Source organism: Carex rostrata, chromosome 7, assembly GCF_964058835.1.
Source record: "Carex rostrata chromosome 7, lpCarRost1.2, whole genome shotgun sequence".
In the NCBI taxonomy this organism is placed as follows: Eukaryota; Viridiplantae; Streptophyta; class Magnoliopsida; order Poales; family Cyperaceae; genus Carex; species Carex rostrata.
Window position 1 is genome coordinate 2,545,294 of NC_135924.1, and position 60,948 is coordinate 2,606,241.

Below are 60,948 nucleotides of genomic sequence, written 5' to 3' on the forward strand. Positions count from 1 at the left end.
ATGGCAAGATAATAGGCATTTACAACTTTAATACAACACTCCAATTGAAGGTGTTTTGAAGCACCCTTATAGTGTCTCTATATGCCAAGATAATAGGGCATTTACAACCAAAATAAAACACTCGAATTGAAGGTGTATGGAGCACCCTAGTAGTGCCTCCAGATGGGAAGATAATAAGTCATTTACAACTATAATTAAGCAATCCAATTGAATGTGTTTGGAGCACTCTAGTAGTGTCCCTATATGACAAGATAATAGGCCATTTAGAATCCTAATACAACACTCCAATTGAAGGTGTTTGGAGCACTCTAGTAGTGTCTCGTTATGGCAAGATAGAAGGGCATTTACGACCCTAATACAACATTCAAATCAACGTTTTCGGAGCACTCTAGTTGTGTCCCTAAATTGCAACATAACAGGGAATTTGCAACCCTAATAAAACACTCGAATTGAAGGTGTTTTGGAGCACCCTTATAGTGTCTATGGGAAGATAATAGGGCATTTAGAAAAATAATACAACACTTCAATTGAAGGTGTTTTGGAGCACCCTCATAGTGTCTCTATCTGCGAAGATAATAGGGCATTTACAACCATAATAAAACACTCGAATTGAAGGTGTATGGAGCACTCTAGTATTACCTCCAGATGGCGATATTATAGGTCATTTACAACTCTAATAAAACACTCCAATTGAATGTGTTTGAAGCACTCTAGTAGTTTCGCTATATGGTAATATAATAGGGCATTTACAACCGTAATACAACACTCCAATTGAAGGTGTTTTGGAGCACTCTAGTTGTGTCTCCTCATGGCAAGATAATAGACCCGTTACTACCCTAAAAAAACACTCCAATTGAAGGTGTTTGAAGCACTCTAGTAGTGTATCTATATGGCAAGATAATAGGGCATTTACAACTATAATACAACACTCCAATTGAAGGTGTTTTGGAGCACCCTCATAGTGTCTCTATCTGCGAAGATAATAGGGCATTTACAACCATAATAAAACACTCGAATTGAAGGTGTATGGAGCACTCTAGTATTACCTCCAGATGGCGATATTATAGGTCATTTACAACTCTAATAAAACACTCCAATTGAATGTGTTTGAAGCACTCTAGTAGTTTCGCTATATGGTAATATAATAGGGCATTTACAACCGTAATACAACACTCCAATTGAAGGTGTTTTGGAGCACTCTAGTTGTGTCTCCTCATGGCAAGATAATAGACCCGTTACTACCCTAAAAAAACACTCCAATTGAAGGTGTTTGAAGCACTCTAGTAGTGTATCTATATAGCAAGATAATAGGGCATTTACAACTCTAATACAACACTCCAATTGAAGGTGTTTTGGAGCAACCTCATAGTGTCTCTATATGCGAAGATAATAGGGCATTTACTGTTAAATGTAATCCAAATCATGAACCAGGTCTGCAAGGCGCATAGGTGCTGCAGTTTTTTCCAGAAGTGACAGTTTTAGGTATAGGTCTATTTTTAGTTAAGAACTAGGTGTAATATGTGCTCTGTATTTTAGGCATGTGCAGGGATAGTTATAGCTGTCATGTAATGGGTAGGTTATAGCTGTCATGGGCTAAATATGGCAGCTTTGGTTAGTGGGTGCTAAATTAGGATTATGTTCTGTGTTAAATACTATGTATCTTGTATCAGTTATAGATGAAGTTGAGTTAGAAAAATCCAGATTCTGTATTCTCTGTTTTTCTATTTTCCGAAACTTCCAACAATTGTGGTATCAGAGCCTAAGGTTAGAGATCAGGGCAGATCCGACCATGGCAGAAAACATGAGCGTTTCGAATCCGTCCATTCCGCTGTTCAAGGGAGACAACTACGAGTTCTGGAGCATCAAGATACGAACTTTGCTCAAGTCACAAGGTCTATGGGAATTGGTGGAGACGGGAGCACCGACCGCAGATCCCACACCAGCAGAAACAGCGAAGCGAGATGCGAAGGCGTTGTTCTTCATTCAACAAGCCGTTGTAGACACGGTGTTCACAAAAATAGCAACAGCAGAATCGGCAAAGGAGGCCTGGACAACCCTGAAAACTGCATTCCAGGGAAGTTCGAAAGTCCGCGAGATAAAACTACAAGGCTTGAGAAGAGAGTTTGAGACGCTGAACATGAATCAAGGCGAATCTGTTCAAGCATTTCTCACAAGAGTCACATCCACCGTCAACCAAATCAAGAGTTGTGATGAAGATCTTGCTGAAAAGATCGTGGTTATGAAGGTGCTCCGCAGCCTTACCTCAAAATTCGACCATGTCGTGGCAGCAATCGAAGAGTCCAAGGACCTGTCCACATACTCTTTCGACGAGTTGATGGGTTCGCTGCAAGTCCATGAAGTACGACTTCTCAGATCTGAAGAGAAGGACGATTCTAAGGCTTTCCTCACCAGAGGCAACTCAAGTAGAGGAAGAGGTCGCAGCGGTAGAGGTCGTGGAAGAGGCACGAGCAGTGGAGACAACCGTCAACATCAACAAACAACAAAGAATGATATCGAGTGCTACTATTGCCACAAGTTTGGTCATGTCAAGGCAGATTGCTACAAGAAGAAGAGGGAAGACGGACAAGGCAAGCAAGGCGTTGAATGCCACTATTGTCACAGAATCGGCCATGTGCAGGCTGATTGCTTCAAGAAGAAACGTGAGGAAGAGCAAGCCAATGTTGCAAAGGAGAAAGGCAATGAGAAAGGCACCGAAACCATGCTCTTCATGACGAAAACTGACGAGAAATCATATGTAAGTCAAGTTTGGTTTCTGGACAGCGGTTGTTCTAATCACATGTCCGGTTACAAGTATCTCTTCGAAGAATTGGACGAGTCATACAAGAAGCCTGTGAAACTCGGCAACGACAAACAAATACAAGTTGAAGGTATTGGCAAGGTGGCTGTCCAAACTGCAAACAATACAAGGTATCTACACAATGTATACTACATCCCGCAACTTTCACAAAATCTCCTGAGCATCGGGCAAATGATGGACAGCGGGTATGAGATCAAATTTGAGGGCAACACTTGTAAAATTGAGGAGTTATCAACAAAGCATGTGATGGCAACCATTCGGAAGACACAAAATAACTTGTTTCCCCTGGAAATAACAGAGGTTGATGATACGACACTTTCAATAATGGAACCTAGTCAAAGCAGATTATGGCATCTAAGGTATGGGCATTTAAATATTAATGGTTTGAAATTACTAAACCAGAAAAATATGGTGATAGGACTACCAGAGATAGAGGAAGTCGGGTTATGCGAAGGTTGTATACTTGGAAAACAATCAAAATTGCCATTTCCGAAGGATCAATCTCTCCGTGCAACTCGAGTACTTGAACTGGTGCATACCGACCTATGTGGGCCCATGGAAACGACTTCAATGGGTGGAAGTAAATATTTCATGTTGTTCATTGATGATTTTAGTAGAATGACATGGGTATTCTTCATTACCTATAAGAGTGAAGCATTTAAGATGTTCAAGAAGTTCAAAGCCATGACGGAAACACAAACCGGCATGAAACTGAAAGCGTTAAGATCAGATCGGGGTGGTGAGTATCAATCAACCGAATTCAAGAACTTTTGTGAAGAAGAAGGCATCTTGCAGCAACTAACCACACCGTACACCCCCGAGCAAAACGGTGTAGCCGAGCGAAAGAACCGAACCGTTGTTGAGTTGGCAAGAAGCATGCTGAAATCAAGAAGCATACCGAATTCTTTTTGGCCAGAAGCCGTAGCCACAGCAGTCTACATCCTCAACCTTTCACCGACAAAGGCAGTCATGAACAAAACTCCGTATGAGGCGTGGTTCGGAAGGAAACCAACCGTGAGGCACTTACGAGTCTTTGGATGCGTTGCGTACACTCTTATCAACTCCCACAACCGAAAGAAGAAGTTGGATGCCAAATCTGAAAAATGCATATTCATAGGGTATTGTATTCAATCGAAGGGATATCGACTCTACAACCCTGAAACAAAGAAGACAATTGTCAGCCGCAACGTGATGTTTGACGAAAATACGAGTTGGAGATGGAATTCCGAAGGTGTTGAAGTACCGATTGCTTTACAAAATGAGGAGGATGAGGACAGCGAGCAGCCTCAATTTGAAACAAGAAGTGAGCAGCCTCAAGTCGAAACAAACCTAAACGAAGACATACCAACACCAACACGAGTTTATACAAGAAGAAGCAACCAACCGCCACAGCAAAAGACCAAAACCTTGCAAGATTTATATGCAACAACACAAGTGCTTTTGGTGGCTGATCCCGAGTGCTTTGAAGAAGCCGCTGCAAAGGAAGAATGGGTTACATCTATGAAAGAAGAAATGAGAGCAATTGAGGAAAACAACACGTGGGAGTTAGTAGAACTGCCAAAGGATCACAAGGAAATCGGGGTCAAATGGGTCTACAAGACCAAGCTCGGTCCTGATGGGAAGGTGCTCAAGTATAAGGCAAGATTAGTTGTGAAGGGATATGCACAAAGGCATGGAATTGATTACAATGAGACGTTCTCCCCTGTTGCGAGGTTTGAAACCGTTCGACTCTTGCTAGCACTAGCTGTCCAATTAAAGCAACCGATCTTTCAACTCGATGTTAAGTCTACCTTCTTGAATGGAGAACTAATGGAAGAGGTGTATGTCGAGCAACCTAAAGGCTTCAAAATCAAAGGTAAAGAAAACTGGGTGTATCGGCTCTACAAAGCACTTTACGGCTTGAAGCAAGCCCCACGAGCGTGGTATAGCAAGGTAGATGCATGCTTTCAGACCTTGGGGTTCACGAGAAGCAAGAATGAGCCGAATCTCTACATCAAACAGAACATAGGCCTGCTGGTCGTTTGTTTATATGTTGATGATATGATCTACTTCTGTACAGATCAAGGGATGGTTCAAACATTTAAAGAACAAATGATGCGTATGTTCAAGATGACAGATTTGGGTGAGATGCAGTACTTTCTAGGGCTAGAGATTGAGCAAGAAGAATGTAATATATTCATTTCTCAGAGGAAGTATGCTAAAGATCTAGTTGAGAAGTTCGGAATGAAAGGATGCAATCTCGTGCATCTAATGTCAACGAAAAGCTCACAGCAGAGGATGGCACAGAACATATTGATGCAACACGATTTCGAAGTTTGGTTGGAGGCTTGATGTATTTAACACACACACGGCCCGACATCTCACACTCAGTTGGGGTCATCTCAAGGTTCATGCAAACTCCGACCAAACAACACATGGGTGCAGCAAAAAGGATATTAAGGTATATTGCAGGCACAACAAGCTATGGTCTGTGGTACAAATCTGTTGAGAATCCAAGTTTAATTGGGTATAGCGATAGCGATTGGGCAGGAAGCCTAGACGATAGAAGGAGCACATCCGGGCAAGTGTTCTTCTATGGCAACAATGCAATCTGTTGGAATTCAAAGAAGCAATCAACTGTTGCACTCTCTACAGCTAAAGCGGAATACAATGCTGTGACTTCAGCTGCACGTCAAGGGGTCTGGCTTAGGCGCATGCTAGAAGAGTTAAATTGCAAGCAAAAAGGAGCAACCATAATACTATGCGACAACCAGTCAACGATAGCAATGAGCAAAAATCCAGTGTTTCATAGTCGTACTAAGCATATTGATACAAAGCAACACTTCATCCGAGAGTTGGTTGAGCAAAAGGAAATCGAATTGGAGTATGTTAGTACGAATGAACAAGTTGCAGATATCATGACCAAGGCTCTTGCAAGAGAGAAGTTTGTTTGGTGTCGAAGAATGATGGACGTAGATGACTTTGGATTAAGGGGGAGTGTTAAATGTAATCCAAATCATGAACCAGGTCTGCAAGGCGCATAGGTGCTGCAGATTTTTCCAGAAGTGACAGTTTTAGGTATAGGTCTATTTTTAGTTAAGAACTAGGTGTAAACTGTGCTCTGTATTTTAGGCATGTGCAGGGATAGTTATAGCTGTCATGTAATGGGTAGGTTATAGCTGTCATGGGCTAAATATGGCAGCTTTGGTTAGTGGGTGCTAAATTAGGATTATGTTCTGTGTTAAATACTATGTATCTTGTATCAGTTATAGATGAAGTTGAGTTAGAAAAATCCAGATTCTGTATTCTCTGTTTTTCTATTTTCTGAAACTTCCAACATTTACAACTATAATAAAACACTCGAATTGAAGGTGTATGGAGCACTCTAGTAGTGCCTTCAGATGGCAACATAATTGGTCATTTACAACTCTAATAAAACACTCCAATTGAATGTGTTTGGAGCAATCTAGTAGTGTGTTTATATGGCAAAATAATAGGGCATTTACAACCCTAATACTACAATCCAATTGAAGGAGTTTGGAGCACTATAGTAGTGTCCCTATATGGCAAGATAATAGCGCATTTACAACCCTAAGACAACACTTAATTGAATGTGTTTGGAGCACTCTCGTAGTGTTTCTTTATGGCAAGATATTATGGGATTTACAACCCTAATACAACATTCCAATTGAAGGTGTTTGGAGCACTCTAGTACTGTCTCGATATGGCAAGATAGAAGGGCATTTACGACCCTAATACAACACTCAAATGAAGGTGTTTTGAGCACTCTAGTTGTGTCCCTAAATGACAAGATAATAGGGCATTTGCAACTCTAATAAAACACTCCAATTGAAGGTGTTTTGGAGCACCCTCATAGTGTCTCTATATGACAAGATAATAGGGCATTTACAAAAATAATAAAACACTCGAATTGAAGGTGTATGGAGCACTCTAGTGGTGCCTCTAGAGGGCATGATAATAGGGCATTTAGAACTCTAATAAAACACTTCAACTGAATGTGTTTGGAGCACTCTAGTAGTGTCTCTATATGGCATGATAATAGGGAATTTACAACCCTAATACAACACTCCAATTGAAAGTGTTTGAAGCACTCTAGCAGTGTCTCTGAATCTAGTATCCCGAGCAAGGGAGGAGGCGCTGAGCTGGTACTAATTACTCTAAATATAGGCAGTAGGAGGAGCCTTTCTTTTCTTTTCTTTTGTTGTAAATAAATAATAGTTGTAGGTGAGGCTTTTGTAAATACTCTTTTAATCATCAAGGAATTGATAGTTTCGAGCTGTCCTTCAAAAAAAAATATATTAAGGATGGGCCAAATTGTAAAAAGCACGGGTCATTTGGCGCTTTACGCTATTCCGTGTTGTTGTCAAGGTTCAAATTGCCGATTCAAACTGCTTAACATGATATCCATATTGAAATGCGGTTGAAGATCAAATTTTGTATTTTTTGCAGTTTTTTACTAGTTGTTTAGAATTTTTTAGAATTGTTGTTTTTTAATGATCCAGAATTATATGAGAAAATAATGATTTTCAAAAATCCTAAACAACTAGGAAAAAAACTCCAGAAATTGTAAAATTTGTTCTCACACATTTCAATATTGGGTATCGGATGGTGAACAATATCAATTTTGAAACTTTCTTATTGGGCAAAACAAGGATGAAGCAACTCCGAGAACTGTTGGTCATTACCATATTTATTCTATGGAGAGAAAGATGTCCAAAAATTTTTAGAGAGAAGACCAAAACGATCGATTAACTGATAGAAGAGGTGAAGACTCGGTGGTACCCGGCCCTCTGTTTTTTCCTATTCTCATTTTTTCTGTTTCTCTGTTTCTCTGTTTTGTGGTATTTTTTATTCTTTTCTACTTGTAAATATATCATAGGGATTTCTCTCTAAACCTTGAAATCATATAACCAATTGTGGTTAATAAAATATGAGTATGACTCCTATTCTTACTTTAAAAAAAACTAGATGTGACGTATCGGTTGAGCAACAAAGGCTGATCTACAAGGGTGCACCACGTGGAATTTTGAAGGACAAACAGACAAACAGACTCTCTCTAGCTACTTTACACTTTATATATTTATGATTGTACTTTTCAACTAATTAAATTGATTTAGATTTTGTTAGGATGGTGAGAATTCTGTTTAACATGTTATGTTATTTTTTATTTAAACTTTTACAAAATTACATAGTTTTGGAACAGATTCATTTCTTATCTGTAGTTTTCTTTGTATGTATCTTCTGATTATATTAGGAAAAAAGCGGATTGCCTTTTATCTCAGTTATCCAATATACCTGCATGATGCAATGGGAAGATGGAATTTATAACTTAAATGGCAATGATTCAAGTTATAATAATAATTTTTTTTGAACAATTATATTACTCCCCCCCCCCCCCCCCCCCCCCATTCCATCCCCCCACTCTATCTCTTTCCAAATTAGTTTTATCTCATTTCAATATCGTTCACATTTCTCACGATCTATGAGAAATTTTGTGAATATAAAATCATGAACGTTTTCTACGTAATTTTCTCTTTCAAATGAGATCCATGGTGACATACTTTCGAACAAGTCGTTACAGAAGTATTTATCCCTCATCGTGCATGTATTTATACCTATACAGACATATGAAAGTATTACTATCAATTATTATAAGTATTTATATTGATATATGAAAGTATTAATATCAAGTATTATAAGTATTTATACTGACATATGAAATTATTAATATCATGTATTATAAGTATTTATATTGACATATGAAAGTATTAATATCAAGTATTATAAGTATTATATGCAAAAAAATATTTTCAAGTATAGATATAAATACTTGCACGATGAGGGATAAATACTTCTGTAACGACTTGCTCGAAAGTATGTCATCATGGATCTCATTTGAAAGAGAAATTTACGTAGAAAACGTTCGTGATTTTAGATTCGCAAAATTTCTCATAGATTGTGAGAAATGTGGACGAGATTGAAATGAGATAAAAAAAACCCACCTCTAAAAACGTGCATGGTCCTCCATGTGATTTGAGATCCCCCCCACCCTCCATGAAAAAAACTTGCATGATCCCCTAAATACTTCCGTGCTTAGAGATAAATACTTTCGTTCTTAGAGATAAATACTTCTGTATGTAAGTATTAATACCTTATGAAAAAAAAATGACAGCTGGAGTTTTTTGACATTTTGTGCGGGGTTAATTGCGAGGTGGGAGGTGCGGGGTTAATTATCAGCCTCCTTTTTTTTTATCTCACATTATCTTATATAACAAACACAAAGTAATCACTAAGGTTAGCTAATATCAAATTGATTGTTTATGAGGTTCCGTGCAACTAAGTAATTTTTCAATTTTTAAAGTTCAAAAAGTGATCCGCACCATTAGATGTGATATCTGTATTAAAATGTTTCTGGAGACCAAATTTTACATTTTTTGAATTTTTTTGTTTACTATTTATTAAGCTACTTGAAAATCATTGATCCAATGGTTACTTAACAAAAAAGTAAAACCAAACTGGACCATTGGATCAACGATTTTCAATGTGGCTTAATAAATAGTAAACAAAATTAAAAAAAAATGTAAAATTTGGTCTCCAAGAATATTTTAATATATATAACACATCTAATGGTTTAGTTCGATTTTTTAGACTTTGAAAATTAAAAAATGACTTAGTTGCATATATAGTACCTCAGAAACAATCGATTTGATATAATTAGCCAACCTCGTAATCACTTGACTGATTCTTTCTCTTCGTCTATAGTTTCTGATTTTTCTTGTTTCTCTTATTATATTTCGTTTTTACTTTAATGTTGACTGTCGGGGCAGATCTACCTTAATTTTATATTGTAGTACAAGATTCTTGCATTAGATTCTTAAAAAATTGACAGATTTGGAATTAGCGGTTGGCAGGTGATATAAAAGACAAAAGGAAACGAGAAAAAAAAATGTAACACATGCATCCATCAAAAAGAAAGAAAATATCAATTAAAGACAAACAACTTAATTATCAGTAGATAAAAGAAAACTACATTATTTTATTGGTGACTGGTGAGGTACTAGGTACTAGGTCTTATGAACATTTTTTAATTAAATTTTCTAAGTATGATGCATGCGCAGATAAAAGGTTGCTTTATTGACACACTTTACACTATTCATTATTCATTATTATTTACAAGGAAAAGGGTACATAGAAGGAATAAAATTATCTGTCATCCAATTCGCAGGAAATTTCTATCCAAAGAGTTAGTCTATCTATTAATTTTGGAAAAATTAATTATTTGTCACTTTAAAATCATAAAATTTGAAAAATGTCATCCTGAAATTTGAAATTGTAATAATATCACTCTAAACATCATTAATTTTTAATTTTATCACTCTAAATAATAAGAATAATTATAACAAACCCCCCACTCCCATCCCCCCATTTTTCCCGCACTCTCTCTCTTCCTTAACTGCCATATATCCCCCCACTAATTTTCCTAAAAGTTTCCTTTAATCCCCCCACTAATTATAAGAACCCCCCACTCCCATCCCCGCATTAATTATGCATTCCTCTAATAACAATTCCCGCGTTAATTATTGCTTTAAAAACAATCTGCGCATTAATTATACTGTTATCTAATAACAATCACTGTTAATAAATGCTTATCTATTAATTGATGTTCAAAAAAGTATTTATCATTATTTCTGAGAAGTATTTACCCTTGTAACATAGAATATTTATCCATGTAACCTAGAGTATTTATCATTATGTCTGAAAGTATTTATCATTGATGTTTTACTGTAAGTTGCAATTATGTCTGAGAAGTATTTATCTATGCAATACAAAGTATTTATCTATGTAACATAAAGTATTTATCATTATGCATGAGAGTATTTATCATTGATGTTTTACTGAAAGTTGCAAGTATGCCTGAGAAATATTTATCCATGTAACATAAAGTATTTATCCATATAATGTCAAGTATTTACCCATGTAACATAAAATATTTATCATTATGTCTCAGAGTATTTATCATTGGGTGAGAGGATTGTTTATTTAATGGTCTCCAGTTGTGCATGGACGATTCAAAAAAAAAAGAAATTTTGTGCGGGAACAATTAATGGATTGATTTATTCTTTCATAAATAGAGATCATTGCATAGGGTTTAATACCTGATAAATTCAAGTTAAATACTTTGATGCTTCAAGTTAAATACTAACAGTTTTTTAAACGCTCATTAATGATTCAGCGGTCCCCCCATGTTTAATGGTCCCCAGTTGTGCGGGGACGATTCAAAAAAAAAGGAAATTTTGTGCGGGGACAATTAATGGATTGATTTACTCTTTCATAAATAGAGATCACTGCATAGGGTTCAATACTTGACAAATTCAACGTAAATACTTTAATGCTTCAAGTTAAATACCCGTAGTTTTTTAAACGCTCATTAATGATTGAGCGGTCCCCCCATGTTTTTTTTGGCAGTATCTGCGGGGATAAACCTGCGGGGATTGTTATCACTGTCCAAATAATAAATGACTAAAATACCTTCCCTTCTTCTCCTCTTCTTCTTCTCCTATCTCCTATTATTCTTTATATTCTCCTCTCATGACCATGGCCATGTCAAAAATGAGAAAAAAAAACTCGCAAATTATAAAGCCGAAATTACAGTTATTTAGAACATATGAAGAAGCCATTAACGAGTAACAACGTTGTTCTAGTATTTACCAGTTTGACAGGGTCTGTTCTTTTCGGCTCTTGACATAAAAATCTCCACTGAATTTATTTACTACGTTATATGCTTGCGGTCAACAGTAACTTATTTTGTGTCTGTTCTATTTTTAATATAATTCGGTGCACGTCTATCAGAGAAGAGAAGCAACTGCTTCTTGAACTTTGACACAGAATATCCCAAATTGGGTCGATGTGTCTTCATTTTTCCTTAATATGCCAAGTTCATGCTTTAAAAAAACTGTAATTTTTCCTTAATTAAATTTTTAGCTTTATAATTTGAGAGCTTTTTCTCATTTTCGACATGGTTATGGCCATGGAAGAAGAATATAAAGAAGAATAGGAGACAGAAAAAGAAAAAGAGGAGAATAAGGGAGAGTATTTTAGTCATTAATTATTTGGAGTGACAAAATTAAAAATTAATGAAGTTTAAAGTGGCATTATTAGAATTTCAAATTTTGGGATGATATTTTTCAAATTTGAAGGTTTTGGAGTCGCAAATAACCAATTTTCGCATCAATTTTATATTAGTTTTCATCTAAATTGTCATATTTAAATGTTGATTGTATTTTTTTAAAACTTAAATACTTTCTATTCTTTAATATAGCCATTCAAATAGAAGCAGATATAAAATAGATTGATGGATTGACTTTATTTGTAGGAATTTCCTACCCAATCTGTGGGAGGAGATTTGATTCCATATACAAATCCAAATTGAAGTCATAGGTAGAGCTGTAGCATTTTCTTTACAATATATAAAAAAAGTTATTCAAGTAGGTTTATATAAAATATAGTTAGAATATTAACAGTCAATATGGGCAGTGAGTCACCACACTTGATAGTAATGTTTTTGGAATAATGGAAATAAAAGGTTTCTAATTTTCTTCCTTTATATAAAAATCATCATTGCATGTTCTCTAAAGCTCACTTATAAACCAAATTAATTTTCTTCCTTTATATAAAAACCATCATTGCATGTTCCCTAGCTAACAGTCTCCTCGAGGAAGCAGGAAACAACCCAACAAAATATTGTGCAATACTGCTTTTGGTTTATTTTAATTATCAAGCACCATGTTTTTAGTAAGTTTTCTAGTTATGGCCAAAGATTCATCATCATACCTTTCTTGTAAGTGATTTCTCTGCTATCACAATTCACAATGTCTGAAATAATTGTTATTTTATTTTTTGTAGTCCACAAGTTCTTGTTTGAATATTCAAGAAATATAATAAAAGCTTCAAATTTGTCCCTTAAGTTAAATGTAATATATACAACTTTTTATAAATTAAATATAATAGAAGGATCACAATAAATTAAATGTAAGTGATTACCTAGAAGTGACTTTTGAACTGGGATCCATAACTCAGAATCTAAGCATTTTTTTTTTAATAACACATAAAGAAATATATTAATTTTTCTTACAGCCGCGAAAAATCCGGCCTGGAAAATATTGATCCGGGTTATTTGTTGCAGTCTTTCTAATAAATCAAATTATATTGTATTTCATCTATTTTCAAAGAAATATATTCAACATTTCTAATATTTACATACAGAAAATAAAAAAATTAAAAATTTTTGTTTAAAAAAAGAAAAGAAAAGGCAAAATACAACTTTCCTGTTAGTGATTAACCGGATATGCAACTTTGAGTCCGGGAAACCATTGACCGGATATTTGTTCCAAATCCGGTTATTGGATAACTGGATTGGGCATTTTTCGAATTCCATTCAAACATTGGGTAGATTCTGTAATTTTATATTTTTTTTGGATATTTATAAAAATTTCGGCTGAATTCATTACTCTTATAACATTTAATTATGCTTACAAATATTTATAGTAATGCACTTCTTTGTAATAAAATAAACTTCAGGTCATCCACAAATAAATTTATAAGGTGTTTGGTTAAAAATTACATTAAATAAAAATATAGAAAATATTAATCTAAATCATTGCCTCATGATCTACTCTTATATTTTATAACTAAAAAATATAATTAATTATAACCAAGAAATCTCAAAGCCTATTTAAATCTCTTGTAATCTCCTCTGTTGTTGAAAATTATTTTATTAATCATCTTGATTATTGCCATAATGATCCAAAAAAATGAAAACAAATATAAGCATTTCGTGAAGAATATGATTTCTATGAAAGATATTAAAACATGAAAATTGAAACATAAATTTGAAAAACTAAAAATTTCCGTTTCAACAAGTCGGATCGGAATTTCTATTTGATTAACATTGAATGCTTCATATATATTTGATATTTAAACTTATTTGTACTGAAATTTTGAAGATAACACTGAAAAATTGTGTTACTTCAAATAATATCTTATGTGTGACCTTTCTATATAATTCATTCCTTACTGTTAAGAAAATAGAAAATAAAATGGAACATTATGCGCAGACTTCCTTATTTTATCTTATTTCTTAATTTTGTTCAACTCTCAAAAGACATCTCTCTTCTAGTCTTCTCTCTATATTTGAGAAGAGAATATATCTCTTCCACACGATGAGGTGTTTTTTCTACATACAACCACCAATGTGTGAAAGAGAATACATCTCTTCTACACAATGAGATATTTTTTCCCCACATCTCCAATCTCTTCTTCTTATCTCCAATCTATACTATTTGTTTAAAGAGAAATGTTCTAGTACCCCGAGCCATCATACCCGAACGCGTCCTCTAAATAGTTTAACAGAAAAAACCTTCTAATATTGTCTAACTTTCATTTCCAGCACTAATATTCAAACATTTAAAGCTATGTTTATAAAATTTTAAAATGTTACTCCCAAGCATATAAACCTATGTCTGAAAGCATTTCTAGACAGTTTAAACTCTCAACTACTTTGTCTTCAAGCAAAAAAAGAAAATATTCTTTTCACCTACTCTTTTTTATTTTTTCTCTGATCATTATAATTTATTTTTCCGACGATCCATGATGAATTTTACGAATCTAAAAATACGAATATTTTCTATTCGATTTTATATTTCAAATAAGATCCATGAAGAAATATTTTTGAGTAATTTTAAAGTCATTTGTTTTTTTTTTAAAAGTAAAACTCATGAGCACTTTAAATTTTCAAATTTTTAAATCTTAGTTTACAACCATTAAAATTTTCAAGGCTTTGTACATGAGGTTTATATGCTTTGTACATGAGCTTTGTAAATGCAATGTTATTTTTGAGGTTTATATGCTTTAAAGTGTTATTATTGAGGTTTAAATTATTTGTACATGAGATTTATATGTTTTATTCTAGATATTTAAATTGTTATTAATGAGGTTTATATACTTGTACATGTGATTTATATGCTTGTAAATAGAGGTTTAAATTATTTTGAAGTGGTAAAAAAAATTACGACACAAATATAACTTGAAAGTTATTCTTCATGGATTTCATTTGAAACAGAAAATTGAGTAAAAAAATGTTCATATTTCTAGATTCGCAAAATTAATCACAGATCGTCGAGAAAATGAATGAGAATGATCAGAGAAAAAATAAAAAAAAGTGGATGAAAGAAATCTTTCCGTTTTTGGCTTGAAAACAAAAGTAGTTAGGAATTAAAACTATACAAATTTAGAATTTTAATGCTTGCAGATATATGTTTAAATACTTGCGAGTAGCATTGTAAAATGTTATAAACAGAGCTTTAAATATTTGGATATTAGCGCTGTAAATGGAAATTAGATAACATTAGAAAAAATTTTATGCTAAACTTCTTGGGGGATGCACTCGGGGATTTTGTTTGGGGTACAATTATCAAGCTCCTTGTTGAAATGACAAAAAATATTTCTTAAGTGACATAAAAAATTGAAAGAAATGAAAACATTGGTTAATCAATTAAGAATCAATCCAAAAGAAATTTATATGACATTTAAAAAATGGAAAGTAATCAGAAGCAATTAGAAAATCGTGTATCCAATCAGTGTGTCGAGTACATATATAAATAAACTTAGATTTATAAATGTAAGAAAATATAAAAAAGATGTATATAATAAAAAAAATGTTAGACTAATTGATTAGAAAACTAATATTCAATCTAAAATTTCAATGAAAATTTCAATGGTAAATACTATAATCATAGATAGAAAACAACATTGAAAATTTCAATGGGGAGACACTACTAAGTCATGTGACCTCCGGTGACCAATTAAACAAACATTAATTACTCACAATTCATAAGTAATGGTCTTGTGATTATTTTTTTAATTAAATTTTCTAAGTATGATGCGTGTCAAACAAACATTAATTACTCACAAGTCATACGTAATGGTCTATGAGCATTTTTTTTCTAAGTATGATGCAGGCGCAGGCAAATTTAGGTTGCTTTTTGAAGGTTGACAAAAGGTGATTGCGTATATATCCTTATTTACACAACTTTAGACTAAAGGTCGATCGGAAAAAGGTTGATAAAAGGTTACTTTTTTGAAGGCTGACAAAATTAGATGAGTGCTAATTCACAAAAGTGGCTTCTGTTCGCACAAAAGTGTATCACAAAATTTCAGTACAGGAAGCTGTACTTTTTAAACTTTGAATTAACTTTCAATTAAGATTACAAGTGCACAATCCTATCATATAGTTTAGTTAGGTATCGATCCACAGGATGGTTCAAATCTAAACTGGACTTTACTTAAATTAATTAAGTACTAAAAGTTGGAAAATATTGATTTGGTTTGTTTAATTTTCTAAGTTCAATAGCAATAATTAAAATGACAGAAAGTAAAATTTGGTTTAAATCAATAATAAAAAGGCGTTTCCAGGGTTTCTGATTTCAGGCGTTTTCAGGGATTTTGTTTGGGGTACAATTATCAGGCTCCTTGTTTAAATGACAAAAAATATTTCTTAAGTGACATAAAAAATTGAAAGAAATGAAAATATGGTTAATCAATTAAGAATCAATCCAAAAGAAATTTATATAACATTTAAAAAATGGAAAGTAATCAGAAGCAATCAGAAAATCGTGTATCCAATAAGTGTGTCGAGTACATATATAAATAAACTTAGATTTATAAATGTAAGAAAATATAAAAAAGATGTATATAATAAAAAAATGTTAGACTAATTGATTAGAAAACTAATATTCAATCTAAAATTTCAATGAAAATTTCAATGGGGAGACACTACTAAGTCATGTGACCTCCGGTGACCAATTAAACAAACATTAATTACTCACAATTCATAAGTAATGGTCTTATGATTATTTTTTTAATTAAATTTTCTAAGTATAATGCGTGTCAAACAAACATTAATTACTCACAAGTCATACGTAATGGTCTATGAGCATTTTTTTTCTAAGTATGATGCAGGAGCAGGCAAAATTAGGTTGCTTTTTTGAAGGTTGACAAAAGGTGATTGCGTATATAACCTTATTTACACAACTTTAGACTAAAGGTTGAAAAAAGTTTGATAAAAGGTTACTTTTTTGAAGGCTGACAAAATTAGATGAGTGCTAATTCACAAAAAGGTTGCTTCATTTACTCAACTTTACTTTCATCATTATTATCCTTATTTGCCAGGCAAAGGGTATATAATTAAAAATCCAAGTCCAAGTCATACATACAGCTGATCCATTTTAATATACTAATGTTTTTGGAACAATGAAATGGAAAGGGTTCTAATTTTCTTCCTATATTTTTCCTAAAAAAACATCTAGGGACTTTGAAACCTTCACATCAATAAAGCAAATAGTGACTTTGAGACTTATTTTTACTTAAAAAAAGGTTTCCTTCCTATCTTCAATAATAGAGACTTGAATCCTACTTTTCTTCTTCAAACAATAAAATTATAAAATAAAATCTTCCTATAAAAGCCATCAATGTATGTTCTCCAAATCTCACTAAACCAAATATTTTATGACTACTGCTCAAACAGTATTCTCCTCAGAGGAAGGAAACAACCCACCAAAATATTGAGCAATATTGCTTTTGGTTTCTTTTAAATTTTCAAGCATCATGTTTTTTAGTAAGCTTTTCTCATTATGGCCAATAACTGTTGGTCTAATGCTATGTTGTTTGTTCTCCATCCCTTGTGAGGCCAAGATTCATCACCGTACCTTTGTTGTAAGTATTTTTTTCTACTATCACAATTCACAATGTCTGGTATAATTGTTATTTTAAAAAAAAAAATTACTGAGTTATATAGTTTGAATAAATAAATAAATAAAATCTTTAAAAGAAATATAGGACGTGAAAAATATAACTTGCTGCCTGAATCCTCTTGAAACCCGATTGATAATTATATAATTATAAAAAGCTGTGTATGGAACCAATTCAAGGATTAATTAAGTAATTTCTAATCTTTACTCTTGTTCTAATCTTCTTGAGACCTGATTGATATATATATATTTACTTTGTCGGTTTTCCCTTAAACAGATTCAAGAAGCTACCTACACCCGGCTCTGCAATCATACAAAGAGCATGCTAACTGTCAATGGATCATATCCGGGACCAACTATCACCGCTCGCAAAGGCGACACAGTCTATGTCAAGGTCATCAACAGAGGGAACAATAACATCACCATCCACTGGTACTATCCAGAAGGAATCTTTTATTTGCACTATTAATTGAGGAAGCCATGCAAGACTAACATGTATTCATCGAATTTCTATAGGCATGGTGTAATGCAGCCGAGGGACCCATGGTCAGATGGACCAGAATACATTACTCAATGCCCTATCCAACCAGGAGCCAACTACACACAACGGATCCAACTTACGGTAGAAGAAGGCACGCTATGGTGGCACGCACATAGCGAATTTGATCGTGCTACTGTTCACGGTGCTATTGTTATTTACCCGAAGCTTGGTACCACCTTTCCCTTCCAAAAACCCCATAAAGAATTCACGCTGATTCTAGGAGAGTGGTGGAACAGAAACACAACAGATCTGTACCGAACTGCACTTGACAATGGTGGTCAATTCGATCTATCAGATGCCAACACCATCAATGGACAGCCTGGTGACTTCCAGCCATGCTCATCAAATGGTAATTTATTTCTCCCGGAAAAGGAAGTTGTATATTTATAATGCAAGTTGTTAATGCTTCATAAGATGGAGATTCTCTTTGAAAATGTTTGTTACTTTATCAATTTAAACACCATTAGCAACCAAATTTATTATATTTTTCAAATATAACATGATCTAACTACATATATCTTTCATTTTTATTTTTGTTGCAGAAACTTTTAAGGTACAAGTCGAACAAGGCAGAGTGTACCTACTCCGTGTAATAAATTCAGCCATGGAAAATAGTTTCCTTTTTAAGGTTTCCAACCACAATGTTACGGTAGTTGGAACCGACGCCAGCTATACGAAGCCTTATGTGAATGAATTTATCATGATCGCCCCGGGCCAAACAATGGACCTCCTCTTAGAGGCCAATCAATTGCAAAACTCATCTTCCCCGTTCCGTTATTACATCATCACGAATCTATACTTTGATGGAAGTCGTAATGCCACTAGAGATAACAAAACAGCCGTGGCTATTCTAGAATACAAAACTAATCATTCCCCGCGATCAATAACACCAGTTTTCAGCTCCTTACCAAAATCCAATGACACTAATGCATCAGCTTCGTTCACTAGAGGTCTTCGATCACTGGTCAACTCAGATGACCCAGCTCTCTTAACCCAAGCTGTCGATGTCAAAATGTATATCACGTTATCTACAAATGAACAATTGTGCCCTAACAGCTCATGTGCTGGTCCAAATGGTACTAGGTTTGCTGCCAGTATGAACAATGCTAGTTTCCTAGCCCCAGAAACCAAAATTGATGTGCTAGATGCATACTACAATTCTATTGCCGGTGTGTACACCACTGACGACTTTCCTGACCAACCACCGCTCTTCTTCGATTTTGCTGATGCACAAAACCAAGGATTAAACCTCAAATTGGTTGATAAATCAACAAAAGTGAGAGTGCTCGAGTATAACTCAACCGTGGAGATTGTGTTTCAGGGAACTAACTTAGTAGACGGACAGGTTACCCATCCAATACACTTGCATGGCCACAGCTTCTATTTCATAGGCAGTGGAACCGGCAACTTCGACAACACAACAGATCCTCTCAGTTACAACTTGGTTGATCCGCCATTTGTGAACACTTTGGGTGTGCCAAAGAACGGTTGGGCAACTATCCGCTTTAGAGCACTTAACCCGGGTGAGTTTATTTTTTTGTCCTTTTATTTAACTATCACAATTTATTGAATATTTTCTATTGATTTAATTTTGACAATCAATGGTGTTACACAACTACAATGAGAATGGCTTGTTTAACAATATTTGATTAGATATTTGATCCGGACTAATTAAGTGATCTGCAAAATTAATCAAATAGTATAGATTAGCTACTGTTACAAATAGTTGTTTTGAGTGTTTTAAAGACAACTAACCCTCAACATATATTTTTGATTTTCAATTAAATTAGGTGTTTGGTTCATGCACTGTCACTATGAACAACACACAATATGGGGAATGGATACTGTGTTTATAACAAAGAATGGTAATAGTACAGAGGCAACAATACTGCCTCCTCCTGCTGACAAGCCTCCTTGTTGATTTTACTCAAGCATTGTATTATTATTTTATTTTCAAAGATGAGTTTGCACTGGTTAATTTATTGTATCTTCGTAGAGAGAATATTATGGATGGTTAGATCTAATTTGTTACAATTGTAAATTAATATTGAGTTATATTTGTTACATTTGTAAATGGATATTGAATTGTAAACAGCAACCAATAATGAATAAGATGGATGGTTATTTTAATATTGAATTATATTTGTTGAATATTTGTTGAATTATGGATATATATATATGTTGAATGTTGAATATTGTCTTATGTATATTTTTTATACTACCAGCTTGTGGTAACTTTAGTTAATTTACTAAAATATTGTACACGATCCATTGGTTAATTATTTCTAGGCCCAGAAAAGAACTCCAGTAAATGGGCCGAGATAATGAATCACCTTGATCCTAGAAGAGATATTTGACCCAAAAAAAAAAAAACCTGGTGGAGGTGATTGATTATAATCTGGAGAGGGGAGCAGCAGCCACCATATAATCTGGGTTTTATCCAAGTTTTACACACTTGTTCCATATCTCTCTCACCCTCTCAAGTGATCGAAGGCGAACTAAGGAGCGATGAAAGGAGACAAATTTGCGATGCTTAACAGATACAAAGCCGAGAATGTCTCAGTGTTGTAGAACACTGAGCAGAAGTGTCAAAATTTGGTGTTAGGTTTCCCATAGTTCAGCTTATGATAATATATTCGGAGAGAAGTTCACTTATTATTAGATTGACTGAGTGAGGATTACTTTTTTTTCTGAACTGGCTTCCTTGAAGTATTAATTGGGTCTTGCAAGGTGCATGAATTGTGAAACTTGGTTCTTATAATTTTTTTACTTGAGAAATTGGGCTAACTCCACTGAAAGACAAGCAATTGGGCCGAAATATTAATATAAACAGTGGGCCTGCATTGGACCGAAACCGGTTAGTATTTTGGGCCGGTTTCTCGACTCAATACACAAGTCAAATGAATAAAATGAACAGACAATAAATTAACTCTTTATCCTAATTCCTTTGTACGTAGTGCGTCTGGTACAAGAATAACAGAAGTTGATAACTGAATAACACGTATCACAACAAGAATGAGACACTTTTCGCGAGGATATAAAAATGACTTTTTGCGACGGACTACTCTCATTGTTCAGCCTTTTCTTTTTGTGACGGACGACCGTCATAAAAACGTTTTTCCTTTCGCAAAAAGTGTCTATTTTGTTGTAGTGTATCACTTATAAAAAAAAAGATCTGGATAATGTGCCTCATCATCAAAAGGCACCATTTTTTTAATTCTTTTCCCAAAGGGCAATCCAACTCGTGAGCTCATCAATTCGATTTTTCAGATCAAATTATCAAGCTAAACTAATGTCGGATTTCTTTTCACTTTCCTTTTTCTCTATCTACAAATGCTTCTTCTCAAAATTGACACAAGAAAGCCAAGAGCCTCTAGAACCATATATTTGTCGCAAAACAAAGGTTATAGATTCTAATTTCCTCTCTATCACAATATATTTTTTAAACTTTTTTCAAGTCCATATGAACCATATATTTGCCCGTATATTCAAAACCACATGAATTTGGCTGCATGAAATTATCTATACGGAAGACCACTACATAAGCATATGCGACCGCATATGCAATCCATGCGTCCACATTTTAAAGCACTAATTTTGACTTTGTTTTTAACATTTTGAATATTTTGAATATTTCTCAAAATATAATTTTAGAAAATAAATATAGTATCTTAAAATTTGAATGTATTAATTAGAAGGATCACCAAATAAAATAGATGAATTTAATTAAATTTTAGATGTATTAGAAACACTAGTAAATATTTTTTAGTCTATATTTTTGTACTTAAAATAAATAAATATGATTTTTGGTGTGTTGGGTAGCTAGGCTTGGTTTATGGTACAACGAGACATTAACAGTTTGGTCTATAGGTTCACTTGGTGAGCCATGTCCACCTATCTTAGCATACTAGTGAAAAACAGCTCAGAGAGGCTGACTTGTGGGTGCAGGGTATAGGGATTATATTATATTATTATATTCAACAATTGTATAATATAAATTAAATATCTAAATTTTTTGATATACGGTGAATATATAAGTTAATAGATTCTAATATGAAATGTCAACTAATGTGGTGGTTAAGGTCTCTGTTGCTGGTACCAAAGAATATTGATTCGATTCTCCCGTTGAACGCTAGTAAACTTGTTTTGATGCGGCACACAACGAGTATGATGGACCATGCGCATCGCTAGTGTATGGTGGACTATATGCACGATGCACCGTATTCAAATGTGTTATAGCGGAATATATCTAGACGAGCCAATTTGTATTAGAGACCGTATTAATGGGTTAAGAATACGTCATGTATGTAGACCGTACCTAGACGAGTCAATCCATATTGGACATGTATCGAGTGGGTATCGGTATTGGATACATATCTGATACGGGTACGAAACCCATACATGAGTATAGGAGTAACATATATAAATAGAACCTAATTACTTGTAATTTCGTATATTCCTTAGGAATATTAAAATTGACCCTCAACGCTCAACATTTGAAGTTTAATTTTTTTTATTGTATAACAATTTTTAACATTTTGAATTTATTAATTCTTAATTCAGCCCAAAATGAGAACTGTTTTAATTTCTATGAATTCTTTTATAGATACACTTGTCGTCAGTTGTAAGTAATCTAAGATGTAATCTCAATTCAGTCCAAACTGGGCCGGGCTGGGCCGGTTTGTTTAAAATCCATCACCCGGCCGGTCCTGTTTTCATACCGGGTAGTTCTCAAAATGACATCATGTTTTGAAAATCCATGAAATGTAAACTTATCTAACAAATTTATTGGACGCATGAGTTGGTTTTGAAATAAAATTTGTTTGGCACGCTGGCTGTAATTTTCAGAGCGTTGATTTCTGCATGTTACGAAATATTCTCTGATATGGTTCTTGGCTTCTTGCTATTATTTTTCTTTATAGAGAAAATTATTTCCATTGTTTTTCTTCGATCGGGATTTGAAAATTAAAATAACCAGAGCACGAGACCATAATTTCTCGGTGCCAAGTTAGCTAGGTTATGAGGACTACTCCGTCTAAGTTACATTCAAATTACAACAAATAATATTATCAAATTAATAATCACAACAAAAAAGCAACTACCACTACAAAACTACAAATTTGGAAATATATAGGGATGGGCTAAGGTGCTTTATAAAGCAAGGGATCATGTGGTGATTTAGGCCCTTCCATGTCGAGGTTCAAACTGTTCAACATGATATCCATGTTGCTATGCACTTGAAGACAAAATTTTTTATTTTTTTGGAGTTTTTACTATTTATTAAGCCACTTTGAAAATTACTGATCCAACGGTGGCTTAACAAAACAGTAAAATCAGAAGCCACCGTTGAATCAGCGATTTTCAAAGTGACTTAATAAATAGTAAAAAAAAAATCAGAAAATGTAGAATTTGGTCTCCAAGCACATTTCAATATAGATATCACATCTAACTGTTCAGATCGACTTTTTGGATTTTGAAATTTCAAATTTGGACCGGTAGCACTTCGGCCAATATGCTACCGAAAGCATATTAGTCACTCTCTCTCTCTTTGTATATATATATATATATACTAGTATCATACTCGTGCGTTGCAACGAGGACATACTATAAGGAAAAAAATATCAATGAAAATAATAATAATTATCCAAAAATTAAGACACATGCTAATAGAAAATTTATATAATTCTTTATTTTTAAGTACCAATGATATCAAATAATAGCTCGATTCAAATTTAATATCAAATATCATACAACAATTCAATATCGACATTTAATGTGATATCAAAAAACATAAATATAGAGTGTTATCGTGTGCATGTATAGGATACACACACACACACATATTATAAGAGAAATATATATTCACACACACGTTCCAATTTATATTCTTCTTATTTGTTTCCAATTTATAATATATACATACACACAGACACACACATTATTGATATATTCTATATTATAATTATATTCTAAATTGCCCACAACAATATGCATAGAAACAAAGAAAGAGAAATAAGGAAATAAAAAAAATGATTTTTATTGTGATTCGTATAGAAACGAAGAAGTAAGGAAACAAAGAAATAAGAAAACATATAACTATATCGCTAAATTTCAGAATTTGTTCAATTTTAATTGTAACGTATCATGTGGCAGCACATGTGGTGAGTATATTTTTAACTAAATTTAGACTTCTATACATAAAACAGATGCATTTAATTAAAAGAAGACAAATTATGTAATTGGAGGGCTGAGATCAAATCCGAAGTTTCATCTTTCAATCGTAGTCGTTGGCTGATCAGATACACAACGTGCTTAATAGAATTGAGATAATAATAATAATAATAATAATAATAATAATAATAATAATAACGGATATGGAGTAGTCTTTACATGTACCGTTATCCGTTTTGATAACAAAAATAAAATCTTATCCATACTTGTCATATCGAATATGGTACAGATTAACTAAATAGATAAAAGGGTGCCATTGACATTCGTAAGAGCATCTCCAATCCAGTAATTGGGATTAATTGCTAAACAACAGTTATGAAAATTTTATAAATTAAACAATCCACCCCTACATTGGTACAATCAACCAACACTAGTGGAAAAACATGAATCAGGATCGGCCTATCTGGATCGGCTATATGAAACAACCGATACTAATACCTATCTGGATTGATTTTCTGAACAAAATCGATCCTAAAAACTAATCAGATCGTGTTTTTTAGTCAACCGATCCTAATTTGTAAACTATCAGGATCAGTTTTTTATAAAATCCGATCCTGATACTATTAGGATCAGTTGTTTATAAGAACGGATCCTGATAGTATCAGGATCGGTTATTTATAAACAACCGATCCTAATATGTAATTCATGTTCGTAGGTTTTATTGAAACTTAATTTTTTTCATGTTATATGTAATTTAGTATCTTATTTTTTTTTCATGCTACATGTACCAAAATTTTCATATTTCTAAAGCATGTCATAATATTGGTTCCTAAAGTATTAATATTTCTTAAGCAAGTCATAAATTATTTTAATAAATAACCTTATAATTATCTAATAAATTATTTCATAAAATTTATCTTATAAATTAGAACATAAAGAAGGTAATATATTATATTAGAAATTAACTTATAAGTTATTGTATCTTACAAATTTTTCCTAAAAGATAGGTTATTTTTTTTAATAAATTATCTTATTAAATATAAGTTACAAAAATTTGTAACATCAAATAAGTATATAAAAAGTCAGATATTTATTTATTTTTTATATTTTTAATCCAATAAAGAAATAATAAAATTAATTAGAATAATTTATTTTTTAAAAGTATCTGGATCGGTTCTGTCTAAACAACCGATCCAGATAACTATCTGGATCGGTTCTCTATTAAAAACCGATCCAGATAGTTATCTGGATCGGTTATTATATAAAGAACCGATCCAGATGTTATTATCTAAATTAACTTATAATTTATTTTTTTAAAGTATCTGAATCGGTTCTGTCTAAATAACCGATCCAGATAACTATCTAGATCGGTTCTCTATTAAAAACCAATCGACGGCTGTTAATTGGTTGATACTAGTTGCACTTAATTACATGTCTGCCAATTCTGGTACGTGTTGAAAAATTAAGAAATATAATTCTGAGGAAAATGAATTTTATTGAATGTTATTTTTTAAATTGATTATGTATATTTATACAAACTAATTAAGGCTCAAGGAGCCGTTATTGTAACATTGGTTTTGTTTCTGAAATACATACAAGGACATATTCTCTTCTTCTTCTTTTTTAATTCTAGCCCTTAATATACGACGATGATTAATCTCAGATTGTAAATTAATATCCATCAAATATTCTTCTATTTCCATATATTTTATTTTATTAATTTCTATGAATAAAAAAATTCTCCTTGTTTATATCCATTTTCTTTCTTGGTAAAAATTTATTTTCTAAATTGTTTTAATATGTTATTCTAATAAAATTCTTAAACAAGATTACTTCCTAAAAAATATTTTATAAATTATATTATCTTAAAATTCATTTTAACATTATTTATAAATTATTTTAATAAATAACCTTATAATTATCTAATAAATTATTTCATAAAATTTATCTTATAAATTAGAACATAAAGAAGGTAATATATTATATTAGAAATTAACTTATAACTTATAAGGTAAATTAGAACATAAAGAAGGTAATATATTATGTTGTTCATTCTTATTTTAATTTGTAGTGATGCATTTGGTTGATAATAGTGTTGTGTGGTTGAGTTGACGATCTTTTCTTTTGTTGTAATATACTATTTTTGTTGTTTTAATGAAGTTAATTTATCAGCAAAACAATGAATATATTCTCGATAGAAAATTTTCCGTAACAAATATAATCCATAAAAAAATATATAATAAAAAGAACAACATCTCAGACATAATTTAAAAAAATAAATATCAGAACTTTTATTATAAACAAAAACAACAATAAAAAATGAGGTAAAATCTACAGTACATAGAAAGCTAAATACATAAAAATATTGAAATTTACAAATAATGAAAATTAATTTTTAACTTATTGTATTGAATTGTCATTGTGATTTTAAATAAAACAAATACATAACTATTAAAAATAGACATGTCCATTTTAGTATGGTGATTGTCGAGGAAGAAAGTGTCAATAAGGTGTGTTACCATAAAATGGTGCAATTGTATCCCTCCTCATTTATTATTATTATAATTAATCATGTTAATACAAATATAAACCAGTGGGAAAAATTAAGACACTAAGATTATGACTGGAAACACAACATGCATGTGAAATAGAAAATATAAATTGTAACGTGAAAAAAAAATAAGGATGAGTAGACGGTTTTAATTATTGGGTTCACTTTCACTTCGAGAGAAGTTAAAGCTGATCGGTGGTTGGTAGGTCCAAATAGAATAAGGAATTCAAGCCTTAATTATTTTATCAAATGCGGATTATAATCATCTCAGTTTAACATTTAAAATTAGGCCTCTAAATGTAAACCACTTATTCTTGTTGCTTAAGAGTAATTAGTCCTCTAATGATCCCACTGTCAGTGACTATTTTTTTTTCAGATCCTAATTCTAAAAAAAAAAAAATACTTTTAGGATCGGTTATTTATTAATAACCGATCCTAAAAGTGTTTTCTTTTTTTAGAATTAGGATCTGAAAAAAAAAACTTTTAGGATCGGTTATTTTTTAATAACCGATTCTAAAAGGTTTTTTTTTTTTTTTTTTAGAATTAGGATCGGTTGTTTAGAGAGAACCGATCCTAATGCTTATGTAGCGCTAGGGTTTATTTTCGTTTCGCGCCTCTGTACTGATCCAAAATATTTGAGTCTATTTGAGTCTCAACTCATCCCTCTCTCTCTCTCCCTGTCCTCCGTGTCTCTCTCTTTCTCTATCTCCGTCTCTCCCTCTCCTCCGTGTTTCTCTCTCTGTCTCTGTCTCTCCCTCTCAAAGTCGCTCTCCCTCTCGCCTCACCCTCTTCGCTCAGTAAGCTTTACTATTAATTTTAGGTTTATTAACAAAGTGGATTTGCATGTGATTTAAGAGCTTTGATGTTAATTTTGTTTTCCATTTGCAAATTTTATTTTGAACGTTACCTTGTTGGTATTTTTTCAGGCTTGCAAATTGAAGTTAAGGGATTTCAATTGTGCTCTATTAGATACTATTTTGCAATTCGTGAGAGGGAGGGTCATGCTAAGGATCGGTTATTTTCGGCAAGGACAGGTTCTAAAATTTATTTAATATTTGTGTTTTTGGTGCCAAAATTCTGAAATTTATTTGATATTTGTGTTTTTGGTACCAAAATTTATTTATATTTATCTAAAGCTTTAGTTTAGGTAAACTTTTCATGAACATGAATTTTTTGTAATAATTTAAGATGTGCATGATATTTAATTTAGGTTGTGTATATGATATTTGATTATTGCTTCTTACTGTGCAAAAAAAAAAAATTTAGGATGCTGGCCAGCAAAATATATATGGAAGCTGGTCAAATAAATAAAAATATTTTTTTTTAGCTTCAATTAAACAACAGGATCGGTTATTTTAAACAACCGATCCAGATTATTACTATTAGGATCGGTTGTTTAAAATAACCGATCCTAATAGTTACTATCTGGATCAGTTGTTATGTACAACCGATCTTGATAGTATAACATTTGGATCGGATTTGGTTTTTTAATTAAAATCGATACTAATAAAGAAGAATCTGGATCGGGTTTAATTAAAAACGATACTAATTGTTTTTTTAATGGGTATTAAAAAACGGGGGAAAAACTATTAGAATCGGTTCTCAGATATAACCGATCCAGATAAGAGCTTATTAAGATCGGTTGGTTAAAAAATAAAAAACCGATTCTGATAGTATCAGTATCGCCTTCATCAGGATCGGTTATATTCCAATACTAATAATCGTATATAACCGATCCTGATTCTATATTTTCCACTAGTGCAAATACAACTTGAGAATTAAATATTTGGCCAATAAGAATTAAATACTAAGCCCACTCATCTTTGGAAAATCATTTCTTATTAAACAATTATCTCCAACCATTGCTAAATAAGCAATAGCCACACATCTCAGCAATTAAAAAAAAAATTGATACATCAGAATAAGCAATTAAAAAACAATCACCATTGAAGATGCTCTAATTCTTGAGCTGGAAAAGCTCATCACTCTCTTTATCTTCTTCTACGTTCAAAGAAACCGAACGTGCTAACTTAACGATTCAAGTTCGCAAGAACAATGATATTGAGATATTTGTAACATTGATTTTTTTCTTCGGCATTCCAAGCTCACCAAGCATACCGCCTGATGAGTTTGAGGGGGGGATGACGGAGGGAATTCGTATCCTCTGCATTAACTCAAACGTTGAGTTAATACAAAATGAATATGGACTGTCCAATCTATATTGACTAAAGGGTTCCGTGCATTCCACTTTGGACCAATTGACTACAAGAAAACTATCCTTTTCCGGCATTTATGCATAATGCCACCACTAGTGGAAAATATGGAATCAGGATCGGTTATATACACATATCAGTAACGGAATCCAACCGATCCTGATGAAGGCGATACTGATACTATCAGGATCGGTTTTATATTTTTTAAAGAACCGTTCCAAATAGAAACTAATAGGATCGGTTTTTTCATAAAACCGATCTTAATAGTAGTTATCTAGATCAGTTTTTGAATAAAAACCGATCCAGATAGGAACTATTAAGATCAGTTTTTATATAAAAACCGTTCTTGATAATATTTTCGAATATTTTTTTTTATTAAAAATTTCATATCTATATCAGTTTTTGAATAAAAACCGATCCAGAAAGGAACTATTAAGATCAGTTTTTATATAAAAACCGTTCTTGATAATATTTTCGAATATTTTCTTTTATTAAAAATTTCATATCTAGATCAGTTTTTGAATAAAAACCGATCCAGATAGGAACTATTAAGATCAGTTTTTATATAAAAACCGTTCTTGATAATATTTTCGAATATTTTTTTTTATTAAAAATTTCATATCTAGATCAGTTTTTAAATAAAAACCGATCCAGATACGAACTATCAAGATCAATTTTTATATAAAACCGATCCTGATACTTTTTTTTTGTTGGAATGAGGATCTGAAATCTGGATCGGTTTTTAAAAAAATAACCGATCATAATAGTAGTAATCTGGATCGGTTGTTTAAAATAACCGATCCTGATGTTTTATTGAAGCTAAAAAAAATATTTTTATTTATTTAACCAGCTTCCATATATATTTTGCTGGCCAGCATCCTAAATATATTTTTTTTTGCACAGTAAGAAACAATAATCAAATATCATATACACATCATAAATTAAATATCATACACATCTTAAATTATTACAAAAAATTCATGTTCATACAAAGTTTTGTGAAGCATTACATATTATAACAAGAAATTTAAATCCAAAAAAAATTAATTAACAAACATACAAGTGACTAATTGAGCTATTTTTTCAATTAACACACATTTATGCAATTAATGTAAAGCACAACAATAAAAAAATCAATAATTACCTCTTTTGCAATCACATCACTTGAGATTAAAAAAGATCCTAAAAATAAAAACAAATGTAACAATTAGATGGAAAAACATTTTACAATAAAAAATACAAAAAAATGTGTTTTTAAAGCATAATAATGAGAAAATTATATAAAGTTAATACCGTAATAGTTGATCGGCCGAGCCGGAGGTGCGAGAGGCTCGGCTTTGAGAGGAAGAGACGGAGAGAAAGAGAGAGAGAGACACGGAGGAGAGGGAGAGACGGAGACAGAGAGAGAGACACAAAGAGTACAGAGGGAGAGACGGAGACAGTGAGAGAGACGCTAAGTTGAAAATGAGAGGCGCGGAATGAAAATAAGAAGAACCCTAAGCAGGTTATATAGGGAGTTATCATTAGGATCGGTTGTTTATAAAAAACCGATCCTAATAGTATCAGGATCGGTTTTTTATAAAAAACCGATCCTAATACTAATTTTTTTTGGCGGGACTAACTTTGAAAAAAATAGTATCAGGATCGGTTTTTTATATAAAAACCGATCTTGATAAATTTTTTTTTCAAAATGGGTTCTGCAAAAAAAAAAAAAAAATCAGGATCGGTTTTTTATAAAAAACCGATCCAGATACTATCAGGATCGGTTTTTTATAAAAAACCGATCCAGATACTATCAGGAACGGTTTTATTGCTAAAAACCGTTCTTGATAATTTTTTTTTTTTTTTTTTTTTTTTTTTTTTTTTTGCTGCAGAACCAACTTTGAAAAAAAAATAGTATCAAGATCGGTTTTTTATAAAAAACCGATCCTGATACTATATATAAGAAAGATCACTGCGGTAAACCCCACTCATATTGATGGTCTATCAACCATCAAACGGCTACCATTTATTTTCTTTTCTGTTGATAATGCATGTACACAGATAAATATTAAGAAAAATGTGAAAAATATCAAATTTATTTATTTGTGTTTGTATGGCCAAATCAACTCTACTATGATCAATTTTGTACAATTTTATTATTATTAATGGCATCAAATTGTTAAATGGAATGCAGACCGTTCATTTCTGCATGATCATCCAACGGTGGGTCTGTAATTAAATGACATGTAATAATTTTTAAAATGATCAAGATATAACATGGAACATTAATAACGTAAAAGTGCCGAAGGCCCGACAACTGTAAGTTTTGATCCAACGTAAATTATTTACGGCCGTGCGATGTTGCTATATTGTTTTGCTTTGATGAACTAGTACACGAATCCCGAATTGTATCAAATTTTATAATGGTGAAATTAATATGACATTCTTTCATTTTAACGGTTCCGATCGACCAAATGCTAATATTCGTATTCGTTCCTTCACAACCCCACACAACAAGGGTTCAAGTCCTATGTATATTATTATATGGCACAAGTCATTGATGCATCATGCATGATTGTATAAAAAAATTCAATAGTCAAAATGACTTCAAAATGAAATATCAATGTCAAATAACTAATTATATTATCACATAAATTTTAATAATGTAAATTACATTAATTTTCATCAAAAAATATTTATAATTGAACCATATGCCATATACAACAACCATATATATATTCTATTAATCACCACACTAATTACATATACAACAACCATATAATTGAACCATATGCCATATACAAAAAAATAGTATTAGAATTGGTTATTTGAAATAACTGATTCTAATACTATTTTATTTTCAAAGTTGTTCTTAAAAAAAAAAAAAAAAAAAAATTATCAAGAACGGTTTTTAGCAATAAAACCGTTCCTGATAGTATTTGGATCGGTTTTATTGCTAAAAACCGATCCAGATGCTATTTTCTGATATATATTTCATTTGTTATATGTATTTAAGTTATCTGAGATATATATATATAACCAGAGATTATTTAAAAAAAAATAAACAACTTGTTTGTGTTTGTATAATTGTTTGTTTAATTATTTATTTATTATTTATAAATTAATACCATAAAATTAATTGCTTAATTGATGTCATGAACAAATGGAAACGAATTCATATTACCTGAGATAACAAAATATATATGGTTAGACCAAGACCATATTGATTCGAATTTTATCAGACGGTTCATATATAGGATGTACATAGGGAATTAAATATCTTTAATTTGACATCTTTAAAGAAATTAATTCAATTATAAACCTCTTTTTTAAAAAAAAAATATACTTGAAAGCTGGCCAGGTTTTACAATGCTACCTTTAAAAAAAAAAAAAAAAAAAAAAAAAAAAAAAAAAAAAAAAAAAAAAAAAATTTATCAAGAACGGTTTTTAGCAATAAAACCGTTCCTGATAGTATTTGGATCGGTTTTATTGCTAAAAACCGATCCAGATGCTATTTTCTGATATATATTTCATTTGTTATATGTATTTAAGATATCTGAGATATATATATATAACCAGAGATTATTTAAAAAAAAATAAACAACTTGTTTGTGTTTGTATAATTGTTTGTTTAATTATTTATTTATTATTTATAAATTAATACCATAAAATTAATTGCTTAATTGATGTCATGAACAAATGGAAACGAATTCATATTACCTGAGATAACAAAATATATATGGTTAGACCAAGACCATATTATTTCGAATTTGATCAGACGGTTCATATATAGGATGTACATAGGGAATGAAATATCTTTAATTTGACCTCTTTAAAGAAATTAATTTAATTATAAACCTCTTTAAAAAAAAAAAAAAGTACTTGAAAGCTGGCCAGGTTTTACCATGCTACCTTAAAAAAAAAAAAAAAAAAAAAAAAAAAAAAAAATTATCAAGAACGGTTTTTAGCAATAAAACCGTTCCTGATAGTATCTGGATCGGTTTTATTGCTAAAAACCGATCCAGATGCTATTTTCTGATATATTTTAATTTGTTATATGTATTTAAGTTATCTGGATCGGTTATTATGTATAGACCCGATCCAGATGCTATTTTATGATATATTTCAATTAATAAGATTTATTTGAGATATTTTAATTATCAGGATCGGTTTTTGTTGGAAACGGATCCTGATACTATCAGGATCGGTTTTTACTAAAAACTGATCCAAATGATTGAACTATTAGGATCGGTTCTAAAATAAAACCGATCCTGATAGTATCAGGATCCGTTTCCACAAAAAACCGATCCTAATAGTAATAAACTAGGATCGGTTGTTACTAAAAACCGATCTGAATAGTTTTTAGGATCGGTTTTTTTAAATAAACCGATCCAGATACTTATTAGGATCGGGTGTCCATATAACCGATCCAGATAGGCCGATCCTGATTTCTGTTTTTCCACTAGTGCACTAAATGTCTTAGCCGGCACTTATGCAAGTGCCAGGAATATCTGCATCGGCAAAGACCTATACCGGTGCTTCCAGACACTTATCCCGGCGTTTATGAAATGCCACCTGAAAATAGGTATACCGGCCCTTATAAACGCTTGTAATAATTTTTCCCGGCGTGTCCAAAACACCGTCCGAACACATGATTTCCCGCTGTTTATAAGTTTTTCACAGCGTTTGGAGAATCTTTACCGGCGTTTATGAAACGCCTCCAAAAGACTTGGCGTACTTTTGAAAAGAAGCTTTCCCGGCATTTGAAAACGCCGCCAAAAGTGGCATATAAAAAAAATTATTATTTTTTTTATGGATTACAACAATAAAAAATTTATGCATAAACTAAGCAAAAATCACCCAAGTGTTCTTAATTATAGTAAGCAATGAATATTAAAAAAAAACATATCTTGAACTTTACCAGTATCATGACAGTATTAAACAACTGGAGTATCATTTTTTTTCCTCCATTTGATTTGGACATGACATGGACTATGTAAAAAGCACAAAAATGTATTGGTAAATTGTAGATGATGCACGAACGATCAAGAAATTGGAAAAAAGTAATGGAAAGATAGATTTGGTTCTGAGATCACACAGATTCTCAATTCTTTGATAAAACTTGATACATAAAAACTAACTACTGCCAAAAGACATCACGTCTCTTTAAATACAAACTCTAAAAACAGAAAATACATAAAAGATACATAAAAGACCATAAAACTCTAAAATTATAAAGAAAGGCCCAAAAGTCCATGAAGGAAGACTCGGATCGCGAATCTGAGTCCGAAAATGGGCGAAACAAATCATAGATTGTTTCGGATCCAGTTTTGGGCTGTGGAGGTCTTGTCAAAATTTCATCCCGATCCGACGGACGGATCAAAAGTTACACCCCTTTTCGTGAAGCATGCGCAAGACCATATTCCATCAGTAGAAACACCTAAAACAATGACAAATGAAATATAGTTCTTTCCATTTGACTCGAAGTATACCCCACTCCTTTCTCATTCTTCCTTTTCTTCACTTAAAAAGAGAGTGGCTGTCATCTTCTCAAACGAAATCAATTCCTGTTTCGTATAGGTTTCAATCTGCATGTTTGTAAATTTTATCAATTCTATTTCTCGTTTAAGAAGAAAGAGTTGGTTTCAATCATACCAAGTTTTTCCATTAGAAAAGAAGGAAGTGGAGCAAGCAACAACAGCAAAAGCTCTGAAATTTGTTAACAGTAAATATGACAGTAATGTCTAAATTAATTGTTTGGAGAAATATACTAAATTGATTCTACTGGACCAGCAGGAAGTATACAATCTCTTTTCAATCTAGAATTGAGTTTGTACTTTAGTTCAAATGCCATTGAAGCCTCAAACTTTTACAATAATAGTCTCAATCAACCAATTAAACACAAGCAAAACAATTAACTGGTATCTACAGGTAACACTGGCTGTAATTTGAACCATGAATTAAAACCAAAAGAAACCAACACATAAGCTTGATTGTAATACGGATTTAATACAACAAATTCCATCAAATTGGACCATTAGTGGAGAAAGGTCACTGTAGCTTCCTGTTGTCAAGAAAAATCAGAAAAACGTCTAAATTGGATGAAAAAACAGATTGAAAATTAGAAAGAGAGAAGAGTTATAAAAGAAATACTGCTAGCTCGCCTTTCTCAAATTGAAAAACGTCTGAATTGAGGAAATGATGTTATTGCTGGGATATGAATGGCACAAAGCATACTATTGATTTTTTCTATAGAGATATGTTCGAAATTTCTATTTTCTTCAGATTAATTTGGTTTCTTTTTAGTTGGTAGGTAATCTTTTTATTTCTCAAATGTAAGGGATTCTGTAATTAATTTTCCATTAATGCAATACACGGATTCTCATAAACCCTTTCCTACGACTAAACGAAACTCAATAAAATACTAATTAATAAAGAAAATGACAATTAATTTAATTACTTACATTGGTTGGGCGAAGTCGCCGAGAAGAGCGGCAGTAACCGGGGAGTTGCAGAGGAGTACGATCGAGTTCGATCGATCGAATGCTTTGTTGTTTTGAGGTAAAATTTTGACAGAAGTAAATAAAGCAATAAACTTTTTGCGCTGGAGAAATAAGAGGCGAAATAAATTTCAATCGCACCGCGAAAACCTAGACAGGCGCTTTCTATCGTGCCGAGATCGAGTAACTAGCGCCGGCCGATCTAAGACGTATACCGGCGTTTCCTATCGCGACGACCCTCTTAGCGCCGTTAATTGCAGAATTTCTTGCAGGGGGGCGGCTGGATCATAATTGAATGATCAAGATATATTAAGTTTGAGTTAATCCAGAAGAAATGAAGGTATTAGATAGGAAATAGTAGTGTAGTGGAGATATTTAAGATTAATCATAATTAAGTTTATAAATAAGTCTCATGTTATTATAATCATAAACACAATCAATAATTCTTTCTTTTATTAAATGAGGAGGGTTCAAATGCCTTCATTTTTTGTGCCTTCATCATGCCTCTATTTTTAAAAACTTTAATAATTTAAAATTTAAAAATTAAAAGTCAAAATAAAACCGTTAGATGTGATCATGTCATTTTCTCTATGTTATGGCATTTCAATTTTATTTTAATTGTCATCAAGAGCTTGTAAAAAACAAACTAATGTGGATGATTTCTAGACATTGATTTTTGAACTTATTGCAAAATTGAAATGTGATAATTTTTTATGAGCACATAGAGAAAATAACATATATTACATTTAACGGTTTTATTTTGACTTTTAAGTTTTAAATTTTAAGTTATTAAAATTTTAAAAAATGAAGATATAGTTGAGGCTAAAAAAATAGAGGCATTTGAACTCTCTCTTATAAAATATATTATTGTCTTTCACTGATATTTTTGGCGATGTTGATATCATTATTTAACACATTAATTATTATAGCCCCACAACAAATAATATTTAAAAGAGAAAAACAGGAAACGGGAAAAAGATAACACACCCAAAAAAGTGTGGCCATCCATGAAATTAAAAAGAAAGAAAATATCAGTTAAAGACAGACAACTTAATTATCAGAGTAAATAGAAAACTATATACATTATTTCAATGGTTAGGTACTATGATATCATATAGGTCATGTTGACCAATAAAGAAAACATTAATTATTCACAAGTCACAAGTAATGGTCTTATGAGCATTTTTTAATTAAATTTTCTAAGTATGATGCATGCGAAGACAAAAGGTTGCTTTATTGACAAACTTCTCACTAATCATTATTGTCTGCAAGGAAAAGGGTATATAAAAATATAATAAAAACTTCAAATTTGTTTACATGAATCTCAATATAGAACGGATGGTTTAAATCCGACTTTAAATAAATTTCTCCAAAGCCATTTGGACAAAATTCAATTCTAAAAAGAACATGTACGTAAACTATTTGATATCTGGACATATATGCTTTATATTTTAATCTCCTTTCAGCATTAATAAATAATAATGTCATCTCGAGTGAGGTTGTGTTATTTTGCAAGGCACGGGTCGATCCATACTATAATCGCCATATAAAATTTTTTTTGTAGATCAAATTTTACATTTAAAAAAAATTATTATCCTTTTAGATTGGTTTAAAATTACTATTTTTGGATGGTTTAAAATCTTTGTATGATATTCTAGCTATCTAAATAATAGTAATGAATTCTAAAAAAATAGAAATTTGATTTTCAAGTATATTTTAAGAATAGAGTTTATTTTAAATTCTTCGAATCAATTATTTGGAATTTTCAAACATACATATATATAATTTATTCATAGTACGGCACAAAACAAAGTACCGTAGCCTCACTCATTTCATGTCATAATCGTGCATGTCATGGTCGTGCATGATGCATTCTTTGGTACTGTTTGCCGCCTCTTAAAAACACTTGTTGAATGCTCTTTCTTTATACCTTTCTTTTTCTATATATTATTTTTCAGTGCCACACTACCACCTAACAAGGATCCGTATCCTCCAGGTATATACCTGACTCAACACATTTTGAAATGGACGGCCCAGATTTACTTTCAGCCAGTGGATGATCGAGATGGCAATAGAGAGCATTATTATTTGTGCTTTGAGATATGTGTCAAGTTAAAATTTACATTTTCAAACCGTCCGATTCAATTCTACTCAGTCAGCTAACCTGAGGGGATACAAATTCACCTAACAATAGACTTACCATCTCATTCTGATGAGTTCAAAGTAGGTCTGATGCCTATCAAATCTACTTTGGTTTGATGGTTTCAATCGTCGTCTGATTTGCATTAAGATACGTACACTCTGTTTTAAAATATGTACGTATATGTTTCAATTTTCATACGCACATATTTTAATACAGATCAGATCTACTCCATTCTCCACTCAGATATATAGATAGAAAATCTTATATATGTCCTGTAAAAAAAATATAATATTTAGCTTTGAAGTAGGACACAAGCTCAACAATTTTTTTTTTTTTTTGGTATTGAAAAATTAGATTATACTATTAGTATGGAAAAGTAAATCTTAAATATCTCCTATACAAAAATGTGATAGGAGAGTTAGACTATTCTTTTTGGACAGTTCTAGAATCTTTTTTATAATTACTCAACAACCACAAACCAGCTAAAAAAATAAATGAAAATTTGTATAAAATGGACGCCAAAATATATACCAGCTGAAACTGATCGATTTAAGCTAACAACTTTTATGCATATCGATTTAGAGCTTAAAAATAACATCCCTTAAATGATATAAAAAATAAATAAAAACAAATAGAACATGACCAATCAATTATGGATCAATTTAAAAATTTCTTAAATGATATTTAAAAAATGAAAGAAATAGAAATCAAAAGAATATAATACAAACTAAATAAACTTGTGGAGAGTATGTATGTAATTAAATTTAGACTTCTACATGTAATAAAAATAAAAAAAATGCATAGAATAAAAAAAATACAAACTATATGATAGGATAGCTGATATTCAATCCAAAATTTCATCTTTTAATCATAGTCATTGGTGAACCAAGACATATATGTGTTTAATATAACAATGGAGATACTTATTATTTTTATTATAATCAGAGTAATATCCAAAATATACTAATTAATTCTGCTTTAATCATCTGTTCGTGAAGCTTTAGCTAGTAGTTGAAGTACCCGAAATTTTTATTAATAGGAAATATAATAAATAAATATCCAAATTGAAGAACGCTTTTGGATTTTTTCGAGATATAGGGAAAACGCGATGATTAATCACGGCCTCTGGCCGTTATGGTTTATCACGGACAGGATTAGCGATGCTAATCACACATATTAACTTAAAAAAAAAAAAAAAAAAAAAAAAAATTATGTCCGTGACTATCAATCACGGCCAAGCAAACTATAGGCAAATGATGTTACTTCATAGGCAATTTCTGTCCGTGATTATCAATCACGGCCAGGATTATTTTTTTATTTATTTTTTTAGTTAATTAATAAGTACGGTGATTAACATCGCTAATCCTGTCCGTGATAAACCATAACGGCCAGAGGCCGTGATTAATCATCGCGTTTTCCCTAAATCTCAAAAAAATCCAAAAGCGTTCTTCAATTTGGATATTTATTTATTTTATTTCCTATTAATAAAAATTTCGGGTTCAAGTACTTCTTACTTAGGTACTAGTCTTTGCTTGGCAATAGGTATTGGTAGGTTCTTTGGTTTTTTAAACCTGTCCTCTAAATCTCTGATTAACTATATAATTTAGACTATTCTTCTTTGACAGTTCTAGAATCTTTTTTATAATTACTCAACAACCACGAACCAGCTGAAAAAAAAATGAAAATTCGTATAAATGGACGCCAAAACATATACCAACTGAAACTGATGGATTTAAGCTAACAACTTTTATGCATATCGAATTAGAGTTTAAAAATAACATCCCATAGATGATATAAAAAAAAAATGAAAACAAATAGAATATGACCAATCAATTGTGGATCAATCTAATTTTTTTTTAAATGATATTTAAAAAATGGAAAGAAATCGAGATCAAAAGAAGGCAAATTAAATAAAGTTGTGGCGAGTATGTATGGTGAGTACGTATGTAATCAACTTTAGACATCTACACGTAATAAAAATAAAAAAAAAGATGTATAGAATCAATAAAATAGAAACTATTTGATGGATGTTTGATATTCAATCTGAAATTTCATCTTATAATGATAGTCGTTGGTGAACCAAGGCATATACGTGCTTAATATAACAAGGAAGATACTTATTTTTGTTATTATAATCAGAGTAATATATATCCAAAATATACTAATTAATTCTGCTTTAATCATATGTCCTAGAAGCTTACCTAGTATATATAGGAATAGCTTGTTCTTTGTTTGGATGAAATAAAATAGCTAGAATAGTGAATTTAACTATTTTGTCTTATTAGAATAGCCTATTCTGGTCTGTTTGGTTGCAAAACAAGAATAGCTAGAATAACTCTTTTGTCATTTGTCTTATTATAATAGTTAAATCCAATTTTTTGTGAATAGGCTATTCTAGCTATTCAACCTCATCCAAACAAAGAACAAGCTATTCTGAATAGCCTTGTTCTAAGAATAGCCTATTCTTACTCCAATCAACCATACCCACAAAAAGTTAGATTTGACTATTTTAATAAGACAAGTGACAAAAGAGTTATTTTTGTTTTGCAACCAAACGTAACCTTGAAGTAGTTCTTCTTGCTTAGGTAGTAGTCTTTGTTTGGCAATAGGTATCAAAAAAAAAAAATAGTTATTGGTAGCCTATATTTAAGCTTAAGATTGTACGTTATTTGTTTTTTTTTACTTGTCCTCTAAATCTCTAATTATGCATAAATAACAAAAATTTAAATATTGTTTATTGGATCACAGTGAAACGGTTAAAAAAATAGTGATATGTTCATATAGTGTCGCTATAGTGCGCTACATCGCTAGCTTTTTTTGGTCCAAAAATACTATAGCGTCGTTATAGTGCACTATTTAGAACCTTGATATTTAGTGTCAGTATGCTGATATATATATATAAAGAGAGAGAGAGAGAGAGTAAGAGTAAGGCTACCATGCTTTGCAAATTAAAGTGGGTATTTTAATTTTCGCTCATATCTCTAGTTTCAAAGTTCAAAACGTCGATCCGAACTGTTGAAGTTGATATCCATATTAAATTGTACTTGGAGACAAAATTTTATATTTTTTTGAAACTTTTTTACTATTTTTTTATAATTTTTGAAAATCACTGTTTTTGATGATCTAGAATTTTCTAAAAAAAACAACTACACTGAACTAGTGTCTCGGTGGAGCTAGGTAGAAATGATTTCGTCCTTCAAATCATTGATTTGGTGGAGCTAATTTTGACCCACTTTGCTAAGAAAATGTGTAATTTTGACCAGTGTTTTAAAATGCGTTTTTGTTCATGCATGCAGAAGACCACTGCATACCGCATATGTAGCATGTGGCCATATATGCGGATTTGTATGCTGAAATACATATGTGGTTTTACTATGTGTTGTAAAAGAAATATAGATAAAATAAAATAATTTATATCCAATGACCTGTTTAGTCTAGTGGTTTGTGATCTTTATCATATTATAAAGGTTATAGGTTCTAATCTCCTCCATCGCAAAATATTTTTAAGCTTTTTTCAAGTCGACATGATCCATACATTTGCCTCTATATTCAGAACCTCATGAACTTGGCTACGTGAAATTTTGTATACGGAAGACCACTACATAAGCATATGCAGTCCATGCTTCTGCATTTTAAAGCACTAATTTTGACTTTGTTTTTAATATTTTGAATATTTCTCAAAAAATAATTTTAGAAAATAGATAGAGTATCTTAAAATTTGAATGTATTAATTAGAAGGATCACCAAATAAAATAGATGAATTTTATTAAAATTTATATGTACTAGAAAAACTACGAAATATTTTCTAGTCTATATTTTTGTTCTTAAAATAAATAAATATGATTTTTGGTGTGTTAGATAGGCTTGGTTTATGGTACACCGAGACATTAACAGTTTGGTCTATAGGTTCAAACTTGGTGAGCCATGTCCACCTATCTCAGCATACTAGTGAGAAACAGCTCAGAGAGGCTGACTTGTGGGTGCAGGGTATAGGGATTTGCTTGTGGCCTCTATTTTGCACCCATTTTGATCAGGGTAAATGCTATAGGTATCTCATGCCATCTGGCACCAATAAAAACTTTCCAATTCATGAATTTCATAACTAGTCAATTATTTTGAGTTAGGAGATGTATAATATATCAAATTTCATGATTATTTGAGTAGAATTTAACCATGAACTTATTTTATTAATTTTGTCACACCCCGCGGCCACCGGATGCGACAGTCTCCCACCGTAAGCATACAACGCCGTGTATGCTTACAAGGCTATTTAATTTATACTTAACAATTCAAAATGAAATAATATAAACCAAGTTTATATATACACCAATCAGAGTACACAGTCTGGTCAGAATATAATACAACAAAAAGTATCTCATCCGGATACCAACCACGAGGCCTACCCTAAGACTATACAACAAAATGTACTAAGGTCATGAGATGGTAAGCTACTATGGCCTACTACTCGCGTGCCTCCCCAGAATTAGTCGCACCCGTACCTGTAAAAATAACCGGGAGGGTGGGGGTGAGAATAAATTCTCAGTGCGAATTTGCCACAGTTTGAATTATTGGACTTGCAATCAAACTCCATATTCAAAAATGAAACCCAAACAATAACAAAGCAAACAGATATATATAATAATAAAAAAAAGGGAATGTCAATGTTCGACAACAATTAATCAACCTAAAACACAGTTCACGGAACTTCCAAGATGAATTTCAAAACACAACATATATTTGGCTTAACTTAATTCATTAGGGCTTGTAGCAACTACAGATATTCTTTCGAGCTGGACCGTTATCAAACCCACATCTGTAGGGTTACAGGCGCCTACAGATGGCCAACCAAGCTAGACCCTTTATCTGACACCCATCTGTAGCTGTTTGGCTTAACCATATCCTAAGGTCTAGTTACAAGTCACCTATACAGGTCAACTTGACACAAATGCAAACACACGGAATCAAAGTCAGCCATACCGCTCAACCTTGCAATTTCATTCAAATAGAATCACAAACAACTATCAGCCTTGCACAATTCATTAAACAGGTCAACGGATAGGTCACCGTCACCTTATCCAGCCACCTAAACAGGTCGGTCTGGCAAATTCGAACAGGTCAACGCATAAGTCAGCAGCGTCACCTTATCCAGCCACCTAAACAGGTCGGTCTGGCAAATTCATAAACACAGGTCAACGGATAGGTCACCGTCACCTTATCCAGCCACCTAAACAGGTCGGCCTGGCAGATTCATTCACATCAAGACAATTAATAGAACCAATCAAATAATAACCATACCAACATGCCAAATAACCTTAACCGAACAATTCAAATCATTCTCATTTATGCAAGAATCAATATACAGCATGAATTCCAAAATATGCAACAATTAAGCATTCAACATGACAAACGAATAAACAGTTTAATTCCTGAAAATAAAGTATCAAACAAGTCCAAGAATCCCGCACCTGTTTAAGACGAGCGTACCGCTTAGTTACGGATCGGGCGTCTCGAATTGCTTCGCGATATCTTGCTCGACCGAGCCTACACCTATATTATACGTTTACTTGGTTTAATTCGGGTTCAGTGGTCTATACGTTTACTTAGGGTTTGTACAGTCCTAAATCAATTCTTTTCGGTTCCTTCTTTCTTATTAAAAATCTCATATAACGGTGCACAATTGCATCTAGGCCCTCTAGCCATATACCATTTCACTTTGGTAACAATCAATCACCGTTTCACTACTTTGCTTCTCGGATCAATTCAATTTACCGATTGGTTAAACCCTAATTTGGTCAAAACCTCAAATTAACCGTTAAACGTTCTAAAAATTCACGATCAGGAAGCAACCCTACCGATTACAAGTCTAATTGGTTGGGTTAAACAAATCAAATCACGATTATGCCAACTTTTAGTTTTGGCACAAAATCCTAGAAATCAGAATTCACAAATCGGAAGTAAATCGGGAAAAGATTCGCAAGTAAACAAGCAAGGAGTGTAGACGAACTAGTCCTCGAGCAATTCGAACACAAATCTCGAGTTTAAAACAAAAATCTGAGAAATCGAGAAAAATCGAGGTTTAGAAAGAGAAAAGGAGAGAAAAGAATACCGAATCAGGGAGTTGGGAGAGATTCACGGGCGCTTACTCGGTTCCAGTTTTAATTTCTCGTAACAATCGGGGGTTTGAGAGGAACGGGAAACTCTCTCGCTCTTTTTCTTCTCTCTTGGCAGAAATTTCACTTAAAATGATAAAGGAATGAAGTGGGAGAGAGAGAGAGAGAGCAGGAATTATGCAAATAAGCCCTTGGAATCACCCAGTGCGGATCACTCACCCGCACTGGATCTGAGTGCAGACGCACTCAGCAGTTTGTAGGTCCTTCCAGCACTTTCCAGTGCAAAAATCGGTGTCGGTGCGGGTCCTCCACCCGCAGTGCGGGTCACTTCACCCGCACTCAGCACTTAGTCAGTTTTCAGAAATGAATTTTAACACAGAAATCACCCGTAGTGCGGGTGGCTTCACCCGCAGTCAGAACTTAGTAAATTTTCGACAGAATTTCAGAAAAAGTCTGAGCCCAGTGCGGACGCACTGAGACTCCAGTGCGGGTCGGCCACCCGCACTCAGGACTTAGTTGATTTTCAGATAAACACAGAAAATCATGAGTGCGGCCGCACCCACCCGCAGTGCGGGTGGCCTCACCCGCACTCACAGAAATTTCAAAGGCAATTTAAGGAAAACAGAAGTCAGTGCGGGTCAGTCACCCGCAGTCACCACCAGTGCGGACGCAGTGAGCCTGTAAAGTCTCAAATTCTCGAAATTTCGACGCGGTTTCGATTCACACTTAACCTACTTAATTAGAGGAACCTTAATTAAGGTTTTAACTTCCATTTTGTTAGCACAATTAACTTGATTCTTGCTTTTAATTCATTTGAATTTAATTGTAAAAATTTCGTAACGTAACAAATTTCATCTCCTATTTTGTGGTTTTGTATCAAATTAATGTATGGTTGACTAGTAATTGACCAATTTTGTTAATTAAGTGGCATTTTTGTCCAAATAATTAATTTTCAACTTTTTAGGGTACAAAAAAGTGTAATAGAACTATCAGGAGTAGTTGAAGAATAAATAATCATTGCAAATGAATTTATATATACATAGACACACTCACACACACACTACAATGACTAGATTGGTACGGAATACTGTTTTGATAAAAAAAATCTTTATCCGTATTCATACCTAATAAGTTTATAAAAATAAAATCTTACCTGTACCTGTCATATCGAATATGATACGGATTGGGTAAACGAGTAAAATGGTGCAACTGACATCTCTAATTCTTGAGCCAAAAGAGCTCATTACTCTCACTCTCTCTCTTCTTCTACCTTTAAGGAGACCCAAACATACAACTTGACGATTCAATTTTGTAAGAACCAGTGTTTTAAATAGCGCGCTATAGCGGCGCTATAGCGCCGCTATAGCGTTTTCCGACCAAAAAAGCTATGGCGCTATGCCCAAATAGCGCCGCTATTTGAGCATAGCGCGATTTTTTTAACCCGTACGCTATTTCGCGATAAACGCTATTTAAACCATTGGTAAGAACAATGACATCGAGATATTCGTAACAACGATCTTTTTTCTTCTGCATTTCAAGCTCACCGAGAGTACCGCCCGATGAGCTTGAGGGGATATTTGTGGCGGTAAATTCCAAAAGTTGATTAGCAATATGAATTTGTTAGGTAGAAAATAATTAGTTGAGATATTTAAGATTAATCATAATCAAATCTATAAATAATTAGTCTCTTGTTTTTGTAATCATTTACACATAATCAATACAAGATTACACTAGTGGAAAATATGGAATCAGGATCGGTTATATATGCATATCAGTATCGGAATACAACCGATCCTGATGAAGGCGATACTGATACTATCAGGATCGGTTTTTTATTTTTTAAAGAACCGATCCAAATAGTAACTATTAGGATCGGTTGTTTATTATAACCGATCTTAATAGCAGTTATCTGGATCGATTTTTCTTAACGAACCGATCCTAATAGTTATATTCTGGATCGGTTTTTCTCAAATCCTCATTCTCTTAAAAAAAAAAAAAAAAACTTTTAGGATCGGTTATTATTTAATAACCGATCCTAAAATATATATTTTTTTCAGATTATAATTCCAATAAAAAAAAACTTTTAGGATCCGTTATTAAATAATAACTGATCCTAAAAGTTTTTTTTTATTGGAATTATAATCTGAAAAAAAAAAAATTTTAGGATCGGTTATTAAATAATAACCGATCCTAAAAGTTTTTTTTTTTTTGGAATTATGATCTGAAAAACAAAAAAAACTTTTAGGATCGGTTAGTTTTTAATAACCGATCCTAAAAGTGTTTTTTTTTTTTTTTACAATTAGGATCGGTTATTTTAAACAACCGATCCTAATAGTGGTAATCTGGATCGGTTGTTTAAAATAACCGATCCTGATGTTTTATTGAAGCTAAAAAAAATATTTTTATTTATTTGACCAGCTTCCATATATATTTTGCTGGCCAGCATCCTAGATTTTTTTTTTTGCACAGTAAGAAGCAATAATCAAATATCATATACACATCCTAAATTAAATATCATACACATCTTAAATTATTACAAAAAATTCATGTTCATACAAAGTTTTGTGAAGCATTACATATTATAACAAGAAATTTAAATCCAAAAAAATTTAATTAACAAACATACAAGTGACTAATTGAGCTATTTCTTCAATTAACACACATTTATGCAATTAATGTAAAGCACAACAATAAAAAAAACAATAATTACCTCTTTTGCAATCACATCACTTGAGATTAGAAAAGACCCGACAAACAAAAACAAAGGTAACAATTAGATGGAAAAATATTTTACAATAAAAAATACAAAAAAATGTGTTTTTAAAAGTATAATAATGAGAAAATTAGATAAAGCTAATACCATGATAGTTGATCGGCCGGATGATTAAGTAACTTGAGCGAGATGTCCTCAAAACTGTAAAATAATATACAAACACCATTAATTAATTTTTGAAACAATAAAAAAAATTAAAAACTCAGAGGGAGAGAAAGAGAGAGAGAGAGAGAGAGATGAAAATGAGGAAGAGACGGAGAGAAAGAGAGAGAGAGAGACACGAAGGAGAGGGAGATACGGAGACAAAGAGAGAGACGCTAAGTTGAAAATGAGAGGCGCGAAATGAAAATAAGAAGAACCCTAAGCAGGTTATATAGGGAGTAAATAGTATTAGGATCGGTTGTTTATAAAAAAACCGATCCTAATAGTATCAGGATCGGTTGTTTATAAAAAACCGATCCTAATAGTATCAGGATCGGTTTTTTATAAAAAACCGATCCTGCTAGTAATTTTTTTTGGCAGAACCAACTTTGAAAAAAATAGTATCAGGATCGGTTTTATTGCTAAAAACCGATCCTGATATTTTTTTTTTTTTTTTGCAGAACCGACTTTGAAAAAAAAAAATAGTATCAAGATCAGTTTTTTATAAAAAACCGATCCTGATACTATATATAAGAAAGATCACTGAAGTAAACCCCACTCATATTGATGGTCTATCAACCATCAAACGGCTACCATTTATTTTATTTTCTGTTTGGTAATGCATGTACACAGATAAATATTAAGAAAAATGTGAAAAATATAAAAATTATTTATTTGTGTTTGTATGGCCAAATCAACTCTACTATGATCAATTTTGTACAATTTTATTATTATTAATGGCATCAAATTGTTAAATGTTATGCAGACCGTTCATTTCTGCATGATCATCCAACGGTGGGTCTGTAATTAAATGACATGTAATAATTTTTAAAATGATCAAGATATAACATGGAACATTAATAACGTAAAAGTGCCGAAGGCCCGACAACTGTAAGTTTTGATCCAACATAAATTATTTACGGCCGTGCGATGTTGCTATATTGTTTTGCTTTAATGAACTAGTACACGAATCCCGAATTGTATCAAATTTTATAATGGTGAAATTAATATGACATTCTTTCATTTTAACGGTTCCGATCGACCAAATGCTAATATTCGTATTCGTTCCTTCACAACCCCACACAACAAGGGTTCAAGTCCTATGTATATTATTATATGGCACAAGTCATTGATGCATCATGCATGATTGTATAAAAAAATTCAATAGTCAAAATGACTTCAAAATGAAATATCAATGTCAAATAATTAATTATTTATCACATAAATTTTAATAATATAAATTACATTAATTTTCATCAAAAAAAATTTATAATTGAACCATATGTCATATACAACAGCCATATATATATTCTATTAATCACCACACTAATTACATATAACACAAATGCCTAATTACATATACTTCTCAATATTAAAATTACAAACATAAATATTTTAAAATATTGAAAAAAAACTAATTATAAAATAAAATTTGCTATCTCAATTTTGAAGCTGTCACTGTGGCAATTTGCTTTCAATCCGAACAGAGCATTTTAGACTACATACAGCGCACCGCACAAAGTTGGTTCTGCAAAAAAAAAAAAAATAGTATTAGAATTGGTTATTTGAAATAACTGATTCTAATACTATTTTTTTTCAAAGTTGGTTCTGCAAAAAAAAAAAAAAAAAAAAATCAGGATCGGTTTTTAGCAATAAAACCAATCCAGATACTATCAGGATCAGTTTTTAGCAATAAAACCGATCCAGATACTATCAGGATCGGTTATTATGTACAGAACCGATCCAGATGCTATTTTCTGATATATTTTAATTTGTTAGATGTATTTAAGTTATCTGGATCGGTTATTATGTATAGACCCGATCCAGATGCTATTTTCTAATATATTTCAATTAATAAGATTTATTTGAGATATTTCAATTATCAGGATCGGTTTTTTGTTAGAACTGATCCTGATACTATCAGGATCGGGTTTTATAAACAACCGACCCTGATAGTTGAATTATTAAGATCGGTTATTTAGAATAACTGATCTTGATAGTATCAGGATCAGTTCTAACAAAAAATCGATCCTGATAGTTCATAAATCAGGATCGGTTGACAATAAAACCCGATCTGAATAGTTTTTAAGATCGGTTTTTTTAAGAAAACCGATTCAAATACCTTTTAGGATCGGTTGGCTCATATAACCGATCCAAATAGGCCGATCCTGATTCCAGTTTTTACACTAGTGTTATTCTCTCTATCATAAAATATATCATTGTCATTCACTGATATTTTTGGTGATGTTGATATCAATATGTAACACATTAATTATGATAGCCCCACAGAAAATAAATTTAAAAGAAAAAAAATGGAAACAGGAAAAAAAAAATTAAAAGGGGAGAATTTGCGGTTGTCAGGAAAAGAAAATGGGGAAACAGGAAAAAATGTAACACATACAAAAAGGTGTGGGCCGGGGCATCAAAGAAAACAAATATATCAATTTGAAGACTAGCAATGTAATTATCAGTAAATAAGAAAAACTACATTATTTCAATGGTGAGGTCATGCAGTGGGACCACTAATACAAATATTTATTACTCACAGGTCATAATTAAGTAAAGATCTTAGGTCCAGTGGGACCCACATTTACTAATACCCCTCAATTAAATTTCTTGACAAAATAACTCTATGGTACCCACATTTACCCCTTCTTTCTCTCCGATTTTTTTTTAATAGGAAAATAAACACAAAAATATCGGCAATAATGAATAATTTTGGTAAAATTAATATGAAATCTAAGAAAACAGTAATGGATTATACATCCGATGGATGTTATAAACCATAACGTTTAGATAATTTAAATTAATTAATCACTAATTAATGAAAACATTGTTGGGATTTCATGTGTATATATATATGGTGAGAATTTAAATTTTTTCCTATCACCACTTGGCTCAATACATAACGGATCTCATTTGTATGACAATTGCAAGCAATATTATGTTAAAAAAAATTCTTCTAGCATCTCATGTGCTTCAAATAAAAACAAATAAATTTATTTCTCACATAAGATGAGATAAGAATTCATACCTAAAGAGATTGTCAAATCTCTTGATTAGAGGGAAGTCGATTTTCCTTCTAGATCTCTTGGAAACCACTTCTTCGATTAAAGCGCCTCTCCACCTCTTGGTTCACCTTGAATCTAAACAACAAACTAGCACACCTCTTAGATAGATGGATGTGAAGTTTAGAGCTTAAATCCAACCACCTAACAATAAAAGATGAGAGATGAGAGCCTCCCTTCAAAGTTTCGGCCAAGGGGAAAGGAAAAAACGTGGCTTCTCAAAGGGGCTGATTTTGGCAAGGGTTATAGGTAGAAAATTAGCTTATTTTTCTCCCAAATGAGTCCATTTAAATAGGCAAGGGTTAGGGCAACTATTTGTGTAAGGTTTGAATCAATTACACAAATGTCACTAGCCTTGTTTAGCCATTTTATGATCTCTATAATCTCATCTTACTATTGGTTTAATAAATTAATTTATGAACAAATAATATTATTCATATTATTCTACTATACAATATTTATATTATTCTTATAATGTATTCAAACATTATACCAAATAATATTTGCATAACTTCATAAATTTATTTATGGTCTAAGCATGTCATATTATGACATTTTATTTTAGCATTTCATCTCATGTATTTTATCTTATACATTATTATGAAATGTAAAATACTTGTTGTTTCTCTTCAGTTGGTGTGACCGTATAGAGGATCTATGTCATCTTGGCAATAATATAAAACTTTATATTATTGACTATAAGAGGTTATATCATTACATTATAGTTATCCAAATGACATAGTAATCATTTATTCAATCCACTAACTTTGTGTCTATCCTTGTCACATGATATTATGAATAATATGCAAAATAGGATCGTGTCATTTTTGCATTATATTCGTTTTCTTAGTCTCTCAAGTGAATTATAATTATAACTACATCAGTTATATTGCATGCAATATAATTCCACTTTACCAAGGGGCCCAGTAATATCATAACTCAAATTGAGGGACAATAATAATATTAACATATAGATTTCTCCCGCACAAGTTATACACAACGAACTACTATTTCATTCCTATCTTAAGATAGTATTTAAATAGTAATCACATTATATAATTCTCATGTGAAAAACCTACACATCTCATATCTAAGATACTAAAGACAAAATGGAAACATTGATGACACAAAACACAATCCATATAATGTTTCATTCATTTAGGTCAAGTTCAATATATAAAATACATATTTTTATATATTCATGTAATTAAATGATAATCCTTTATCAACATTTATAGAACTTCAATGTACTTTAATCTACATGACAATCTTCCTTGGTAATTAATGTTCATTCTTAATTATCACGATCGTTAACTTATTTAGTGATTAAATGTTTCTCATCTTAGGAGCTCTATGATTCAAGACCAAGATCATCTTCTTGAATACTTCTAAAGATATAACATTTAAATCTTAAGGAACAAGAATAATAATATTTGTAATAAAATCATGAACAACACATAAATTATTATTAAAAGATAACTTTCAAAACACACATCCTTCAAACAGAAAAAAAGGCCGTCGCCAACTATGTTAAATTTAGAGGTTATGTCTAGACGTTAGTGTTGGTAATGTCCTTATTGATTTTTGGTTCATCAATAATGATTAATTGATTTAGATTATCTGGACTTTATGGTTGTAATGTCTGTTCAACGTTATAAACCATAACGGTTTTATTATATTTTAAATTTCGCCAGATTCGTTCTTTGTTATTAATATTTTTTATTTTATTTTCTTATTAATAAATATTCGGTTCTTTTCCTCCCTCCTCCTTACTCTCACTGATTGGATCAAAAAAAAAAAAAATTACCCCCGCTGTTTGTTAGCTATTAATTCATCTATTCAAGTTTTTTTTAATATTTTGTTCATATTCTCAGATGTGCAAACTGTATTTGATGATTGTCTAAAACAAAAATATGTTCCTGAAATTGGCTATGATCGGAAGCAATGATAAAGGAGAAATGTGTTCATTTCATAGAAAGAGAGATGAATAAAGATAATGAATTTCAATTTTCAATTGTTTAGTCGGATTCATTATATTTAATGAGATGAATTCATTGATGAAAAGAAAAAATCATCCATATTTTCATTAAATTTACAAGAGCTTTCATCATAATTTAGTTGATTATATATGCACCCAGATTACAATGTTTTTTACTGAATGTAAATAATTAACAAACCAGGGAATTCACCTATTTGGTTTTATATATAAATGTCGATCCGAACCGTTCAAATTGATATCCATATTAAATTGTACTTGGAGACCAAATTTTATATTTTTTTGAAATTCTTTTACTATTTTTTTAATTTTTTTGAAAAATCACTTTTTTTGATGGTCCATAATTTTCTGAAAAACACTGATTTTGAAAAATTCTAAAAAAAATAGTAAAAAATTTCAAAAAAATATAAAATTTGGTCTCCAAGTACAATTTAATATGGATATCAACTTGAACGGTTCGGATCGACGTTTAGAACTTTTAGAGATATGAGCACAAATTAAAACACTCACTTTAATTTGCATAGCATGGTAGTCTTACTCATATATATATATATATATATATATAGAGTGTGACTAATATGCTTTCGGTTGCATTTTGGCCGAAGTGCTACTAGTCCAAATTTCAAATTTCAAAATCCAAAAAGTCGATATGAGTCGTTAGATGTGATCTTTATATTGAAATGTGATTGGAGACCAAATTTTACATTTTTCTGAATTTTTTTACTATTTATTAAGCCAGTTTGAAAATTTCTGATCCAACGGTAGCTTAACAAAAGAATAAAATCAGAAGCCACCGTATTAAAAAAACAATATATAGGTGTAATGATCTATATATTTAGATGAACCATTAAGCTCATATTAAAGAATAATAACTTGACTATTTTGGTTAACTTTTGTGATTATTTATTTTGCTATTTTATTAATTGGAATCTGATTTCATTACTCTTATAACATTTAAATAGGCTTACCAATATTTGTAATAATGGACTTCTTTCTAATAAAATAAACTTAAGGTCAGCAACAAATAAAATTTATAAGGTATTTGGTAAAAATTACATTAAATAAAAATATAGAAAACATCAATCTATATAATTGATCATGATCTACTCTTATATTTATAACTAAAAAATATAATTAACTATAACCAAGAAATCTCAAAGCCTATTTAAATCTCTTGTAATCTCCTCTGTTGTTGAAAATTATTTTATTAATCATCCTGATTATTGCCTTAATGATAAAAAAAAACTGAAAACAAATGTAAACTAAAAATTTCCGTTTCAAACAAGTCGGATCTTAATTTCTACTTTATTAACCTTGAATGCTTCATATATATTTGATATTTAAACTTATTTGGACTGAAATTTTGAAGATAACACTGAAAAATTTGTGTTACTTCAAATAATATGTTCTATGTGACCTTTCTATATAATTCATTCCTTACTGTTAAAAAAATTGAAAATAAAATGGAACAATATGCGCAGACTTCCTGATTTCTTAATTTTGTTCAACTCTCTTAGTCTCTGTTCTAGTCTTCCACACAATGAGGTATTTTTTCTACATGCAACCACAAAGATAATATATCTCTTCCACACAATGAGAAGAAATGAAAACATAGTTAATCAATTATGAATTATTCCAAAAATTCTTTGTATGACATTTAAGAAATGGAAAAAAATCATAACCAGTCAGAAAATCATGTAGTTAGTAAGTGTGATGAATACATATCTAAATAAATTTGAACTTCTAAACGTAAAAATAATATGAAGATATGCATAGAATAAAAAAATAGTAAACTAATTGATTAAAAAACTGATATTCAATCCAAAATTTCATTTTCTAATTACAATCGTTGAAAAATCCGAACATCTATGACTTAATATAAGAATAGAGATAGAGAACTACATTGAAAATTTCAATGGTTAATACTACTATAGGTGGCAGATAGAAAAAGTACATTGAAAATTTCAATGGGGAATACTACTAGGTCATGTGACCTCCGTAACCAATCAAACAAATATTAATTACTCACGAGTCATAAGTAATGGTCTTATGAGCATTTTTTTAATTAAATTTTCTAAGTATGATGCAGGCGCAGGCAAAATTAGTTTGCTTTCTTGAAGGTGGACAAAAGGTGATTGCGTATATATCTTTATTTACACAACTGTAGACTAAAGGTTGATAAAAGGTTACTTTTTTTAAGTTCGACAAAATTAGCTGAGTACGTGCTAATTCACAAAAGGTTACTTTTTATTTACACAACTTTACATTCATCATTATCATATAAGAAATCCAAGTCCAAGTCATACATACAGCTGATCCATTTTAATATATGTGTGCATAAGATATAGTTATAAAATTAACAGTCAATGGCCAGTGGGCCAATGTTTTTGGAACAATGAAAAGGAAAGGGTTCTAATTTTCTTCCTATATTTTTCCTAAAAAACATATAAGGACTTTGAAACATTCACATCGATAAAGCAAATAGTGACTTTGAGACTTATTTTTACTTACAAAAAAATTTTCTATAAAAACCATCAAAGCATGTTCTCCAAATCTCACTAAACCAAATATTTTATGACTACTGCTCAAACAGTACTCTCCTCAGAGGAAGGAAACAACCCAACAAAATATTAAGCAATATTGCTTTTGGTTTACTTTAAATTTTCAAGCATTATGTTTTTTAGTAGGCTTTTCTCATTATGGCCAATAACTGTTGGTCTAATGCTATGTTGTTTGTTCTCCATCCTTTGTGAGGCTAAGATTCATCACCGTACCTTTGTTGTAAGTATTTTGTCTACTATTACAATTCACAATGTCTGTTATATATAATTGTTATTTTATTTTATTTTTTTAACTTCCCGAGTTATAGTTTGAATATTCAAGAAATAAAATAAAATCTTCAAAAGAAATATAGGACATGCAAAATATAACTTACTTCAAATGAGAGATTGATTTTTCAATAGACCTCAGATTGAAATTTATTCGATGTCCAATGGAAGCAGTATGAATTCTCTTCAAAACGGATACGGATAAATGAATTCGGATAATCTCACGGATCGGATCCAAATAATTTGCTACCTGAATCCACTTGAAACACGATTGATATTTGATAATTATATAATTGTAAAAAGCTTTGTATGGAACCAATTCAAGGATTAATCAAGTAATTTCTAAGCTTTACTCTTGTTCTAATCAGCTTGAAACCCGACTGATATACATATTTACTTTTTTGGTTTTCCCTTAAACAGATTCAAGAAGCTACCTACACCCGGCTCTGCAATCATACAAAGAGCATGCTAACTGTCAATGGATCATATCCGGGACCAACTATCAAAGCTCGCAAAGGTGACAGAGTCTATGTCAAGGTCATCAACAGAGGGAACAAGAACATCACCATCCACTGGTACTAAAAAGAATCTGTTATTAGCACTATTAATTAAGGTATTATTACAAGCCATGCAAGACTAACATGTATTCATTTAATTTCTATAGGCATGGCGTAATACAGCCGAGGGACCCATGGTCAGATGGACCAGAATACATTACTCAATGCCCCATCCAACCAGGAGCCAACTACACACAACGGATCCAACTTACGGTAGAAGAAGGCACGCTATGGTGGCACGCACATAGCGAATTTGATCGTGCTACTGTTCACGGTGCTATTATTATTTACCCGAAGCTTGGTACCACCTACCCCTTCCAAAAACCCCATAAAGAATTCACACTGATTCTAGGAGAGTGGTGGAACAGAAACACAACAGATCTGTACCGAACTGCACTTGACGATGGTGGTCAATTCGATCTATCTGATGCCAATACCATCAATGGACAACCTGGTGACTTCCAGCCATGCTCATCAAATGGTAATTTATTTTTCCCGGTAAAGGAAGTTGTTTATTCATAATGCAAGTTGTTAATGCTTCATAAGATGGAGATTCTCTTTGAAAATGTTTGTTACTTTCTCAATTTAAACACCATTAGCAACCAAATTTATTATATTTTTCAATTGTAAGTTATAACGTGATCTTACTACATATATCTTTCATTTTTATTTTTGTTGCAGAAACTTTTAAGGTACAAGTCGAACAAGGCAGAACGTACCTACTCCGTGTAATAAATTCAGCCATGGAAAATAGTTTCCTTTTTAAGGTTTCCGACCACAATGTAACGGTAGTTGGAACCGACGCCAGCTATACGAAGCCTTATGTGAATGAATTTATCATGATCGCCCCGGGCCAAACAATGGATCTCCTCTTCGAGGCCAATGAATTGCAAAACTCATCTTCCCCCTTCCGTTATTACATCATCACGAATCTATACTTTGATGGAAGTCGTAATGCCACTAGAGATAACAAAACAGCCGTGGCTATTCTAGAATACAAAACTAATCATTCCGCGCGATCAATAACACCAGTTTTCAGGTCCTTACCAAAATCCAATGACACTAATGCATCAGCTTCGTTCACTAAAGGTCTTCGCTCACTGGCCAACTCAGATGACCCAGCTCTCTTAACCCAAGCTGTCGATGTCAAAATGTATATCACGTTATCTACAAATGAACAATTGTGCCCTAACAGCTCATGTGCTGGTCCAAATGGTACTAGGTTTGCTGCCAGTATGAACAATGCTAGTTTCCTAGCCCCAGAAACCAAAATTGATGTGCTAGATGCATACTACAATTCTATTGCTGGTGTGTACACCACTGACATTCCTGACCAACCACCGCTCTTCTTCGATTTTGCTGATGCACAAAACCAAGGATTGAACCTCAAATTGGTTGATAAATCAACAAAAGTGAGAGTGCTCGAGTATAACTCAACCGTGGAGATTGTATTTCAGGGAACTAACTTAGTAGATGGACAGGTTACCCATCCAATACACTTGCACGGCCACAGCTTCTATTTCATAGGCAGCGGAACCGGCAACTTCGACAACACAACAGATCCTCCAAGTTACAACTTGGTTGATCCACCATTTGTGAACACTTTGGGTGTGCCGAAGAACGGTTGGGCAACTATCCGCTTTAGAGCACTTAACCCAGGTGAGTTTATATTTTTTTCCTTTTATTTAACTATCACAATTTATTGAATATTTTCTATTGATTTAATTTTGACAATCAATGGTGTTACACAACTACAATGAGAATGGCTTGTTTAACAATATTTGATTAGATATTTGATCCGGACTAATTAAGTAGATCAGCAAAATTAATGAAATAGTAGATTAGCTACTGTTACAAATTGTTGTTTGGAGTGTTTTTCAGACAACTAACCCTCAACATATATTTTTGATTTTCAATTAAATTAGGTGTTTGGTTCATGCACTGTCACTACGAACAACACACAATATGGGGAATGGATACTGTGTTTATAACGAAGAATGGTAATAGTACAGAGGCAACAATACTGCCTCCTCCTGCTGACAAGCCTCCTTGTTGATTTTACTCGAGCATTGTATTATTATTTTATTTTCAAAGATGAGTCTGCACTGCGTAGAGAGAATATTATAAACGGATATTGAGTTATATTTGTTACATTTATAAATGGATATTGCAACTGTAACCAATAATGAATAAGATGGATGGTTATTTTAATATTGAATTATATTTGTTGAATATTTGTTGAATTATGGATATATGTTGAATGTTGAATATTGTCTTATGTATATTGTTTATACTACCAGCTTGTGGTAACTTTAGTTGATTTACTAAAATATTGTACACGATCCATTGGTTAATTATTTCTAGGCCCAAAAAAGAACTCAAGAAAATGGGCCGAGATATTTGAGCATACCACACAATTCTCTGTTTTTTTTTTTTTTTTTTTTTAAACCTTCGCAAAAGCTACAGAGTCGTAAGGGAGAATCAAACTCTTGATCTTTTGGTAGAACAGCCCTAGAACAACTATGATACCTCCCCTTTTTCCATACCACACAATTCTCAATTGACCAAATTCAGAAAATAAGATATGTTTGTGTGGACCCAAAACTCAAGAAAATAAATTATTATTTGTCTTCATATATTGATAAATTAGAATATTAAATATTATAACCAAAAAATGTTACATTCTTATATTTTTTTTTTTTACTTGAGAAACTGGGCTAACTCCACTGAAAGACAAGCAATTGGACCGAAATAGGTTTAATATAAACAGTGGGCCTGCATTGGACAGAAACCGGTTAGTATTTTGGGCCGGTTTCTCGACTCAATACACAAGTCAAATGAATAAAATGAACAGACAATAAATTAACTCTTTATCCCAATTCCTTTGTACGTAGTGCGTCTGGTACAAGAATATATAACAGAAGTTGATAACTGAATAACACACGTATCACTTATAAAAAAAGATCTGGATAATGTGCCTCATCATCAAAAGGCACCATTTTTTTAATTCTTTTCCGAAAGGGCAATCCAACTCGTGAGCTCATCAATTCGATTTTTCAGATCAAATTATCAAGCTAAACTAATGTCGGATTTCTTTTCACTTTCCTTTTTCTCTATCTACAAATGCTTCTTCTCAAAATTGACACAAGAAAGCCAAGAGCCTCTATAACCATATATTTCTCGCAAAACAAAGGTTATAGATTCTAATCTCCTCTCTATCACAATATATTTTTTAAACTTTTTTCAAGTCCACATGAACCATATATTTGCCCGTATATTCAAAACCGCATGAACTTGACTACACGAAATTATGTATACGGAAGACCACTACATAAGCATATGCGACTATATATGCAATCCATGCGTCCGTATTTTAAAGCACTAATTTTTTACTTTGTTTTTAACATTTTGAATATTTTGAATATTTCTCAAAAAATAATTTTAGAAAATAAATAGAGTATCTTAAATATAAAATGGACGCCAAAATATATACCAGCTGAAACTGATCGATTTAAGCTAACAACTTTTATGCATATCGAATTAGAGTTTAAAAATAATATTTCTTAAATGATATAAAAAAATGAAAACAAATGAATATATATAATATGACCAATCAATTATAGATTAATCTAAAAATTCCTTAAATGGTATTTAAAAAAGGAAAGAAATCGAGACCAAAAGAATACAAACTAAATAACCTTGTGGTGAGTATGCACGTAATTAAATTTAGACTTCTACATCTAATAAAACATTAAAAAGATGCATAGAATAAAAAAAAAATACAAATTATTTGATAGGATGGTTGATATCCAATCCGAAATTTCATCTTTTAATATCATATAGTCTACGTGCTTAATATAACAATGGAGATACTTATTTTTGTTATTATAATCAGAGTAATATTCAAAATAAACTAATTAATTCTGCTTTAATCATCTGTTCTTGAAGCTTAGCTAGTAGTTGAAGTACTACTTCTTGCTTAGGTACGTACTAGTCTTTGATTGACAATAGGTATTGGTAGCCTATATTTAAGCTTAAGATTGTATGTTATTTGGTTTTTTTACCTATCCAGTAAATCTCTAATATGTATAAATATCAAAGTTTTAAATATTGTTTATTGCGCATTTGACTTATTTTCAATAGGTTTAAGTAGCAAAGGTCTAATTATTTGACTTAATTAATTTCAATGCCTACTGTACATTTGACTTATTTTCTACCAAACCGTGTTGATTTTATATAGTTAAAGACGGGCCCCAGTCTCATCCTTCTATTATCCTCCCAATTTTATTTATTCAATTTCGTCTACATTCCTCACAATTTACAAGGAATTTTGCAAATCTAAAACCACAAACGTCTTCTATGCAATTTTATCTTTCAAATGAGATCCATGATAACATACTTTTGAACTCGTCGTGACACAAGTATTTGCACCTCGTCATCTAAGTATTTTTACCTAGTATTTTTCACATATGACACTGCTGACATTTAAAAGTGTTAATATCAAGTATTACAAGTATTTATATCTATGTGGTCAACTATTTTTGTTAGAGAAAGGTTGACGCAAGGACGATTGAGGAAGGTTGATGCGGAGATGCGGGGTCCACAATTGGAGATAAATACTTACAAGTATAGGTATAAATACTTGTACGATGAGGTATAAATATACTTGTGTGACAATGTGAAAGTATGTCATCATGGATCTCATTTGAAAGATAAAATTGAATAGAATACGTTCGTGGTTTTAGATTCGCAAAATTCCTCATAGATAGTGAGAAATGTGGATGACATTGAAAAAAAAAATCCACATCTAAAAACGTGTATAATTGTTCTCCTCATGTAGTTTGAGTGGTCCCCCCATATAGTCATATAAAATTAGACATGCAAGTATTAATATCTTAGTTTGCAAATATTAATTTATTATCTTCCAAGTATTTATACTTATGAATTTAATTAAACTTGGAATACCACAATGTTTTGAATAAATTTAATTAAACTTGGAATACCACAGTGTTTTTAATAAATTTAATTAAACTAGTTAGTTAAGTTAGTTTATAGAAGTTAAAATCTATTTAAGAGATGGGGGGATGATGTGGAGATGCGGCGATGCGGGGTCCACGATTGGGGATAAATACTTGCACGATGAGGTATAAATACTTGTGTGATGATGAGCTCGAAAGTATGTCATCATGATTCTCATTTGAAATATAAAATTGCGAATAATACGTTCGTGGTTCTAGATTCGCAAAATTTTTCATAGATCGTGAGAAATGTGGATGATATTGAAAAAAAAAAAAAAACCACCTCTGACATCTGTTTAAGAGATGGGGGAATGATGGGGGGATGGGAGTGGAGGGATTCATATAATTATTCTTTATTAATTGGTGTCTGATTTCATTATTCTTATAACATTTAATTAGGCTTACAATATTTATAGTAATGGACTTCTTTGTAATAAAATTTCAAAATAGTTTAGAATAATTTAGAAATTTCCAAAATGGTTTAGAATAATTTAGAAAATTCTAAATTGGTTTAGAATAATTTAGAAAATTTCAAAATGGTTTAGAATATTATTGCCCTAATAATTTAGAAAATTCTAAAATGGTTTAGAATAATTTAGAAATTTCCAAAATAGTTTAGATATTGTTTAGAATAATAAGTTGAATTTTCTGTATATATGATCATAATAACCTTTTTAATTAACAATAAACATTCTAGGCGCCCCGGCCATACTATTTTATTTGAACAATATAAT

At 31.8% G+C, this 60,948-nt stretch overlaps 2 protein-coding genes across 4 annotated transcripts; both read left to right on the plus strand.

Annotated features, from left to right (window-relative positions):
* Positions 1-17,452: 17,452 nt before the first annotated feature.
* Positions 17,453-20,314, plus strand: LOC144557607 (putative laccase-9). 2 transcript variants are annotated; one of them, XM_078306202.1, is made up of 5 exons: positions 17,453-17,587; positions 17,900-18,054; positions 18,139-18,512; positions 18,706-19,686; positions 19,954-20,314. In XM_078306202.1, exons 1-5 carry the CDS (start codon positions 17,480-17,482, stop codon positions 20,082-20,084), a joined length of 1,749 nt encoding a protein of 582 aa, XP_078162328.1. In that variant the 5' UTR covers positions 17,453-17,479; the 3' UTR covers positions 20,085-20,314. The 2 variants fall into 2 exon arrangements, with proteins under 2 accessions (XP_078162328.1, XP_078162329.1); XM_078306203.1 differs by having other exon boundaries at positions 17,455-17,587; positions 17,884-18,054.
* On the plus strand, positions 17,734-57,298 carry LOC144557611 (putative laccase-9). 2 transcript variants are annotated; one of them, XM_078306208.1, is made up of 5 exons: positions 17,734-17,784; positions 54,976-55,214; positions 55,304-55,677; positions 55,878-56,855; positions 57,122-57,298. In XM_078306208.1, the coding sequence occupies exons 2-5, from the start codon at positions 55,105-55,107 to the stop codon at positions 57,250-57,252; spliced, it is 1,593 nt and encodes a 530-aa protein (XP_078162334.1). In that variant the 5' UTR covers positions 17,734-17,784; positions 54,976-55,104; the 3' UTR covers positions 57,253-57,298. The 2 variants fall into 2 exon arrangements, with proteins under 2 accessions (XP_078162334.1, XP_078162333.1); XM_078306207.1 differs by lacking the exon at positions 17,734-17,784 and adding an exon at positions 54,411-54,592 and having other exon boundaries at positions 55,060-55,214.
* Positions 57,299-60,948: the final 3,650 nt, after the last annotated feature.

Bases quoted from the DNA above. Each gene is read 5' to 3' on its own strand.
- LOC144557607 (XM_078306202.1), top strand. From the start codon at position 17,480: ATGTTTTTTAGTAAGCTTTTCTCATTATGGCCAATAACTGTTGGTCTA. The intron at 18,513-18,705 runs GTAATTTATTTC...TTTTTGTTGCAG, and splicing joins CCAGCCATGCTCATCAAATG to AAACTTTTAAGGTACAAGTC. The intron at 19,687-19,953 runs GTGAGTTTATTT...CAATTAAATTAG, and splicing joins CTTTAGAGCACTTAACCCGG to GTGTTTGGTTCATGCACTGT.
- LOC144557611 (XM_078306207.1), top strand. From the start codon at position 54,485: ATGTTTTTTAGTAGGCTTTTCTCATTATGGCCAATAACTGTTGGTCTA. The intron at 54,593-55,059 runs GTAAGTATTTTG...TCCCTTAAACAG, and splicing joins TTCATCACCGTACCTTTGTT to ATTCAAGAAGCTACCTACAC. The intron at 55,678-55,877 runs GTAATTTATTTT...TTTTTGTTGCAG, and splicing joins CCAGCCATGCTCATCAAATG to AAACTTTTAAGGTACAAGTC.